Source organism: Hakea prostrata, chromosome 10, assembly GCF_041222555.1.
Source record: "Hakea prostrata isolate BN-2017 chromosome 10, UWA_Hpros_2, whole genome shotgun sequence".
NCBI classification, from domain to species: Eukaryota; Viridiplantae; Streptophyta; class Magnoliopsida; order Proteales; family Proteaceae; genus Hakea; species Hakea prostrata.
Genome location: NC_142609.1, coordinates 12,985,527 through 13,057,615, shown reverse-complemented (window position 1 = coordinate 13,057,615; position 72,089 = coordinate 12,985,527). Strand labels below are relative to the sequence as shown.

Below are 72,089 nucleotides of genomic sequence, written 5' to 3'. Positions count from 1 at the left end.
TTTATATTATTTTTAAGGTAATTTTTATTTTTCCAACAAAGTCATTTTTAGTTCAATAAAATATTGATTTTGTTTTTTGACTAAGGCGAGATAATATATTATAAATAATAAAAACTATTACATAAAGAATTTTTTTTTGGTACTAGTGCTTTTTTATATGTATTGGAAATGAAATGCCACCGGATGGGTGCAAACCCAAGATCTCCCCATGGGAATCTGGGCTTTTAACCGCTCGACTAACCCACCATTGGCTTTACATAAAGAATTAATATCTAACAAATCTATACCCCAACTTCTCATCATGAATATCTAACAAATCTACTGTGATATTTCAAAAAAAGTTATTAAAAACATATAGCTATGTTTGTAACTAAAACATCATTTTCTTTAACTATGAAAAAAATACTTTTTTTTTTTCGTTGAATACTAAATTATCCTCGATTTACTTGTTAACAAGGTTTTGAATATTTTTGTATTGAATAAAGATATCAATTTATTGAACAGTTGTGAATGAAAACATATCTACCTATGGCTTAAGTTCTTGACTTTGAAGATAAAATTTTCATTTATCAGATTCCTTTTGAATTCTGAATCTCTAATGTTTCTAAGTTTACAAAAAGAGTTTGTGTGACATTCTCTATAATTGACTTGACTTTCAAATATGCCTAAATTTTTACAATTATTCTCTCTACTTATTCTATTTCATAAATAATTTTAACTCTTTGCTGCTGGAGAAAACCAAAGGAAAAAAACATAATAAAAGAGAGAGAGAGAGAGAGAGAGAGAGAGAGAGAGAGAGAGAGAGAGAGAGAGAAAAACTTGGGGGAAAGACAAATTGAAAATTTGGAATGAAGTTTGACCATTGTCTTAAAAGTTATAAATTAATTGAGAATTGAGATAAATCTTTTTCTTTTTCCCTTCGAGCTTACATATAATAACCATAATTTTCATCGAATAGCAAATTAAAAAACCCTAAAAATTTGGATTTCTCTATTTCTCTAAAATCTAAATAGGTATAAATAGTTAAATACATATTGAATATAAGTTTTGGATTATTTGTTGACATCTTTACTATTTTATTTTCCAGAACTGAGTTTGGAATTTAAGAATTTAATTACTTTAATATGTATTTTAATTACTACCTGTCTTACATTTGATATTTACGACCAAAGATATGGCCAATTAAAGCTAGGGACAAGGCCAATTAGGGCATGGGCCAATCAGGGCCAAGGACAGGGCCAATCAGGGTCAGGGACAAGGCCAATCAGGGTCAGGGCCAATCAGGGCCAAGGACAGGGCCAATTAGGGACAGGGACAGGGCCAATCAGGGCAAATCAGGGTCAGGGCCAATCAGGGTCAGGGCTAATCAGGGCCAACCCATCCCGACCCGGCCCAATTAGGGCCAATTAGGGCGGGAATGGGCCCTGTAGGGCTTAGGGCCAGGGACAATAATCATTGACCCTGAACTAGGGCCAGGGCGGGAATGGGCTCAAATTATACCATATAGGGCTGGGCTTGGGATTGCAAAAGCCCAACCCAACCCAACCCAGCCCAGTTGCAACCCTAAGTACTTCTACACCGCATATACTGTATAATTCTTTTAGTGTGTTGACTGATTGAACATGGTAGAACATTCATTGCTCTCTAACAGAAATGAAACTAAAAAAGAATTATTTTGATTCAACTATCTCTTTCTCAACTCATTTGATTTGCTTGAATCTTATATTTCGAATACCAAAGAATCACATAATAGAGTATCCCTAGTGATTTTGATATCTTCATTGAGATTTCAGAATAGTACCCGATTCAATTAATCTATGGAGTTCCCAAAGTAATTGATTGGTTGTAAGGTTTTTTGTTTAGTTGATATATTTTCAAAAAAAAAAAAAAAAAAAGAATCAATGTACAAGGTTTTGTAGATTAAAGCATCTCATTGTTGCCAACGCAAAGTTGCTCTAGCAGTGACCCTCGCCTCTTAGTGAAGAGGTTGTGGGTTCGACTGTCGTCGAAGTGTCTTCCCTAAGGATGTAGTCAAGGTGTGCGCAAGCTAGCCCAAATGAATATCAGCTCCTAAAATAAAACATCTCATTTTTATTTATTAGAAATATAGTGTCTAAAACTAACTACTTTACATTACTTGGTATGGTGAGTTATGTTCCTGACGATTGCAAATTGACCTAGCTTATATGAGATCATTCGATTAACTTTTTATTTTGGTAATAAAAATAACTTTACTGATTCAAATGAAAACCTCTAGGAAGCTTACACATAAGGGAATCAAAGAGTAGGACCCAAGATAAAACCGGGGGTGAGGAATGTTGATACAAAAACTGATCCTGGGAGTCTATTGTAGACTTGGCAAGCGTGTCCGCCACGAAGTTAGCCTCTATGGGAATATACGAGAAAGTGCATTCGGTGAAAGATGTAGCTAACTTGAGTATTTCAGTGACTAAGTGGATGGTTTTCCAGTTGTGGCGGGACATTGGGTTGTTTATGGAGAGCATCAGCGCTTGGTTATCACTTTCCACACATACGTGAGACAAATTAAAATCAAGTGCAAGAGCAAGACCTCTTCTAATGGCAAGTGCTTCTAAAATAACGGAGTCTTGACATCTCATTCCTTGTCCGAAAGCAAAGACCACTTGATGGTTATGATCACGTGCCACTCTGCCACTCCCAGATCTATGTGTATTAGAGAAAAAGGAGCCATCCACATTGGGTTTGATATGCCCTAGCGTCGGGGGTTCCCACCTTATAAGCTTTGATGATTCTCGAACTGGTGTTGGGGTGAAGGGAGGGGAGAACTCAACAATAGCTTGTTGGAGTCGTTGTAGGGCGTCCTATATCTTTGGTTCTTGAGTTGAATGGTTATATGGTTATAGTAGTGTCACACCCCATCCACCGGTCTCGGTTACCCACTCGACAACCCATGGGAGTGATCCGTCACAAGATCCACGGTCTTACCCATTAATAATAAGTAAAGACAATCGTGAGCAAGAATAAGTTCAATAATTAATTAAAAGGATTACAGAAGTCCAAATACTCCAATAAATAATCAAGAAAAGAATAAATGATCAAAAATAATATGAGTTCAGCAGAAGCAATCAAAAATAATTAAATAATCTTCTTTCCAGTTTCTTTCTTTAAAGCTAAAAAATGTTTCTCATGTTTATCAAGAAAAGAGGTTCTCCAATTCTTCTCCATACGATAGGCAAATTGCCTGGCAACCTATCTCTTCCGTCCATCAATGGGTGCTATAAGCGCACTCCATGCACTCGCAGGAGCTCATGCACAGGCTATCTCCATTTCCCATTGCTAGTGCCACATCCTCTTCATGCAAGAAGGCTCCTTCATGGGAAACCAATCCATTTTCCGGCGCATATCCTACATCTGTACAAGATAATATAACATAGAAAATAAAGGAATGAGTTCTGACAAACTCAGTAAGAACAACATAATTCTCATCCATATGTCAAACCATCAGAAATACATATATGATATATATGAAGTGCAAAAGTATGAATACCACTAAGATCTAACTATGCCAGTCTCTAACAGTTGACATGCTTTAAGATATACACCAACCCTCCTCTAGGTAAGTCTAGTCACTCTGATCCGGCAAGGATTGGCTACCTCTGTAGGGATCCTTGGGAAAAAGGGTAAGTCCACACTGGCTTTCAAACCATGGCTGGGGTTAAGTCAACACTCTCTCACCACGACCATTGGTATGAGTACTGGCGCATGTCGGGGTTTCTAATCCAATGCAAGTCATAATGGTGACATACTACATGAAGTCCAGATACATCCCCTATGGCACCAACCAACTCGGTTCAATATCCTTCACAACCTAGGAATGAGAACCCTCATGGACTGGCTACCGCTATTGGACTCCACTCCCTAACCCTATGGTCATCCACATATTATTGGGGCGGAAAGCTCTCATGACTCCTCACGACACCCGATCCGCTCCTAGGATGTCCATGAGCCCAACCCTAACATATGCAACCCTACCATTGTATGACCAACAGTGGACCACTGAGTCTCCGCACGAATTGGTTACCGCTGTAGGATGAAATTGAGTCACATCACCGTCGTCACGGGTCATCTGGTTTCAATTCCCCTACCGAAAGGGTAGTAGTATGTGGGGTACCTAGCCATGCAACTCTAGACTCTACCTAAGTATGTCATCCAGTAGTTATGATAGTGCTGGAGACATCAGCGAGCATGTGTCCCATACCACAGCCCTCTGATATCTCAAGCCAAGATATCCCAATGGAATAGCCTTTCCATCAGAACCACAAACCATCATCATCATCATACCATAATCATAATTGATAAAGTACATATCAAGACAATGCAAACAACAAGTGTATGGTACAATTAGCATGTTATATACAGTTACAACAATATATACGATTAAGAACAGTAATGAAAGACACTGGACTAGCATGTTCAAGTCATTTCATAAAGATAAGATTGTGTGTCCTTACCTGTAAATAAGTAGAAATCCTCTAGATTGTAAATCAGAAACAATTATAAAACTTTTAATGGAAATAGAGGACACCTATAAACAGGGTTACAATAATATGTAAGTCAAATGAATCAAATTGGACAAAAGCCAAAAGTTACTTGCTCTCTGGAAACCAGCCGATCGCTTGGCTCAAGCGACCGCCTTGAGCAACTGCCCCAAAAACAATGTGTTGCAAATCCGAAACTCAAGCTTTTGATCATCCGTTTTCAATCCGATTTTGGGATGATCTTAATTCGAATTTCAAACCTAACACACTCGTAACCAAGGGGTAACACGAAACCTAACAATTAACATAAATTGGTTACCCAAAATCCTCCCTTTGATTAGATCAATCCTTTTCACGAAAGCAGGGTTTTGTTTCAGACCTGATCTCATCAAAAGCATTAAAAAGGTAGGGACCATAATAGGAGGATCATGAACAACCAAAAAGGAAAACAAATATACTCTAATCAATAGTCGAAGATAGAGAAATGAGTGAACATGGAATCACTTACCTCAACCAAATCAGCCAGAAAAGAAGAGAGAAGCTTCCAGATCACCAACAACACTTTGCTCACCTTCCAACACGTCTCCACTGCCGCCTAACCACCAAAAATAGCAATCTTGAATATAATATTCGTAAAAGAGGCGAGGGTTGCTATTTATAGAAGTATAGGGGCAAAATAGGGCAAAACCCCACAACCAAGACCAAGCGGTCGCGTGGTCCAATCAATTGCCATTAGCAACCGCCCCCTACTATATTGCTATAAAAGGGTGCTTTGCTCAGGGGGTTGAAGTCCAAATACAACCTAACCCTAATCAACACATTCGGGAGGTCTTACCTTCATTTCGGACATCTCCAAACACCACTTGCCTTCCAGAGATCCAACTTCCAAGTAAGGCAGGTTCTTCAACAAGAGAATCCCATGGGTTTAGGGTATGGATCATGGACTTCTATTCGGACACTCCACAAATCAACCCGGCTAGACCTTTGGGTTCTCGGACTTGCAATATGCATCCCGGGTTAGAAATACGGGGGTTGTTACAGCTGTGGCATGGGACACTGCCTACTGATGTCCCCAGCATTATCATGGTTGCTAGATGACATACCTAGGAGTCTAGATTGCATGGTTAGGTACCCTTACATGCTAATACCCTTTCATTAGGGGAATTGAAACCGAATGACCCGTGATAATAATGACATGACTGTATTTAATCCTACAACGGTAGCCAGTCTGTGAGGACTCTCATTCCTAGTTAGGGAATGATACTGAACTTAGTTGGTTGGTGCCATAGGAGAAGTATCTGGACTACATATAGTATGTTTCCGTATGACCTTGCATTGGATTAGAAACCCCGACATGTGCCAGGTACTCATGCCAATGGTCGTGGTGAGAGAGTGTGGACCTGAACCCCGGCCATGGTTGATTGACAAGGACTGAACCCCTTTGCTCCGGATCGCAACAATGGTAACCAGTCCATGAGGGATCAAAGTGACTAGACCTACTCAGAGGAGGGTTGGTGTTATATTTTAAAGCATGATTGCCATTTAGAGACTTGTATAGTTAGATTCATAGTTGCATCCATATACTTGCATATCAATATGTATATATGTGCTTACCTTGATATACTGTCGATATGTATGTGAGATGTGTATCCTTACTGAGTTCGTTAAAACTCTTTCCTTTTTGTGTGTTAAACTATATTATACAGATGTGATTACTGGATCAGGAAAAGTTCCATATGACTGGAGTAACTCCTATGAAGAAAATGTGGCGGCTTTAGTGGGTGACAGAGATGTATGTCATGAAGCCTCCTGCAGATGCATGGAGTGCCCTTGTAGCACCCATTGACAGTAGAAGGAGACAGGTCGATCGACATTTTGAGAAGTCTTTGGAGAAAAGCTGGATAGCTCCCTACATTGCTAAAACTGAAGAAAAGACTTTAGCCCTCGAGAGATCTAAAAGAATTAAGTTGAACTAGTTTTATTTTTGCTTCTATTGAACTTGATAAATTTTGGACATGGTTACTCTATTTCCTTTTTCTTTGACTCTTTCCCTTGAAGTATTCGGACTCTTATAATCCTTTTTAATTAATTAATTGAACTTATTCTTGCTTACATTTATTTTCATTGATGTTAAATCGTAGATTCTGTGATGGATAACACCCAGGAGTAGTCAGGCGGGATCGATACTGGCGGGTGGGGTGTGACAATGCTTGTGGTGATTGCTTTAGGATGTATATTGCTTTCTTCAATTTACAAGCAAGTCCATCTTGTTTTTCTAATGGGTGGTCTAGAGGGATTTCCATATATACTTCTTCTTGTAAGTCTCCCTATAAAAATGCATTTTTTACATCCATTTGCAAAAGTGGTCATCCACAATTAATAGCAACTGACATCAACACTCTTACAGTATTCATTTTAACTACATGACCAAATGTCTTTCTATAATCAACTCCATATGTTTGAGTATATCCTTTGTCAACAAACCTTGCCTTATACCTCTCTAGAGTCCCATCACTCTTGAATTTGGTCTTGTAGACCCAAAGACATCCAACTGGATGTTTGTCACTTGGGAATTGCATTATATCTCAGTTTTTATTTTTATGAATAGCTTTTAGTTCCTCATTGATAGCCTTCACCCATTTAGGTGAATTATTAGCTTCAATAAAATTGGTTGGCTCCTTGTAGTCTTCATTGGCCGAAAGAAGTCCCGTAATAAAACCAGTTGTTGCTGATACCTTCTTCTCGGTTCCTTCTTCCATAACCCGAGCTCGGAGAAGGAAGAGATAAGAGGGCCCTATGGATATGCAAGATATTGAGGGAGATATGATCATAACTTATATAAGATTGGATTGAGAATTTAGCTGTATGATAAGTGGTAAACTTGCGCAATCTCACTGAAGGATGAGAGACCTTAGTAGATTTGCGAATTGGTAATTGCATTACAATTTCAACATAATCATTTCCTGTACTATGTACATTTGTAGTTGCTTCACCATGTAGATTTCGTTCAATATCTTCAGTGACATCACCTATAACAATGCTATCTTTAGTGGTGTTGCCCATAACATTGTCTTAATTAGCATCACCCCTTACAGACATGTTGTCTAGTATACTTGGTAATGGGACATGAACAAATTCACTATAATCTAGTACCCCTTGAGTTTGATTTCTTCTAGAGAATAACATTTGAGTTTCATCAAAAGACACAGCCCGTAAAATAAAAAGTTTACTAGTAGATAGGCCAAAGCACTTGTAACTTTTTATAGTAGAGGAGTATCCAAAAAACATACATTTGTGAGCACAAGGGTCAAGTTTATCACCACCCTGGGTGTGAACATAAACAATGCAACAAAAAAGTCGAAGATGAGACATCACAAGGGACGATCATATAGATTGTCTAAAGGTATTTTAAAGTTCAAAATTGTACTAGGGAGACAATTGATTAAGTAACAACTTGTGTTGACAGCATCTGACCAATAAGTCTTGGGAAGATTCCCATTAAATAATAAAAATCGAGTCACCTCAACTATATGTTTATTTTTGCGTTCAGCAATCCCATTTTTTTTAGAAGTGATTGCGCATAAAGTTTGATGTAAGATTCCCAACCTTTTGAGATATGATTGAAATGGCCTATTGGTGTATTTTGTCCCATTATCTATTCACAAAACATTAATGCAAGTTTTATACTGAGTCAAAATCATCTGGCAGAATTCCTGGAACATTTGTAGCACTTCATTATTGAAAGACAATAAATACAACCATATAGCTCAAGATTTATCGTCAACAAATGAAACAAAATATATGAATCTATCTCTAAAGTCTATAGGAGAATGCCAAACATTAGAATGCACTGGATCAAATAATGCACTTGAAACATGAGTACTATGTGGAAACGGTAATCTGTGTTGCTTGGAAAAATGGCAAGCATCACAACCAATATAAATAAAAGATAAACAAGGATTTAAATATCGTAAAATTTTATCAAAAGGGTGACCCATAGACCAATGCCAAAGTTGAGATTTTTCATGATTACTCATAGAAGTCAACGCAATATTTGTAGAATCTAACATATACAGTCCATTATACAGTTTACCTTCTCCAATCATTGTTCATGTTAAACTGTTTTAAAACACTAATTTGTCATTTAAAAAGATTACATTACAAATTAAACTCTAAGTAATTTCACTAATTGATCACAAATTCACAGATAATGATGGCACAAATAATGCATCAGTCTTGGTTAAAAATATATTCAATTTCCCTTGACCTTTGAATGGGACAGGATTACAATTTGCAACAATAATAGGCGGATAAGATCGTAACTTAAGTGCTCAATTAGATAAAAGATTGGTAGATCGATATATATTGTCGGTTGCACCTGAATCCGCTATAAATGAATTATGAAAAGATAGAGAGGGCAAGAGTAGTACCATAAGATTGAATGAAGTTGTACAATAAATATATAAGTTTTCCATTGTATTGTTAAAAAGTTTGTCATGGGAATGTCAGCCTAAAGAACCTGACCGTTGGTCTCCGTACGAACCCACAATATCAAATATCAACGGAGTAAAATCTCATCGATTCATTACTTCCACTGAGTTTGGAATGCCTAAAAACCTTAAGAACCACTTAATCCCATACAAAATACCTTCACACAAAATCCTATGAAAATAACGTATACGGAACCGATTGAATAATAAAAACAAAAAAATATATTCTTTTTTCTTTTCCTCATTCCTTATCTTTTCTTTTATTTATTTTTAACGGCTCTTCTTCTCACACCCCACAAACACAAACTCAATATTTTTTTTCTTCTAAAATTAACAATAATGATTACTTCCACCACTATTCTATTCAAGAAAAGAAAAGAAAAGATAAAAACAGTACCTTGCCTTAAAAAAAAGCCAATGAATTGTGCTTTCTCTTTCTTCTTTTTCTTTTTTTTTTTTTTTTTCTTTTTTCGGCAGCCTAGCAATCCAAACTTGGATAGCTGCAAATCTTTTTTTTAATTCACTGATCCAATCCGATCAATGCACAAAAACAAGATAAAAAAAAAAATTCACAATTTTAAATCTAAAATCATACATTCGATCAATCGAAACTTCACTGTTCTCCTGACATTTATCTTCATATTTCCACACCTCCGGTGACAATCTACCGAAGATATGTTAAATTTATCATAAAAATTCACACACAATAACTCAAGAATTAACATGGTTTAACATTCATTGGAAAGTCTACATCCACGGCAAAAAAAACTCCAATCAATATGTTTATGGGGTGAGGTTTTATTGTCTTTAAATAGAAAAGAGTCGGCGTTTCACAAGAAGTTAAATTATAATATGATTCCCCCTCTCTACTAGTATCACATCTCACCCAGCCGGATTCGATCATACTGAATACCTGTGGGGTGATACACCGCAAGATCTAGGTTCAGTAACAAATCCATACAAAACATGATATAACATAATTAAATGGACTAGAATAAATCAAGTTCAAGTAATAAATTATCAAAACTGAAATAATGGTTACAATTATCTATTACTTCAAATCAAAAGGTATAACATCAAAGTTTTAGAAAAGAAAAGAATATGGTTTTCTTCGTAGCGAAAAATAAACTAGAATAATTCTCTAATGGAATCCACACTGACATTAAGCTCCATGTGCATCCACTTCTTCTTCGGTCACTCTTTCAAGAAGACATGTCTACAACGAATCCTCCATTTGGAAGGAGTCTTCATAATCTGTAGTATATTCTAATAGAAAAAGACATATAAAATAAATGAGTTCAACAAAACTCAGTGAAGTCAACTCAACATCATATCATGCATTCATTCACAATATTCCACACCACACATATAACACGAATATCAATAATGTAATTAATGGTAATGATATGATATATGAATGATTATACTCCTAACTCTATCATGAAGTCTCTATGGTAGACACGCATTAAATCACACACCAGTCTTAGCCACTCTTCCCTCACGGCACTCAAGCACATCTGTTGGGTTCTCCGTGGTTGTTGGGTAAAGTCCTGTCAAGCCATGGTTGGAGATTAGGTCACCACTTTCTCACATCACCATTGGTATAAGATCTGGTACGTATCAAGGATAATCCTAGGCCCAATGCAAAGTCATACGGTCTCATCCTACATATGGTCCGGATACTTCCCCTCACACCTAGTGCTCTGTTGGTTCAATACCTTCCCACCTATGAATGGAATCCTCAACAGGAGGCATTTGTTGGATCCATTCATTAACCTAGTGGTCATCCACATATAATGGACAGGATGATCTCCATGTCTTCTCACGGGCTAGTTACTGGTTTTGAGAGCTCATGAGCCCTTATCTATTATATGCAACCCTACCTCTCTATGATGATAGTGGGCCTACTTGACACACATGACCTAGCCACTAACATCACGGGTTAACTGGCTTCAATACCCCTGCCGAAAGGGTAGTCGTACTCATGAGGTAACATAACCAAACACTTTTAGACATGCCCTAGATATGTCAATCGGTAATCGGGAAAGCGCCAAAGGCACCATAAGAATGCATCCCATACCGCCTCCTTCGGTATCCAATGGCAGAAATGTCAAAAAGGCATTCCCCATTTCCAACCACAATCTAAGCAATTACATAATATCACTAGGGCAATGGGTGAACCCATAACCCTAGTAAGCAACATAAAATAAAGAGTAATTTAATTCAACATCATCCATATTTTTCATATCAATAATTTAGGATTCAACAAGAAAAACTCAATCCATTCAATCTCATCCATCTAATATATTCTCATATCCCTATTCAAAGATATTGAAAAATAGAAGACATAATCACAAGATAATACTAAAGCAAGTCAATATATTAATAATACAAATTAATTAACATAATTAAACATGCAAAATAATGTTAATTATATTCATCATCTTTCAGTTTGCTCCTTTTTTCAAAGTCTCAAAATTCACTTCCACAGCTTGGTGACTAAAGATATATAAACTTATTCATGCAAGAGGATTAAAAAAATAAAAATAGGATTTAATTTTGGGTTTCAAATGGTATCCCAAAATCTTCCCACAAAAATCTAAATCCTTACATCTACTTTACAAATGGTACTTCTCAACCTTACTAGTGAATGATCTTTAATTAGCCACCGATTTAAAGTCTAAACGAAACAAAACTTTTGGAGAAGCTAATTGGTAGCAAAATGATACTACAGGTACCTTCAATTTTATCTAATTTGACCAAGATCAAAAAGCCCCAAATTTGGCTCTTCTAAATCACCCGGGGAACAAACCATTATTCTCAAATACAAGGGAACATTAATACAAGAAAACAAAAGCATCCAAGATACCTACACAACCTTCCTTTTTAAGATATCCACAAAAGAAGAAAAGATAAAACTCTCACCAACTATAATTAAAGAGAAGGATTTAAGAATTCTCACTTTCATCAACGTTCCCGCAATGATTCGAGGTGCAGAGCACCTTTGATTGGATGAGAAATACTCCTCTCCTTCTTTTCTCCTCTTCCCAAAGCCTCCACCTCATTTTAGCCTCCAAAGATGCGTTTACGGATGAGTTATAACTTAAAATAGGGCTTAAAAATATGAAATTCTAATTTTGCCCCTAAACAGAAAATGGGGTGGGGGTTACCGTTCATGGTTGGACCCTCAAACAGACTTCGAATTCGATGATTTTTGGCTCGTTGGAAAGGTCTTTTGACGATCTTCGATTTCATACCTTATTCGCGTTAGTTGGATTCTCCATTGCCGATCTACGGACGTTCCAAAAACACCATTTTTACACCATCGTGATTAATCTCCCCTCTTCACTTAAACTTTAGGAGAGTTGCCGAATCATCACAAGGGTCATCCACCAACATTGGGTCTATTTCTAATCCCTCGGGTTTGATTTGAATGGCCCACAGTTGTTGTCAACTCGAGGCCTAGGTTCTCGGTCTTGAAATCATGGATTAAAAAGGTAAAAATCCGAAGGATTTTACAGCTAGTCTCATTATAGAGTTGGGATATTAGCAAATTACATTAATAACAAAGATATTTTTATGATTGGACCATTTTATCAAAAAGCTGTTCCACTAAAAGAACATATCTCACATGCTTTGCAGAAGTTGTTACGTAAACCGGTTTTCTCACCCGCTTGTTTTTAAAGAACAACGATAATTGTTTTTTGAGAACGTCATCGAATGCCTCCCACTAGGCTTGACTGATTCTAGTTCGATGGCGGGCCCTGCCTCTCTCTATCTTTCTCCCATTCAAGCCCAAGTATGGATCACTTCTATAAGACAAACGTGCTCTTCTGATGCTTTTTTACTATACAATAGTAGTGATGTCTATCTATAAATATAAATATAAATATAAAAAAATTAAAAATACAAATTTCAGTGGGTCCCACCTTATAGGGTGGGGTCAAGCCCAATTCCGAACCATACGCCACGTGACATATCGGATCCGATACTTGCGCTTTCTCTTCGCCTTACCCCATTAGGGCTCTCTCTCTCTTACTCACATGACTTGCGTTTTGGTCACCTTTCGTCCTTTCTTCTCTTCTGTTATTGATCGACCCAAATGACCGGAAAGCTTCATGGAAACAGAACCTAAAATAATTGAACCATGAAGAGGATAATAACTTCGAGGTCAACAATGATGGCGATGAAGAACCCATTTTGACGGCGGTTTCTCATTCTCGTATTAAATAAGTTTTTGAGTTATTCAAGCTACGAAGTTACAGAGGAAGAAGAACAAGAAAATTGTTGAGCACGGCTTGGTTGTTTTTAATTTAATGGTGGCGAGAAGGACTCGATGATCACCGATTTCCACCACCACTGCGAACCTGATTTTGACATATTCATAGAGGATTCATTAGAGCATGTCTGATCTGGTGGCCCGCACTGGTCGACATCAGCAGCGCTACGATGCCGGTTGTCGCCTTGTTGCTGGGTATGCAAATGCCGAGACCCCCTTTTCGTTTTCTGTACCATTTTCTTGTTCTTTAATTCTTGCTTTCCTTTTGCATTATTTGTTTTACCTCTCATATTCTCTGAGTCTACCATTTCTTGTCACTGTCAATGCATTATTGTCGCTGTCATTGGCTGTTGCTACTGCTCTTCATGGTTGTCTTCTTCGGATGAACCAATGCCATTGAATTCAATTGGGTATCTGAGAATATTCTTTCTAGATTTGATGTTTGACATTGTCACTGAGAAAGTTTTCTTATTTTCTCAGTAAGCATTCTGTTGGTTGATTAGGTTTTGCTCTTCTTTCTTTTTGTCGTTTACTTCTAACGAAGAATTATAGTCAGGAGCACCTGATCTACCATTCAACTAATCTTGATGTCCACAGCTTGATAGTTTTTCTTTTCTAATTCTTCTGGGGTGACGTTTGTTTTGCTTGAAAATAATAGATGGTAAGGCATTGTAGTTCTGCCCTTGCGATTCCTGGTTGGAACCAGAGATTCATGAGGATCTATCCTCCATACAAGGTTCTTGTTTTGGACCCGCTTTGGATTTTCCGCAGAAATAAGTGAATCTAACTTCTGAAAAGCAGGATACGTTCCTCATTGACGAGAGGGGAGAGAAACAAAATATGAGGATTTGCATTACTTATATGGATTTTTTTCTTTAGGATGAAGCGAATGGATATTCTTCACACTATCGCCTATATGGATAGAGTAACTACTTCCCTAGTTCATCCGTCATGAATTACGGATGACTCTGCGGGTATGCCCATCAGTTGATGATGGATTGTGTTTATCTTCTTTTGCCAAAGGATAAAGCGTGTGACTTCCTTGTCTTAGTTTTGTTACTGTTTTGTAGTAGGTGGCCTTTTTAAAGTATTATATTACCAGATGATGCTATGAAATGTCAAAAGAAAAGAAACTTGGATGAAAAATCTTAATGTCAATGACAATGTCTCCTATCATTTTCTCGACTACTTTCCATTGGGAAATGATGCAGTATCACTTGGTTGTCTGGGCCAGCATGCTAGGCTTTGGAGGCCAAAATGAAAAAAGGAACCAGTCCTATGTTTTCAGTCCAGAAAGGGTTGGAATTGGTTAAGTAATTCATTATTTTAGTATTTATTCTGTTATTTGTTTAAGCTATTTACATAGGAGAGATTTAAGGAGTTAGAATTGAGTTGCAAATTATTATCTTAGTTGCATATTCTTATATGAAGTCTTGTTATTTCCCTTATGTATTTGCTTGTAACCTAGTAATTGGTAGAGTAAATTGAATAAAAGTTTTGAGTTTTCTCTTCGAAAGTGTGTTGATAGAGTTTAATTGAATAAAAGTTTGAATGTTTTCTATGATAGTGTATGCTTGTGGGATCCTTCCTTTCCCCTTTCCATTCAATTTTTCCGTTCCTCCTTGTGGGCTTGCCATTGTGGAGGAGCTAGAGGAACTAAATATGTGGTTGTAATTCTTCCATTTACTATTTGATCCTTGTCAGTGGTTCGCATTTCCCCACATTTGTGGTTATCATTTCAGTGCTTATTCACTTTCTTTAGTTGTGCTTGAAAAAAACAGCTGTGACCCTAGCAGTCAGGTGGTGCCTCACACACATAAATACTTAGTAGATCTGCAGTAGGAACTTTGTCTTTATACTTATCAAGCAATAGTAGCAATAGTGTAGCTCCTTTTGACATACTACCACTAGCACAGCAGCTGCAACAACAGTAACAACATAAGAAGCCTCCATCACCACAGCAAATCAAATCCCTTTCAATACACAATCTTATTGACAGTTCGAGATGGTTCATCTATGATTACTGGATGGAGATTTGAATGTTTATTCATAACAATTTTTTCATTTAAAAAGCAACCATATCATTCATGGATGATTCATTAATTCATTAATGAATATCATTGTTTATGTGTGTGTGTGTCTATATATAATTTTTTTTTCTTCTGTTTTTATTCCAATCTAGCTTTTCTTTGTGATACTTTATGGGGTCATGTTTTTTACTGTACAATTTTTGGTTAAATGGCCATTAATTTTGACAAGTTTTTGGGGGGAACTTTTTGATGAACACTTACTCTACTCCCTTTTTTTAATATAGGCCACATTTTTTTTTAATTGTACAAGTTAAACAAATTGTTGACTAGCCATTAATTTTTCTAAATGTAGGGGTGTAACTTCTTGATGAATACTTTTTTCTGTTTTCTTAATATGGGTTTTTGCTGTTATTGTGAATGGGACATTGATGGGATGGCTCTGTGTAGTATATTATACCGAGTACTTGTCTGGTAAAGCTCCATTATTGTGAAGCTACGATCTTTTGTTTTCACTTTGTTTTATATGATTTCTTCTTAGATTAAGATAACTTTTTTGAAAACCTTTCTAATATATAAGAGTTTCTTTAGGTGCATACCCTTTAGGTGCAGATATGTCGATGATAGTAGTGATGCGGAACCTGAGAAGATTGTTGAGGTGCTTATGATCAATTCAACTAGTGGACCGGGTCTTTTGTTTCCAAAGGTATAATGATATAAAATGTTTGATGATGTCGTTATTGGTGTTATAGTAATTGCTTTTTTTTTTTTTTTTTTTGTATGTTGGATTTGTAGACCAACGGCATTTGATATTATTTCTTGCTTGGTGGTACTCGTGATTTGCTGAAGAATAACAATTGGTTTTTGAACCATAGTCTAATCTGGTGTTAGGTTTTCAAATATTTTACTTCTTGACTTGCTCAATTGCCTAGAAGTACGAAAAATTAAGGCTTCACTATTTTGAACTTCGATAGTTGTGAGTTCAAGTCATAGTCTTCATTTGTTCACTTTCATATGTATACCTCTGACTGTTCTTCGTAGGGTTTCACTAAACTTCTCTTCTTCTTTAGTTGTGGGGCTGGGTGGAGCTGGGGGCTGGTTTGTGAACAAGGGTTCCTCGATGTTTAAAAGCCTTAAAGTAGAGTGCCGTAGAAATTTTGGACCTAATTTGTCTATTTGGGCCTCAGAACCTTTCATTGAAACTTGCAGCCAAAATTATAAAGATTTTGACTGAAATTTCTGTTCAAGCCTGGCTCAATTGAATCTCGAACCTTGGTAGATCATTCCATCCTCTACAACTCTTTGCCACCTGTATAATTCCTACTTACTGATCAATGTCAACTGCAAGTGCTGAAAAATGTTTTTGCAGTTACTTTTAGCACTTTGTGGCTCACAAATTTGTGCTTTCTAGCTGTGTACTTGAATGCAAAAGTAAATTTTTGTGTGAATTAGACACCCATCTGGCATGTCGGTTGCCAAACAGCTTTTGAGAGTGGTGCTTAAGTGCCTTCTGAGCAATATGTAGGATAAACTAGTTATCAATAAGATAGTTATTCCATTCACGTAAAACTAGGGCAATGGGATTAGCTCTGGAAATTTACTCATGCAGTAAGGAGTAATTCCACTTTCACTCTTCATTCTTCAATGCTTACTATTTAATAATTGGTTGAAAACAATCTAACCCTATTAATTATAAGAATCTTTTACATGAGCCCCCTCCGTTTCCTTTGGAAACTCAGTGCACCCCCCTCAAAATTGAAATCTTACAAAGCCCCCCATATTTGACACTGTTAGGTTTTCGTTAGTTTTAACTTTTATTTGACAATTTTACCCTTATTTGAATAAATTTATTTAAAATCCTAAAAAGTTTTTATAAGAGCCCCCTCCATTTCGATTGGAAACATTCAACACCTCCCCAAAATCAAAATCTTACAAAGCCCCCTTTCCACACTTAACACCGTCTGTTTCTTTTAACCGTGATATGATTTTACTTTTTCACCCACACTTAATAAATTCATATAAAATATAAATAATATTTTTAATATTCAGTTTAAAATAATCCTAAACAATATTTTTGATGTCACCGTATTACCCCAAATTTATGACCAAAATTTTCTGCAAATTAAAAAAACTCTTGCATGATCATTTTATCACTCTATGGCAAATGTGGTCATATAAACAAATTAATTTGACTTTAATCAGTTTACTGCATATCTTCACTAATGGTGTGAAGTGTGAAGGTGCCTTTTAAGGTTTTGATTTTGGAGGGGGTGTGCCATGTTTCCAATGGAAATGAAGGGGGCTTGTGTAAATTTTTTTTTTACAAATATTATTTAGGATTTCAAATAAATTAATAAAGTGAGGGTAAAATTCTAAAAGAAAATTTGAAACAAAACAAAACTTGATGGTGTTAAATGTGGAGGGGGCTTTGTAAGGTTTCAATTTTAAGGGGGGTGCGCCGAGTTTTCAATTGAAATGGAGGGACTCATGTAAAAAACTCTAATTATAAACAATGAGGGTATTTTGATTAAACAATGGTCAAATTCTCTTTGATGCCAATAGGCAAAATTTCCCATTTCCTGCAAACTGTTCTTCTCTTTTAATAGAAACCTCTCTCTCTCTCTCTGCTGTCTCTCTTTTTTTCCCCCTAAAAACACGATTTTCTCCCAAGGGTTTCATCTTCTCCGTTGCTTACAAGTTCTCTGCTTAGTTTCTCACTTTCTCCCAAGAGTTCGGTTGCCATTAAGAACTGGTTCTCCTTCAGGTATGTTGTTCTTGCAACAAAGATGCTTGGATGCTTCACATGAACAGATGGGATGGAAGATGACAAAAAAAATCTTGGATGGTGCAATCTAATTGACTTACCAGGCCATCTCTTCCATCTCTCGCTGTTTTGTAATTCCATAATGACCATCCCTTTACTTTGCATCTTCTGCATTTTTATGCATAAAACCCATGGCCAAATTCAAACCTGAAATCTTCAACTTGTGGATGCTTGTTCTTTTTCTTCTACCTTCTACCTTCTTTTTTCGTTTTTTCTTTTTCAATCTGAAAACCAAAACCTTCTGTTTTATTCCTTCTTGGCCCTTGGCAATGGGTCTTTTTTATTTCAAGAACAGCAAACCAGCTTCTTATTTATTTATTTTTATTTTTATAATTTCATTTACGCTCCTTCAGCCTTGAATTCGTAGACCTTTAAGGTTTGATAAGGTAAACTAGGGTTTTGAAGTGAATTAGCCAACTAATGTAGTAACTAAAGAGAAAGGTAGACGGAATGATGGTGATTTTGGAATATGGAGGAATTGCTATGGTGGCGTTCCCACCAAAAATCAATCTTAATTTAAGATTTAGCACTGATCACCCGTAATTGTCAAAAATCATTCATAATAGGATAAAGTCAAGGTTTGGTTGGGAAGGATTAATTGTTTTCCAGAATTAGAACTCAGAATGGCCTGGAAAGCCAGCTGAGAGGTCCTGGTGGGTTGTCATTACGGTTGAAGATGAATTACACAGCTTTAAAGGATTTACTGCCATCATCACTAGCAGCTGGTGTTTAGTCTCCTGATGATGTTCTAGGTGGTGAGTTCGGCTATGAGATCCACATCATAAATTGCCTTGTTAAACAAGTTGCCTGGGCTCCACTACCCGATTTTGATGCCCATCTCTTCTGGTTGATAATTCTTCTGAAGGATTTTGGAGGATTCTCTAGTGAGTACATGAGGAATTCGGTTAATGCTTGCCTTGGGTTCTTAAGTCAGAAATTCTTTCAGAGTTTGCATGTGTGTTCGATTGGTTGCTACTATTGACTTGGGTTAGGAAAAACATGGGATGATGTTAGCACTTAGCACGAATGGCATTTTGATCAATAATACAACAAGAAGCCTTTTCCTAACTAAATGGGGTGGGCTAAATGGATCCTTGCCTTCGGAATTAAAGCTTACCTTCTTACCGGAGTTGTATGTAAATTTCGCACATTATCTCTAGCTCGTAGGTGTCTATAGCATCAAAGTTTCTTACCATAGAAAGTAGTAGCGTGTCCAGTTTCCATTAGTACTCCCAATACTGATGTGTGAAGCATCTGTATCAACTTCAAACACTTAATCAAAGTTTGATAGATGTAATACATGTTTCTTGTTCATCTTCTTCTTGATAAGGGCCATAAGGCAATTCCCTTGTTTGTTTTCTTGTCATTCAAGCACTAAATGGTTGGTGGCATGACTACACTAAAATTGCAAATCATGGTCTTTGGTATTGGAATTTGAAATGTTTTTGGCTTTCTTTGGATCAGTTTTGACTCCATGTGAAGGAAATACTTCAGTTGTGATCCTAGTGAAAGTGTAAGGTGCATTGGAACAGGCCATCCGATCTTAATTGCATTCTTCCATTGTGTCCTGGTTGAATACGAGTCTGATGATTATCGTTTATAACATCCGGTATTGAGAGGACCTTAGGTCCACACAAAATATCTAACATATCATCAAGCCATTGACTGGGGAATTGGTCCTTGACTGTGATCTTTTCGGTAGCTCTATTATTCAGACCAAAGATCAAGATCTTGGTTTTGAGGCTGGTAGTGACCAGCCAAAATTCAAGATATTGCCAAGATGTGTCAAGACCAGGGGATGTTGGGGTAAAACCCGACATGTCATGGGCTGGTCCAAACCATGGAAACTGGTTGGAACTGCCAAAACTTGTTGAAACTTACAGAAATTGCTGAAGTTGGGTTGGTTGAAGTTGGTCATAACTTGGCTTTTATTGGTTGAAACTACTGAATTTTCAAAATATTGTTGAAACTTGTCGGAACCTTTGATTTTTAAAACTAACCCCGGTTTCGTCTCAGTTTCTTGGGAAACCGAGGTTTAATGGAAATTTTGGCCTATCTCGGTTGAAACTTGAACCATTGTTCAGACATGCCAAAAGCAATCCTTTTTAGGTTTAAGCAAGGCTCGTATATCACCTGGGTTTAGGCTCTCTTGAATGAAATCTTTATCCCATCTATTTGCCGCTTTAACTCATGCTCTGGTTGGGCTTAGACAATAAGCTGGTTAATTTGGGAACACTGATCTAGGTGTGGTTGCAAATTCACTTAATTGGTTATGGACACTAGGATGCGGCTGACCATGTGAATACGATGGGCTTCCTCCTCATTTCCTTCATTGTGTTTGTTTGCATCACCAATAGTTTCTTCATCAAGTGGTTATAGAAATAAGTTTTCATTAAAGTTTTCAACTCAGCAACTGCTTCAACCTTTTGGCAAAGTGGATAACCTTTGCAAATCGCTCATATACCTGATAGTTATAACATTGTGCGTTGCTATTGTTGGTATTAGTGCCTTCCTTCTAGTGTCAAAATGTGTGGGGCTGTGGTGTATGATACATATTTATGGTCTAGGTGCTGGAAGATTTCTCTCATTCTCCCCAGGTTGAGATTGCATTTTTCACACAGGATGTTGGTATTCTTCTGCATGCACAGCCTTTAAGAAGCTCTCCTGTTGAGTGAATATCAGTTAAACTAGAAAATTTTGACTATTCTGTTCCCAGATTTATGATGGCCAGCATAAATTCAATGTATGATTTCAAGAGTTCAGAAGATTAGTAGAATGACTACATCAATTCCAGCTTTTATTGCCACAAAGTTCTGTCCTAGAGTATGACTTAGGACTGTATCTGATACGAGAACCAATATTGGAAAACAGTATATTATAAAGGAGGCTGTTGGTTGAATAGTTCTTAGACCAGAACTTAGATCAGAAAATATATATAGCCTAAACCCCAGCAATGTAAGACTGAAGAATTGCAAGGACTGAATCTGACTTCAGTTGCAAGAATTTTAGAGGATAATTTGAAGGAATGAATTGCTACGCAATAAAAGAAACAATAGGGTGGTACTTGGTTTACCTACTGTAAGGCATTGACTGGATTCACTCCAATCAGACCTGGATTCACATGAGGAAGGAGTGCTCCATGCTAAGATGAAGAAACACAAGCCTTTGTCATAACAAATTGTGGGCCAAATAACTTCATTCTACTTCATCTAAAATACAAAAAGTATAAAACTGTGTTGGAGGCGAATTGGGATAGCACAACCAGAAGTTACTGTTCATGCCACAGTAGTATGAACAGTAACCTAGATGATAATTTCATATTTGGTGGGCCCCAAGTCCAGGTTGTATGGAAATAGATTCAAATTTGGTGGGCCCAAACTCCAGCTTACAAGGAGATAAAATAGGAACTATTTTTTGTGGGAGTTCTAGAGATAATTTAGAATTTTGTTATTTATTATTGGGATAATCATGTAATCAAAGTTTTTATTTGGGTAGGATATCTAGGATAAGTTTTAGTTAGTTTTAAATTCCTAAGTGTCCTAGTAGGATCAGTTTTTTGTTAGTTTTAAATTACCAAGAGTCCTATTATAGTTGTTTTCGTATTAAGTATGTTTGTTTTGTTATTTAAACACTTGTAATCAGCTTATTGAGATGGAATAGAAAAAAATGAATTGAAGCTAAAAAAAAAGGAGAATCTTAGAAGAATTAGTCTTGAAGAAGGGAAGAGAGAGAAGAACACTCATAAGAAAAAAAGAAGAAGAAAAAAGGAGAGAAGGGAGGGGGGCTGCTGCAAACGCACAAAGCTCAAACTTCAATTCATTTTTTTCTATTCCATCTCAATAAGCTGATTACAAGTGTTTAAATTTAAATAACAAAACAAACATACTTAATATGAAAACAACTATAATAGGACTCTTGGTAATTTAAAACTAACAAAAGACTGATCCTAGTAGGATTCTTAGGAATTTAAAACTAACTAAAACTTATCCTAAATATGTTACCCGAATAAAAACTTTGATTACATGATTATCCCAATAATAAATTACAAAATTCTAAATTATCTCTAGAACTCCCACAAAAAACAGTTCCTATTTTATCTCCTTGCAAGTTGAAGTTTGGGCCCACCAAATTTGAATCTATTTCCATGCAAGCTGGACTTGGGGCCCACCAAATATGAAATTATCATCTAGGTTACTGTTCATACTACTGTAGCGAATTCCTAAGAGTCCTAGTAGGATTAATCTTTTGTTAGTTTTAAATTACCAAGAGTCCTATTATAGTTGTTTTCGTATTAAGTATGTTTGTTTTGTTATTTAAATACTTGTAATCAGCTTATTGAGATGGAATAGAAAAAAATGAATTGAAGCTTGAGCTTTGTGCGTTTGTAGCAGCCCCCCCTTCTCTCCTCTCTTCTTCTTCTTCGTTTTTTCTTATGAGTGTTCTTCTCTCTCTTCCCCTTCTTCAAGACTAATTCTTCTAAAATTCTCCTTTTTTCCCCTTTACTTCTTTATTCTTCTTTCTACTCTATTCTGTCCCCCATTAATCCTGGTCGCCTCTAACAACTTAGCCAATTCTTCTTTAAAGTTTAACTCATCTTCAAGAGGTGGTGGACCCAACTTGGAACATTTAACTATAATCACTTTGGACCAGGGTTCAAGAGCTTATTTTGAGATTGATAGGAACTAGGAAGTGAAGAATTAGCGAAAGCACTGACAGTCGAAACTTTGCACATTTTTGTGGTCGAATGGTGATATTTGGCCTGAAACTTCATGGAGAATTTAATTAAGCAGATGACCAATGAAACTTTCAGATTGTCAAATAAACGAGACTTCAAAGTGTTTGTTTGGCACAGAGTAACTGGTGTTTACCCACTTATTCTAGAACTAGAAAATTAAAATGAACTCCGTGATGTCATAGCTAAGTTTATGATATTTATCATATAAAATGTTAGGATTTCAGTCCCTGTAATCAGCCTTGGGACTGAAAGGAAATTCAGAAAGAAGAAGAAAAATAGAAAAAGACTGAAGAAGAAGAAGAGAAGGAGGGAGAGAGCTTGCATGTGTGGGTCATAGAATAAAATTCGCCTAAACTTGCGAAATTTTGCATTTTGGGAACCTCGAAACGGAAAACTAGGAGATCGAAAAAATCCCAGGTTTCGATTGAAACTGTCGAAACCTCAAAACCTGTTGAAACTTGTCGAAACCTCAAAACCTGTTGAAACTTGTCGAAACCTAGTTCAACCAAGCTGGACTAGCTGGTTCATGAGAAAAAAAAAATCCCAAATTTCGTGGAAACTTATGACGTTTTCCTGCAAGTTTTGTAGCTTTCCCAATTTTTAATTTTTTTTTTGTTTTTTTTTTCATATTTTCCCAAATACCACGACAAATACCCCCTCCATCAGGACTTCCCTATCCAAATTGCGAATTCCCTTAGACTGGTTGTCTTAGGCATGTTGATGACCAGACTTATAAAGTTGCAGTTGTCGATTACCTTAACAACCATAGGCATAAAATGTCAGGGATGTCTATGTTCTTTGGTTGGAGAAGAGGATGCTATAGTCATAGTACTACTCAACTCACAGAATGAATCCTCCGAAACACTCCTCTTGGCACTGAGTTGTACGTTCCTTTTATTGTTAGTTACTTTGTATTTGATGTTTTGAAGTTGGAAATTATATATTGAATGTTATGTACTTAAGTAGTTGAGTTTATAGTGTACTTCTTGGACAATTCTACGTTGATGTTATGTACTTTGAATGACATATCTGTGTTGACTTTGTTAGCAAAATGCATGTGCCAATGTTTTCTTTATACTCTAATTAGCTTTAATGTAGAGTCCCACCCTAAAATAGTCCCTAAAACCTATTGAAATTTGATGTCGAAACTTGCATGAAAAAGTCCTAAGCTTTCTTGAAATTTCCCAATTTCCCACCTAGGTTTTCCATTTTCACCTGGTTAAAACTTGAGTTTCCCTCGAATTTTTTTCTATGGTGTGGGCATGCTCTCCCCTGGTACTTAATTTATAATATAAAATCCAATCTTAGGTGAGGAATTTTCCTAAACTGTGGTTCAACCATGGTTCGACATCTTGCTCTTGACACCCATCTCGCCCCCCAAAAAAAGAGATCTCGCTCGAGATCTAATATTTTTTCCTGGCCAACTCGAGTGAACTCGAGAGCCCATCTTGGGGGGTTTCAGGTTGGGCTCAAAGTTGGTATTTAGCCTATTCTTGGCCTTCTAAACACACTGGTGGCCTTAGATTTGTGAGAAGATAATCCTAAGTATGAGTTCTAACTCGATCCTAAATTTGAAACCGAAATGCTAATGAACATGCAATGTTATAAAACATGAAATATAAAACCATTAGGACATATATAAATGAAAAACTAGTGATAAGATACATAAAATAACTTAAATAGCAATAGAATTCCATCCATATGAGTACGATACAACATCACATTCTTGACTTTCGAGAGTATATTAATACAATCAACATAAGTTCAATATAAATCATACTTCCATAATAGAAGTATTGGGTGGCTCATGCTTCACATTCTATAGAGGCCTTATATGATTTGGGCCTTCGGATTTCCTTTGTAGTTTGGGCTTGGGCCCATGAATATTTTGTGTGGCCTTGGTTGAAGAACTTCTTCAAATGGCCTTATTTGATCTTCCTTTCTTGATGTGGGTGTGCTAAACCTTGCTGCAGGTCAAGGTCTGCTGTCAGTCTGACAAAAAATTAGTCAAAAAATGGAGGTTTGGAAGGTCTTGATTAGTTGGGAAGCAAGAGAGAGCGAGACAGGTTAAGATCGCGACTTGTCTCGCTCAGGAGATGGCATTTAAAGTGGTTGAGTGGAGTTAGTGGACCGAGATCTCAGTCAACATTTACTACAAAGAAGATCTCACATGAGATCTTGACTTGCTATCTCAAAATAGCAAGATCTTGTTTGGGATCTCACAAATCTCAAACCATGGTTACAGAGAGTTACATATTGCATAGAATCTCCCAAATCTATTAGAAAAGAAACTAACCTAGGGAGGGTTACTTGTCAACCATGTAATAAGAAAATTAGAAAGTTAACTAAAATAGAAAGTAACCAAAATAGAAACCTAAGCTAATATAGGAAGTGAAATATTAATATAAAATATTGAAGCCTGGAAGCTACACATTTATATTGTGTTTACAAAAATTAACTTTAGGGGAAAAGGGTATACTCTTAACTATGAATTGGATGTAGCCTCAAATGAATGAGAGCCTGTTAACCAAGTCTTTTGAGGAAAGCAACTCAAAGTGGTCCAAGAAAGTGTTTCTAGGAACTTTGATTTATGGGTTGAAAATATGAAACCCGGGTTCCTAGGATGCATAATTGCATTTGGTATCCGATGTTATGATTATGTGGCGATTTATGTAATCTGTAAACAATGGGGGTGTTAATACAAGCTGCTAGGGAGAATTTGCCAATGGGGTGATAGAGATGGGGAATAGGATCTATAGGTGTCAAAATAGGCTGAACTTGGAGGGCACACAGATAACCATATAGGATATGATCGTCCAAGTTTGGTTGGGCTTGTATGGCTAAATTGGCAGACATGGAGTTCTTGGTTTTAGGGTTGTAGGGAGTACAAAAGCTCAAGAAAAATTTTGTATCTTGAAATTGGCCCATTTAGAACTAAGGTTTTGGGGGATGAAGTCGCTAAATTTGGGGACATATCTATGATCAGATTGGTGAGGATCTGACCTTGGATTGGGGGTCTTGCGAAGTCCAAGATACTAGGATATTCAAGTAAGTAAAAAGAATGTAATAGAAGATGGGGGATGGGAGTTTTGGCTGCTTATTTGGATTGGGGTGCCTTGGCTTGAACTGTGGAGGGGATGGAATGACCTGTGTAAGTTGAAATCCAGAACCAAGTATGGATCCTTGTGTGATTTCACAAGGATTCTTTATCAAGGCTGAGAACACTATACGAACTGAGAATAGTAAAGAGACAATTTTTCTGGACAGCAAGGCTGAGGAATTTCGTGTAACAATTAATCAATACTTCATTCTTCCCTCTAGGGGTGTAAATATGTGAATAATCAACCCTACAATTCTTAACAGATTCAGGGTAAAAAAACTCCTAAAAGAAATTAAACTTAAAAACCTAGTAGACCTTGGACTCCTTCATAAACTTGTGTTTTAGACTATTCGACCCTTAAAACTTAAGTTGCGCGGCATTTACATAATCAAACTAATTAATTAAACTATTTTCTTACTTAGCGTAGACATTTTTCTTCAAGTGAGAGATCGGATCAAGAAACCATCTCCCAAAGGGTGCTGCTTCGGTCACCGGTGGTTCAAACCTGATCCTAGTCTTTTTAGGGGAACCGGGACACCCCATTGCCTTTGAGAGCCAGAAGCTGAATGAGACTGATTGGCGGAATTCGACTGGAAGGACTCTCAACTTTTAGACCCCATAGAATGGGTTCATGACCACATAAAGCTGGCCAAAGGCCCAACATCTATATTTGTCAACCATCAAACCAATTAATTGAAGTATTTTCTTACTTAGACACCCAACTTTTAGACCCATAGGATGGGCTCATGACCACATAAAGCTGGACAAAGGCCCAACACTTATATTTATCAACCCTAGGTTGATTTCAAGGAAAAAAGTCCAATTGAATGCTGGATCTGTGTCAATATCTCAAGAAATATATCTCAGATGTACCATACTTTTTGTTATAGCTGCATTATTGAGGCTTTGACCACTTTGTTCCATCAAGTGATGCAAGTGGAATTGCCTAAAACTCCAAACAAAGTGACTCATAGGCTTCAGTTAAAATAAATATAAGTGGGTTGAAACAGCACTCCATCTTGAGCTATATTTAAATCTAATGAGTGCCCAATTTGGTGCCTCAAAACTGAAATACCAAACAATACGAAATGTTGACCAAAACTTTAAAGTTTTAGTTGATCATTGCATGCAATTTTGTCGAAACCAAATATTTGTGAGCTTTTGTTGTATTGACCTATCTGGTGCCATGGTTGGGACCGATGTTTAGCTGGTAGACACCACTTGGGAAGAAACTAGTTCTCTTGTTATGGCCTATGCTAGTTTTACATTGGTAATATTTACAAAGACCTAGCTTGTACTAGGTTTCATGTTGATATTATTTTCATGAAAATGAGTTTTAACTAAACTAACAACGAATAACTCAATTTTGATTTGAATGGGTCAAGTCTAGCCGGGTACATATGCCTGGCCCTTCGGGTGTCTCGATGATACAAACAAAGAAAAGATGAATTCCAATCACATCTCCCACCAATCCTTGCCAAAGAAGGAAATAGAATTGGAGGTTTATAGGAGCTTATTTCCTTCCTGTTGATTTCCCCCGCCAATCAAGCTGCACTTCCTTCTAACAAGCAGCTGAGAGTTAGCAAGCTACCTTGGCCTCTTGGCGGGAGATTCACTATCCCCTTCCTTTCCAGTCTTGCCTTATCCCAACCATAGTTTTCACAGCGTCTGCCTAGGCGGTTTTTCAATGCCTTATTTGCCACTGCTTTGTCGACATGCAATTTTTCAGCCGCTTTTTTGCGTAATAGTTACCGCTTTGTTGCCTTGTGCGCCTTGTTGCCGCCTAGACACCAAATCGACCACTCTTTTGATATTTTGTACATAATGATAATTTTTTCTTGATTTTTTTCAATCCATATTTTATTCTACAAAGTTGTATACGAGTTTAATAGTTAGTCATTTCGGAATTGGGAATTAATGAATCATTAAACGGATAAGACACTTATTTGGCATCACACTATTATAAAGGTAAGTAAAAATGTAAAATTACCACTTTGATTTTCATACTTATAAGTTGATATAGTTGATAGTCATAGTTTATGATGCTTGATGAGATGAACTTATTTTTGTGTTCTTTTTTGGATAATCTTTCACAATTATGATTCTTGAATGCCTTTTTTCCCCTTTTCTTTGGATGAATGTGATTCTTGAATATTTGTTTAGCTTATGATGAAAATAATTTAAAAGTAGTTGTATTGAGAAAATTTGAGCCATTTGCTTGGGTCGCCTTATGTCCGCTTAGGCGCTGCTTTGTCACCTAATCGCTTAAGTGTAGCCCCAATTGCTTTGGTCGCCTTGCTGCCTTGACAACCATGATCCCAACTAAATGTTGTTAGCTGCTTGAATCCTTGCCTTCTAATCAGCTCTATTTGAGGTCGTACTTGTTACAAGGCCCAAATTATGCTTGTCCAAGGTTAAAGATTTTGATGCTGACCATGATTCAACTAGTCAGAAATCAAAATTTTGGTGGCATTCGGTTAAAATTAGGGATACTTTTGGTAAAACTTGAAATGGGTTGTTCAGAACTAAAATTATCAGTCTGTCAAAATTGACAAAAATCGGGTGGGTTGAGATTGATTAAATTTGGTGAAGATTAGGTATTTATTGGGCAAAATTATCAAAATATCTAAAATATCGTTGAAATCGGTCGAAAGTCGGAAACAAGGAGTTTTTAGGGCACAGAGTCATCCATCTCACTTTTGCAAAATTTTATTAGGTTTCAACCCAATATTTAGTTCCATGTGCATGTTTTCTCTCACCATTTCTCCTGAAGGTTGTTTTAGGTTTTCCCCTAGCTCTTGTGGTTCTTTTAATTAGGATTTAAATCACTACTAATATATAAGCATTCGTAGGCCTTTGGAACAGGCCAGGCTGCCTCAAATTACTTTCTCGTAGCTTTTCATTCCTTTACTTCATAGTTTTTCCACTCATTTATCTCAAGTCCTCGTTTCCAGTACTCTGAGTTCATCTATATGATGCTTCCTAATTGGCCAACATTCTGCACCATGCATCATAGCTAGTTGCATACTGAAACATTGCCCCTTATACCATTTTAACTTCCATGAAACATTGTTGATCACACAAAATGTCGGGTGCGCCTTTCCACATCACCCAACCTATTTTAATTCTTTATGAAACATCATCCTTTATATCACTTTATTTATGTTGAGCCAAGATATGTAATATAATTTCCATGATTTCTATCTATCTCTCTTCCAGTTTTATACTTTATTACCTGTCCAAGTGTAACCAAAATAGATGCTTCATCTAATATTTAGCTTAAAGCCTTTTGATTCCAAAGTTGAACTGCATATCTCTAACTTAATTTTAATCCTTGTTTTGTGTGTCATCTACCAAACAATATCTTCAACAAAAAACATACACCAAGTGATGTAGAACCTGGTTTGAATTCAAAGTAATATCATTGGGACAACTGGGCCAAGTCAAATCAGCCCAACTGATCTTCTAAAAGGACCAAAAAGAGGCCAAAACACTGTTTACACAAACAGTGATGTGAACAATGTCACAGCCCTTTCTTGGCCTTGAAGGAATATTAATAAAAGATTTTGTGGGGCCCAAGAGTAGATTATGTGAAGATCTTTTATGAAGACTGAAGAGTGAAGACTTTTTAGTTTTTATTTAGTTTCTATTTGAAGTGTTCCTTAGTTTCTAAAAGTTAGTTACTACTTTAGCATTCAAGCATGTAGCTGATTATAAAGCCTAGATCCTAATTTTTTTTAATTACATTAGGTGTTTTTTTTTTTTTTTTTTTGCTGAAAATATTAGATTGGCTAGTAAATATTTTTATGTAACATGGAGAGCAAGTAATAGCACTCTCTAAATGCGTAATAGGCTGTTTCTCAGCCCACAGATTTATGAAATTGTTTAATGAAGCTTTGCTTTATGATATTTTCTCGTCTCTTCCTCTGAGTCATCTGAAGGGTGAGGACCTCGTTGTTGGGAGTTAAATACAGGGGGTGGAGGAACTAGTTGAGAGAGCTGAACCACATTTATCCCCTTTTTCTTTTCTTCTCTTGTTCAAGCTTGCATTGAAGTTGTTGCTGTATGAACTATTGCTGACCGTCATTCAAATCTTTGATCTACTCTCTGCAATCTGATTAGGCCATACCCCTTAGAATTCTAATTCTCTTTTAGTTTGGAATTTTCTGATTTGTGGGTTTAGTTGGTGCCAAGTCATCCTTGATCTAAGACTTACATTATTTGGACACTCTAGAGCACTCGTAGTTATGAAAGTGGAATGGTTTGAAGGCTCAGCTGGTTGATAATAGCTTATGCTAGTCTTGAAATTAAGTTGGTCTCGAATAAGAGAAGAATATAAGAAATAGGTTAGATAGAAAGTAAGGGGATAAATGTGGTTTAGCTCTCTCAGCTAGGTTCCTCAACCCTAGGTCCTTTAGTTCTCAACAGCAAGGTCCTCGCCCTTCTTATCATGTAAGGAAAGAAAATAACACAAAGCAAAGATTCATTAATCAATTTCACAAACTTGTGAGCTGAGAATAGTTTATTACGTATTTATAAAGTGCTATTACTTGCCTTCCAAGTTATATAAAATATAGAAACGATGGGCTGAGAATATTTTGCTTGCCTAATATTCCCCCCCCCCCAAAAAAAAAATACTATAATTAAAAAGATTTGGATCTAAGCTTTATAATTGGTCACATGCTTGAATAAAAAATTTGGAAAGATTTTGGTTACCTTGCAAAAAACCTTGAAATATGCTGAAATGGCCACCAAGAACTGTCAAAATCACCAAAGGAGGGAAGGAAATGGCTTCAAATCACCTGAAATGGGCTCACAAATTTGAAATCAAAGGGGAAAATTAGGGTAAAGAAATAGGTTCCAGTTGGTTTTTTCTTCAAATCAAAAACTCTAAATTTAAGTGAAGTGGTCCATTTGGGTCGAACCAGCTAGCACCAAAATTTTTGAAATTTTGGTCAAAACAGGTGATTCCATTTCAGTACCCCTTACTTTTGTTTCGGTCTTCTGAAAATCCAAAATGTTTGGTCGAAATTTCGCAAGTTCCGGTCAAATTTTGAACTATATGCTCTTGGATCCCACAAAGTTTATAATTAATATTCCTTTATGGCTAAGAAAGGGTTGTGACACTGTTCACATTAATGTTCACATGAACATTGTTTTGGCTTCTTTTTGGTCCTTTTGGAAGACCAGCTGGGCTGATTTGACTTGGCTCAGTTGTCCCAGTGAAAACTGGTTTGATACTAGCTTCTACATCACCAAGGAACCTCATCTTGAATGTCTTTGGTTAACTTATTCATGATAAACACAAATAAATAAGGACTTAAAGTTGATGCTTTATGTAACCCTTTGAAATCGAGAATTCACTACTTAGCCCCTAGTGTTCTAAAACTTGTCATAGCACTATCATGCATAGAAGAAAATTTAATTTCGGTCGAAATGTCTGCATTTTTCAAAAACGAAACGAAATTCCAATTATTTTGGAAAAATTTTGATCGAAATTTTGGAGATTTCGACCATTTCAGAGGTTTCGACTGAAATTTTGACCATTTCAACATTCCAACTTGTTTTTCCTTAGTTTTGGTTGACTTCTATCCTATTTTCACCTAATTTCCACGACTCCTTTGCCTTCAAACACCTCTTTTGCTCATTTTTTGCCTCCAAACACCTCGTAAGCCACAACAGCTACAAAGAAAACTCTGACAACAATAGAATGTGAAGCATGAGCCATACTCAACAGTTCCAAACTTCCCCTTTTTTTATTTTTGTTTTGTTCATGCCTTAAAATGATCTTGTATTGCCTTGAAATTAATATATGTTTAGCCTAGGATTGTGATCTATGATTGTGTTTTGTTAAACTTATCTTTTTATTATTTGCTACCATTTTTTCATTTTTTGATTTTAATAATTATTTTCTAAAATTATGTATTTTTATTTTATGTATATATGATGTATAGGCTTCAACTTAATATATGTGAGACACCATCGCTTGATCTAGTTGGTCATTTTATTTTGTTGACTTGTTGTATATGTAATCATTCTACCAATCAATTCATGTATGCTGATGATTCTATGCCTATATACAATACAGTTTGTACTTGTCGGAACCAGTCATTTGTTAGTATACTTTAATGATAAATTTTCAATGGTTTTTCTTTTTTGGCAAAATAGTAGTTCCATTGTATTTATTATGCTTGAAATAGGTAGTATGCAAGAATCCCAATCATTTTGAGTCCATATGAGACCCGAAATTGAAGTTCCAATTTCTAGACAAAAGTGTCCAGTTTTGACTAAAATTTTAACTAAAACATTGAAATTTCGGCCTTGCAAGCGGTCGAATTTTCTTCCTTGCTATCATGCATATCTGTAAATTTGTCCACATATTTCTCTTCTCTAGTTACTTGCTTGGGATTGTTGTGGGTTGTTCAAGTTAATAAAGACCAATGGAGGTCATTCTCACGATTTATAATCCTTTCCATAAGTCTCCTAATTATGCGAATAGCTTCCTTGTGGAGTTTCCTGGCTTAAACCAAATTGATTCTCCGTTAAAATAGTTTCTTCTATCAAGTGGGTTTCTATGACCTCATAACATAATTTCATAGTATTACTCCTTAGTTTTATTCCTTGATAGTTGTTGTAGTTTTCAGTATCACCTTTATTTTTGTGAATCGGAACCATGATGCTTATCCTCCATTCATTCAGTGTTTTCCATGTGCTCATAATCTCATATCAAACAGGTTGATTAGCCAAGATAATCTTATTAAATGCCTTTTTTTTCATTCATTTGGCATTGGCATTTCAGCTAAATCTATCGTTAAACTCATTGCAAAAATTACAATGCAACCATGTGTATTTTTGTGATGAAATAAATAAAATTGATCAATTTTTGGTGTGAAAATCTCAACCTTTTAGGGTTATGTAACACAAGCTTCTCGCATGTCATGTAAAGTATTTATTTTTTGTTCCCTTCTTTTGTGAGGATTCCGATGCCTAATATCCAATATAATTCACTTAATAGGGTGGTGCAAAACCCTTATGATCCTGCCTTGATTGAATAGAGCTAGACTTGACTTTCAGGCCCTTAGGGTGTATAGGTGGTCGTTTCCCAATTAGTTCCTAATAATTGTGTTCTAATTCCTGGGTTGGGTTTGGTTTGTATGATGGGTTATTGATGGTTAACGTAGAAGGATATTCAGGGTATGAAGGAATATTTCAGCCCATTCATTGGAGGTTGATAAATTCCTTGATATCGGGTAGATTTGAGATGGGATGAAAATTTGGGGGAATGAGATAAAACTTGAAAAGGAATTTATTTTTTGTTCCTTAGGAGTAATCACTTCAAGTTTGAGTGATTTTGGATCGGTGCTTTGATATATTGGGTTTCTTGATTTTGGAGGGAAAATAGGGTGACAAACAAGACAGATCTAAGCTTTGGTTGGTCCGTTAGGGCTGAAATTGGGAATAAGGTCAATAGGGTAGGGGGGATGAGGTTCTTAAAGTTTGGATAGATTTGACGGTTTGATTGGCATAGATCTGCCCTTGAAATTTTAGGTCTCTAGAGAAGTCCAAAAATTCAAGAAAATGGAAAAAGAAGAGGGAGAGGAAGGGGATTGTGAGGGCTTCCAATAGTGCTTGGACCTTGAATGGAGCCTGGATGAAGCTGGAATGCTGCTGTTGATGGTGGTTGAAGGCTGTCCCAACACCCACTTCAAAGATCTGAGCTGAATTTCAGTTAGAACCTTCCTAGGATTGATTCTTAGAACTTATTGACAGAATCCAACCTGTTACTACTTGAATATCCAATTAATTGACTGAATCAGTACTAAAAATACATACAGTGCTCGAATGGGAAGCTTTGTTGCTCGATAATCAGAATTGTTCTCTCTCTGATCTAATTCATTTGGGGGGTGGGGGGCTGGGGGGATGGTGGTTATGGAGTCCTACTGAAATTAGGGCTTAGAAACTAATAGAAACTAGGAAAATAGAAAGTAACTGAAATAAAACAAAGAAAAGACTATTCTGCCCTTATAACTTAAGTTAGGGAGAATTTACATTAATTAAAGCAATTAATTAAATTATTTTCGTAATTAGGTTAGGGCTGAACTTTAGGGCCCATAGAATAGGCTCATGACCTCACAAACATATTAAACGCAGGCCAACACTCATATCTATCAAGCCTAGGTTGATTTCATTGGAAAATAGGTGAATTGGGTGCTAGATCTGCATCACCTTATTTGCAAAATATATTGTATCAACCAACATAATATCTTTATGAATAGATTGTGAGGTATTATGGCAAATACGGGAGAGGAGAAAAAAGGTATTCATGATCTATTAAACACAGTGAGTTGTGTTTCTTTTCTTAATAATTTGCATATTTTTATTTTTCCTCATTCTTATATGCCATTATCACAATTCTGGGAGCTAAATTTGGGTGCAAAATTTTCTTATTAATGAATCACAGTATTAGTCTTGTTCTGGAAGGTCATTTTCGCCAAACCAAAATTTTGCCAACCATTGTAATTGTGTTGAGTTTATTTGGCGATTTTGGGGTGTAAAATGCTGAAATGAATGAAGTAACTGAAATATCAATGAAACAATGCATTTTAGATGGAAAATTTTGAAGTATTGGGTTTTGGCCTTTTTACATAGCATGTTGTTTTGGCCTGGCCAAAATATCCAGATTTTGAATGATATCTTTGACTATGCATTAAGGTATTAAGTGCTTTTATTACTACAGATTACCTACCTTTTCTTGAAAGTATTTATGAGCCCCTAAATGGACACAGTACAAATAATTATATACTTCTTTGTTTTTGTTGCCATATCCTATCCCCTGGGACTTTACAAAATAGAGAATAAGCTATTTAATTTATGTTTGAGTATGTGAGAGAAAATTTCAGTTAGGACTTTAATGTTTTCTCTTTTCAGGGTGGGTGGGAGAATGATGAGACTGTTGAAGAAGCGGCTGTACGGGAAGCTTACGAAGAAGCTGGTGTTAGAGGGGAGCTAAAGGTGAAAAATTGGCATCTCAATTTGTTACTCATTTTTAAAAATTTCTGGATATTGACAAGTTTTCCACTAGTACATAAGCATTTTGTTGCTCCCATTTCTTAGTCCTAATAAGAATGTGATATGCAAACCGTTCTTGTGCCATGTATAACTATAACAGTGTAGCAGAGTGTATATGGTTATTCTAAATATTGTGTTTCTTATTTATTTATTCATTTCCTATGATTCTTTTAGTTTTCCTGATCACTATATGTCTAGTTTCTTTTTGATTAGTTAAGTTTTTTGTGTGATATTTTCCCTTTATTTAATTTTAATGCTATTATATGGAGGGAGTGAGGTTTCCTGTTAGAGTTTTATGTTATGAGATACTTAAGGTACTTTATTATTAGCTTTCACTTTTGCCTTTTTTTTTTTACTTTTCTAGGTCCTCTTATGTTCGTATGGGTGTATTGATGTAGTTCAATATGTTATATGAAAGTTTGTAATTATGGGGGAGATAAGCATTACACACTTTTTCTCTGTCCTCTCATTCTGATCACTGTTATCACTTTGAACTTGGTACTATAGTGATGCTTGGGAGTTGATCGGTGACATCTGTCCATTGTGATTCTTGATTGGAAATGTAGGAAGATCATGGGGCTCCAAGGAAGGCTGCACCATGTAAGAAGAGTTGTAGATGCTGTTCACCCATAAACTGGAAGAAATTCACTCGTTCTTAAAGCTGTGAAGACAGATTTTCCCTCAGAAAAAGGAAAACAGATTTGCAGGGGGGCGGGGGGTGGTGGTAGGGTGGTGAATGCCATGCTCTATTATTAATGTAGTCCTAGGGTTAAATAATCAGACTAGGTGCCAATGAGCAGGGTATGATCTGAACAGGTGGTTCCATTAAGTCAAAATAGGGTTAGGATTTGCTGGTAGGCTTTGGCCTAGGCTGTAAGTAGTCTTCCCTTGAAGGCTACTTTAACCATTCACAAACCTGTGACTTTTTAGGATCAGCAGCAAGGTTTTTGAATTTCAGGTTAGGGTATCAGGAAAGATATGAAATGGGATACCCGAGGGTTTGACTGGTCAGAATGGATGGCACCATATTATGAGTACTCGCCAAGATTGAGATCTCGGTATAGCGTGAGACTGGAGAGAATTGTGAAACCTAAAAACGACCCCAAACTAACTGAGATTTTGATTTTGCCCAGCGTATAAAAATGTCCCCAACTTGACCAAGACCAATGGGATCTCATTGGTGTCACTACTCTTTGTGTTTTTGGCTGTTGCAACTTCTAGAACTTGGAGTTTAGCTTAATTTTGTATGGAAAATTCACCAGAGCAGCTGTTTAACTGCATTGCTACTTGATTGGTGCTACATCTGTAAGAAAAATAGATAAGACTTAAGCAACTCAACTAAGAAGTGAACCACTTGGTACATTCAAAGAATAGCCTGTTTGAAAATGTAGTGGTAACTGATGTATTTTACTTTTTTGTTATTTGTGCATTGGAATGTCATGTGTAACACATTTCAACACTAATATTTTATTTATAAGTGAGTCAAGTCAAATGACTCAAGTTGGATTGAAACTTCGAGTGAAAGTATGTTAAGGCTCACAACTTGTACGTTTTCCCATTTCTGATGGTTACTGAACTTGTTTTACATCAGTCATATGCTTTGATTACTTTCAATTACTAAATTATGTGTCGAATAGGGTATTTTAGACTTGGATACATTGTTGTAGAATTTAGCCATTTACCATAGTCCAAGAACACTTTAAGATTTTTTAAATCTCTCTCTACTTAGTTGAGATGAGACAGCATACAACATGAAAATGTCATATCTCGATTGAGATCTCAAATTGTCAACAGGGATTTCGACATTTTGGGCACATGCCTTTATAAATAAGCTATAGCTCAAACCTTGCTGTTTCAACAGAAAGGGCTCAAATGTTTCTGTTTTGGTTTCTAGAAAGAGGAAGTTTTTTTTTTCTTCTTTTTTTTGGCCTTATTTTGCTCATCCTTACAAGATTATACTACAAGAGTGTTTTTTTTTTGGATGAATAAATAATATATTAAAAGAACAAACACACATACATCAAGCCTGAAAATTCGCAAAGCTAAAGAGCATGGACAAAGCAAATTGGGACAGGACCCAAAGAAAATGGGCCGAACAGAGGCTAAAAGAAACTATTTTGCAGAATTTTTCTTTTTCTTCTTTCTCTTGAAGGACTTGAGATCAACTAGGAAGTCTTCACCGAACGGGTTGTGCCCTTTAATAGGACGATGACTTCTTCTACACTCAACGCGATCAAGATCATGCGTAGGAGGGGAGAGCGGAGAGTCAAGAGTGTGCTCAAAAGGGATTAAATCACAAGCTAGAGGTTCAGGAGAGTCTAGGAGCATAAGGTGGGTTGTTCGTGGGGGAGGTTCAAGGGAGAGAGAGAGGTTCGGTTTTGAGTGTTGATTTTGTCTATTCCTCGAGGGTTTTTATTTTATTATTATTATTATTATTATTATTATTATTATTTTATTTAAATTTTATTCAACCATTGAGAGTATAGGTTAGGGAAGACTAAGGTAGTAGGATGGTAGTCTATGACTTACTAATTTTCTATGGCATGTTTATGCATTGCTGTTCATTGTACTTGGTAGTTGAAAGTTTGGTAATATATAATACTGATTTAGTTATTACTGAGACAAGTTTGTACTTTGTAGTAGACACTTCCAAGTCCTTAGTCTATATTTTAGTTGTCAATTAGTGCCTAATTTACTTGTCAATTATCTCTCATATCATTCAAAGTTTCAATGCATGTGGAGAGTATTACGTGTTTACAAATTACAATGAGGGTTTGACTTTAATTGCTAACCAGGAAACTCATATCACTAAATTATTCTTCTTTCCATTTTGAATGTGTCAAAACCAATAGTGCCCATTTGACCTGAAATCAGGAAGAAAAAACACCATCTCTGCGATCTCAAGATTATGAGAATATCTACATGGTCGAGATGGCAAGTTGAGATGAGTTCTCGAACCCTGGTGTTTACAACTTATGGAAGGCATGTTCAAAATATCCAAAATAGGCTATATTGCAGGTTCCAAATACATGCACCAATCACCATAAAAAACCTATTGAGAGGCATATCAAGTTGGTTATTAGAAGTGCCCAACCCATTGAGATCGCACCAATCCAACTCGGTAATTTGGACCATTGAGTTAGCCTTCGAGACTGAGTTTTTGAACCATGTTCCAGACTATTCTTTTAGGGTGATTGAAGAACATGATTAGGTTAGGAGTTCTTTTTCTATGGTTGGTAATAGTTGTCGAGGCATTGCCTAGGTGTCAATGTGCTTTGTTGGTGCCTAGCATCGAGGTGTCCCTAGAGCGTTAACATAGCAAATACTAAAGAAAAGAAATATTGCTAGTAAATATGTGGACATAATTAAAGATATGTATGATGGTTCAGTGAGAAGTGTAAGAACGGTGGGGGGACAATGTGGTGAATTCCTAATCTTGGTTGGGCTACATCAAGGATTAACTTCAAGCCCATATTTATTTGTGCTTATAATGGTTGAATTAACCAAAGACATTCAAGATGAGGTCTCTTGGTATATGCTTTTTGCTAATGATATCTTGTTGATAAATGAGACACAAGTGGGGATTAATACCAAGTTAGAATTATGGAGAGCAACTTTGAATCAAAAGGCTTCAACAAAGTAGAATGAAGACAACATGTCTAGTTTGTACCTTTGGTCATGATGGGGGCGAATGATGAGGTGGTGAAACTTGGTGAAAAGGAGATTCCTTAAAGTAGTTATTTTAGGTTCCTTGGCTCAATCATAAATAAAAAACATGATATAGAGGATGATGTTTCTTAAAGAATTAAAATAGGGTGGAAGTGGAGAGTTGCCATGGAATGCGATCTCGAGATAAAATCTCTGACAAGACCCTCGAAATGTAATAATTCGATCAAGATTGACTGAAATTTCAACTAAGGTTCAAGATCTTGCCCCTTTCAAATACTGAGATCTCGACCGAGTTGGCGAGATCTTGGTCGAGATATGATTTTTTTTGGGGCCAGCTTGATGGCCCATCTTGGTGGATTTTAGGGTTTAGATTGGGCTCAAACTTAGTAGTTAGCCTAATTTAAGCCTTGAACACATTGGTGGCCTTGGATTTGTGAGAAAACAACCCTAAGTATGAGTTCTAAGTTTATCCTAAGTGTGACAAGGTTATACAACATGTATTATAGAACCTTTGAGGCATATAAATGAAAACAAGTGTATTAAATATATCAGATAACTTAAATGTAATCAAAATTCCATCCATATGAGTATCACAATCTTGACTCTTGAGAATAGAATAATAAAATTATACAACAAATAGAAGTTCTATACCAGTCTATAAGACAAGCATAGAATGATTGATCTTTCTTTGGTGTTGTAGATGTGCTAAGGGTAGTAATCAGTGAAAATTTAGCTGAAATCCGCAAAAAATCGGGCGAAAATTGAGAGTTACAGGGAGATATGGGGTGAGATCTGGAGAGATATGGCGAGATCTCAAGCGAGATGTGGGAATCTCGCCCTTGATCTCGTCTCGCCTTCTTAAAAGAGAGAGATCTTGCTGAGATCTTGCCGAGATCTCATACCATGATCTCAACCCACTCAGCCTGTTTAAGTTCCCTATCTTGAGCAAGACAGGTCGAGATCTCGACTTGTGGCGCCTCCTCTTGCTTCCCAATTCGCCGACAACTTCTCAAGTTCATTTTTTGCCAGGAGGAAGGTTATCGGCAACAAAATGTGAAGCATGAGCCACACCCAACACTCTTGTGATGAACTTATGATTTATATTTAACTTATGATGGTTGTATTATTGTATTCTCGAAAGTCGAGAGTGTGATGTTCTATTGTACTCATATGGATGGAAGGTATTTAAGTTATTTGATGTATCTTATCACTTGCTTTTCATTTAATGTTCTAATGGTTCTGTATTTCATGTTTTATAACCTTGCATGTTCATTTCTGTAGCATTTCGGTTTCAAACTCAGATACTTAGGCTTGTTTTCTCACAAATCTAAGGCCACTAGTGTGTTGAAAAGGCCTAAAATAGGCTAGATGCCAACTTTGAGCCTAACCTAACCCTTGAAACCCTTCAAGATGCGCCCTTGAGTTCATTTGAGTTGGCTAGGAAAAAAATACCAAATCATGAGAGAGATCTTGCGAACTCGAGCGAAATCTTGTTTTTTCTCAAGGGCAAGATTGCCTTCGAGAGCGAGATTTGGTACCATGAGAGATGCATCCAGGGTCTTGTATGATTGATGTATGCCTTTAAAGCTCAAAGGAAAATTTTATAGGACTATTGTTCGGCCAGTTATGACGTATGGTGTAGAGTGTTGGGCTGTTAAGAAGCATCATATAAATAAATTTAGTGTAACATACATGAGAATGCTAAAATGGATGAGTGGCAAAACTAGGAAGGATAAGATAAGGATTTATCATATTAGAGCTGGTTTGGGAGTAGCTCTGATAAGTGCTAAGCTACAAGAAAGTCGTTTGAGGTGGTACGACTATGTTCAATGGAAACTGTAAATGCCCCTATATGGAGAAGTGATTTAATCCAGATTGAAGGAATTAGAAGAGCTAGGTGCAGACCTAAGATAACCCTAAGAAAAGTTGTCAGAAAGGATATGCATAGCGTAAGCCTTATATCTAGTATGGTCACCCCCATTTAGTTGGAAAAAGGCTTGTTGTTGTTGTTGTTGTTGTTGATAGGTGCATGTTGGTCATTTTGGGTACTCTAATCCAGCCCTATTTGGTCTTTATTAGAATCAGAGTCTCATTGGGACCCCAATCCTTGTTTTAAGGCTTATCTTAAATAGGATTTCTTCTTGGAATGGAAGTTCTTTGAAATTGCAGTTGTATTTAGTTTGGAGTTCTCTTGAAGCAGAATTCCTAGTTTGTTTCCCTTTCTAAGTTGAGTCGTTGTTGGAGTAGGAGCCTTAACTAAAGTAGAAGTCCTTTGTTTTGGTTCAAATTTGAGTCCAAGTCTAAGTCATTCATCGTAGGCTATACATAAAGCCTCAGGCATGTAACTAAATCAGTTTATGTTGATGAATAAAATTTTGAGAAGAGTTGCAGCTATGGGAGAGTGTGATTGAGGTTCTTTGGGGCTTCCAGGTGAAAGGAAACCCTGCTGCAGCTTGCATGATATTTCTTCTTCCAGAATCTTCTATTCATGACATTCAACAGCCAGTAAATGAGCCATTTCCCCATTCTTCCATATCCTCCCTCATCTCCAACATCTCTAAAACCCCGCCCTCATCCCTGTAGCAACCCTTTTCTTCCCCAAATCCCTAACCCTCTAGTTCCCCACCCGCTCCACCAAATCCTACCCCCTTTTGGACTCTTCACCCCCTCCCCTTCACTAACACTCGATCCTTAGGAGCAGCCTCTTCATCCCGCAAAACCCTAAGAAACCTTGACCCTAATTCCTTTGCGGCCCTAATTTCCCAAGACCCTAATTATCTTAATCTCCCAGTGTAGATCTCTCCATCTCCTTGCTTGAATCCTATTCTGTTTTGGATTTAACATCCCCTACCCCTCCTTAACCTTCGATCCAAGTCCTAATTCTAGCCACCCTTAGAAACCCTAGAATTTAGAAATCCTAATTTTCCCAAACCGTAGGACTTCTGGAGTTCAAGCTTGAACCTGAAACAGCAAGGTCCAAGTTTGTATTTCATTAAACCTAGCTGGACCTATTACCCCTTCCCTACACGCCTCAACAACCCCAATCCACATTATGTTAATAATAGCAGTTTTTGTAGAAACCCTAAATGCTTGCTGATTTCCTTTACCGGATCCTGGTTATTGGCCCATTCTTTGGGGTTACATCAACTATTCTTCCCTAAACACTATTCCTTCTTTAAAATCTCACTTTTAAGAGAGGGGGTGAAGAAATACTCTCTTCACCCATCTTCAAATCCCAAAACAAGCATTCCTACTGGAAAATGAAGGGTTGGAGGATTGGTTGTCTGTGCAGGAAATGAAGGGGGTCTTTATGATCCAAACCTCCTTCACCACTCCCACTGGAAAATAAATCTCGAAATCAGTTTATTTATATCGGATCTGCAGAGGTTGTCTGGTTTAAATCTTAACTGGCTAAAACCAAGTTGGTGTTTTGCAACAGGAATAGATTGAAAACACTGTGTTTACCTGGAAACCAGTTTCACTTACTGGGTTTCCTTTCCGACAAGATACGGAAAAAAATAGGTAAAGAAAAGAGATAGAATATGGAGAGAAAATTAACATCGTAGAGTAAGAACATGCTTCAAGAAAGTACTCTTTGAGCTTTGGTTTAATCTGACTGAGTCTTGGGAACGATTACTTGAATATGCGTTTTGGGTAGCGATGTTATTCTTGACGATAGTTATTAGGTTAAATTAAACCTAGTTTTTTAGTAACGATCGCCGACTCTACATGTCTGAAACTGCATTGAGTGGTTTCACAGACAAAATGGCGAGAACAAGAATTGAGTGACAAAACTTGGTGTTGAGTACTTGGGTTGGCTTTCATCCCCCCTTTACTGACAAACCTAGTAATACGGTCAAATTAATGATAATAACTCTTCCACGTTGGCTGAAATGAAGTATAAACTCGGAAGGTTCTTTTCATGACCAAATTTCAACAGTAAATTAGCAGTTGCCACTACAAGGATTTGAATCTTGGTTTCGAGGCCGGTTTCAACCAGGCCAGAAACCAAGATATGGTGGTATGGACCGGAATTTTGGTTGAATGGAACTTTTCCCTACAAGCTGAACCTTGTTTTTGAGTTTCATGTTTCAATTAAGATTTGTGTCTTATTTCCTTTTAATATCTTGTATTAGGATGCAATTTCAGATGGAACAGAATGAATTGACAGATAAGCTGATTGTTATTTGATTGTGAGATTTTCTTTCCTAGTCTATACCCCTCCCATCCTCTCTTCCAATTCTTCTAATTCCCCTTCTTTGAAAGTCCACCATAGCAGGTCATTCTGCAGCCTGCAGTATAGGTTGTCTATTTAGGATCTTCTGTTATTTCTTCTGGCTGAAAAATACATTTTTATGTTTTAATGTCTGCTGTTAGTTAAAGAATATTGTTGGTCATTAATTGATTGATCTTTTCTGTACCCGTATGATTGCCGACTAATAAACGGATGATTATTTTGCTGGAAGAACTTAGCTTCCTAGACAAGTGGTTTACAAACACTTCTGGTGCCTTAGCTTACCTGCACAACGCATTTTGCAATTAATATTATCCAAAGTGTGGTATTTTTTTCTTATGGAGACACAACATTTTGTACTTCCACTCTTGGAGGCATAAGTAGGTGTTTGATGGGGTTATCCTGGAGGGCCATTAGTCTTAGATGAAGGGAACAGATAATTTGTTCCTCTAGTCTCAAATGTGTAACTTTGTCAACTCATCATAGTGGATTTTGAAGGACAATAGTTCCCATATAGGCTTCCAGGCCCCCATAAACTGTTGGGTTGGATCTTTTATCCTGGTCATTGGGCCTACAATCGTTGTACTTGAGGCTCATGCCCTTAGTACAGCCTCAGCTTGTCTTAGTCCCTGAAGCAAAAGGTTTCTGGTTCCGTTGTTTCACTAAATTGATATAATTCCAACAGATTTTATTGTTAGGTTTAATGTTGATTTATCTTTCTACTTTATCTTTCCTCATGTATGTAGATCGTACCTACCTAAGCTTTATTCTTTTTCTTTTTATCTCAGGAGTTACTAGGGCATTACCATTTCAAAAGCAAAACTCTGCAAGATGAGTTCAGCCCAGAGGGTTTGTGTAAAGCTGCGATGTTTGCTCTACATGTCAAGGAGGAGCTGGAATTTTGGCCAGAGCAGAGCACTCGTGAGAGAAAATGGCTAACCATTCCAGAAGCTGTTGAGAGTTGCAGGCATGCATGGATGCGAGAGGCCCTTGAAGAAGGGTTCTCCGAGTGGTATGCTGATCAGGTGAACATATAGGACCATACCATTTCTTGTTGGCCAGCATTGATTTTGTACTGTGTGCACACATATGTATTGGAATTTCTAAAAACATGCACATAACTGAAAAACTGTTTTGGGGTATTTTTCCTATTTTGCTGCATTCTTTTCCTATTTGCTTCAGGAAGTAATAGAACAATACCCGTGAAGACGCTTTTCCGGTGTTATTCTTCTGGAATCGCTTGTTTATAACCATGTTCCTGCGGGCGGTGATCGCCTCATGATAACAGCACCTTTCAACTATTTATATTTAGCAAAGGTGTGTTTTTGGGTCTCACCCTAGTAAATGTTATGAGGCTAATAGCTGACTGTTGATGAACCAAGTTGAAGGATTTCATTGCTGCTTTTTGTTTTGTAAGCTTCTGATGAGGCGTTGTTGAGGATTGTGGGGAGCTCCCACTCCCTCTTCATTTTCCGGCGGCAGTAAAAAGAGGTTGTTTAGTGAAATATTGATTGATTATTTGTTGTTTTAGTTAACTATTGATGACTTTTGATTGCCTTTGACTTGGAGGACCCCAAGAATTGTGAGAAAAAGAGTCAGTTCAAATCTGAGACAGTTATGCTTCAGAAGCAGTGGTAAAAAATAATACTAGTCGATCCTGGTGGTAGCAATGAATTTGAATTATTAATTATCCGATTTTGGGATTTATTTTTCTACTTTTTATTAGGAAAATTTTCCCAGATGGTCATATTTAAAAAAATTAATTTGTTCAATAAGATTCTGTTAAAGTAGTTTTACTTAAATGGATCTTATTTTTGAAAATAATTATCAAATTTCAAATTTAATGATAAATTTTTTTGCTTAAATAATATTTTACCATGAATAACCAAATTATCCCCAAGAAATTAAAAAAATTCCTAAGCACTTCTCACAAGTTTTTATCTAAATATGGTAGGAAGCGAATGTCATTATGCCTAGAAGCGATGACAAATATCTATTTGTGAAATTGCTTAAATGGTGTGCAATAATTGCGCAACATCATGCAACCTACGGTCCATATCGAAACTTGTGATCGACACAAAATCTCGATCACTCGTTTCACTTCATTTCGCGTTAATGATTTTTTGGGGGTAAACTTTAATTACCAAATGAGTGGTCGGTATTTCGTCTCAACCACAAGTTTTGATCTGAACTGTGGACTACACTATGTTGTACAATAATTGCACTGCTCCCAAGTAGCTTCACCTATTTGGCTACAACCATCACTACATATTGAGGTTGCATACACCATATTAAATCGACTATCCATAATATTCTTTTAGAATGTCTTGTTAATCTTTTCGGTTTTGATTTATTAATTTTAAAGCTTAATAAACTAGGGATATAGCCAATGAGTTTGTAGATCTCCATCTGTTTGGGATACTGAATAGGAGGAAATGCCCTCTTATGTATGGAAACCCCTACATTTTTTGTTATAATTTTCTTTTTCTGGGGTGGAGCTTGTCTAGGGGTTGCCTTCTACCTTCTATGTACTTAGCAATAAGTTAATCTGTCTAACATATCTGACTCTGAAACTTGAGTTTGTGCTTATGCTCAACAGGGTAAACTCAAGGGTACATGTCATCCTCCATTATTGTGAACCCTTACAAGAAGTTCCAACCATAAAAAAAAATTCGAGTGAAATTCAAGTTTCAATCAAATAAAAATGAGAAACTTAAGTGGAAACTTGAAAAATTTCGAGTAAACGTGAGACTTTTTCGTGCAAGTTTCGACATCAAGTTTCAACAAGTTTTAGAGAGTATTTTGGGGTGAGACTTTGTATTTAAACTAATTAGAGTATAAAGAACAAATTGATACATGCAATTTGCTAAAAAAAATCAATGTAGATATGCCATCCAATGTACATAATATCAACGTAGAGTTGTTCGTGAAGTACACTATAAAATTAACTATTTAAATACATAACATTCAATATATAACTTCTAAGTATAAAATATAAAGTAATTGACAATAAAAGAAAAAGTACAATTCAGTGCCAAGAGGAGTATCTCGGTAGATCTATCCCATGAGCCGAGCAATGCTGTGTGTGTAAAACCCTCTCCTCCAACAAACATAGACATCCATTGACATGTTATGCTTATGGTTGCTGAAGTAATTGACAACTGCAGGTTTATAAGTTTGGTCATCAACATGCTTGAGATAATTAGTATGAGGGAATACACAATTTGAATAGGGAAATCCTGATTTTGGGGGGGGGGGGAGGGGAGGGTATTGGTCATGGTATTTGGAGAAACATGAAAGAAGAAAAAAAAAATTTGAAAAACCACGAAACTTTAGGAAAATTTTTTTAGGTTTTCATGAAATTTTGTAGGTTTCCCTCAAATTTTTTCTAATGAACCGACTGGTCTAGCCGGGCCGAACCAGGTTTCAACCCAGTTGAGGGAAATTTCTCAGTTTAACATGGTTTCGTTTCGATCGAATTTTGTACAATGGTTCCAACAAATGAATTTGAGAAAATAGTTCTTTTCGACCTGGTAAGAGAAGATATGACATCAGGTTCAACACAAATGCTTTCTCTGATGAGAAACATAAAAATAGAAACTCAGCTTATGATGAAATATACAAAGTACCATCTAAGTAGAGATTTTGATTCTTTGACCAGGCTATGGTAACACAACTGCACAAGCCATTGAATATACTGTAGTTGAAATCCAATTATCTAATAAAAATCAAGTTAAGCGCTTGATAATTTAACCCAAAAAAAAAAAAATTAAAAAAAACAATAAACTAATCTTAGCAGCAGTGTTTATCAAAAAATTGCTGAAAAAGGATATCATTAAATGCTTATTTTGGAGGAATGGAATCAAATATGGTAAGAGGACATACTGTTCAAACTAAATCCCAAGTGCTTTTTTTCTATGTCTGACCCCAACATCTGTGATTTTGTAGTTATTCAAATCAGGATACAAGACATGGGGATGAAACTCGATAGTCATAATCTGGCTATCACATGAAAATGTTTACATGAATTGACAAATTCAACACCAGACTTCCTTACAACCAAGAGAGAGAATATTGGAGAAATATTTGAACCCAAACCTTATGAATCGGCCATACAACCTCAACTGATGCAATGGATGGATCTTAAGTTACCAAAAGAATGGTTACTTACAGATCTGATCACAAAACCAAAAAAAAAACCTGCAGTTACTAACCCTGCTTTTGATATAACAACATTTGGTTATAGGTTATATTTTCAAAGAAAATATTTTAACGACGGAGAGTTATCTTCGGAAGAACTGGTTTTAGCCACCCAACTTAGAGTTTGAGTTTCATAATGAACAAGAACATTACTTGCATTGCACAATACCTCTCTATGTATTAGTTTGCATATATTTGTGAAATGATTGAAAACTTAGAATAGAAGATAGAAGTTGATGCCTAAGGAAAAAACTCATGTATCTTCTAGTAGTTTCTTATGTATGCATGCATTATCAGAAACAACTGATAATTCTATAGAGACTAACTTTGAAGAAGAAGATGACTTTCCCTACCAAAAGGAAATTCTAGATTATTGGAAGAGAAGCATTACAATGACTCTTCTGATTCCAATGAACAGAAAAAATTATTTAATATGATACAATCTTATTATATGGTAAATGAATCAATTTTTAGGAAACATGAATACGTGTTTTCTCTCGATGATGTTGTAAATATGTTTAAAACTTATTAATGTTATTTTATATAAATATATATATTTTAATCATGTCTTTTATCCATGGTTTTATTTAGTCCCACATCGGGTTGAGAGGATTTGATTATATGATTTATATATAGTAAGGGCCCATGTATTATTAATTTGTGCGACACGAACAGAGCCTGAATCCTGTTGAGACCCTACCATGATTATATATAATGACTTGGGGTTGTGGGCTTTGATCTGAAAGGCAGGCCCATTTTGTCATGGGCCCTATTCTGGAAAGCCTACTGCTGGGTGAATACGTGGAGATGCCATTAGTGAGGCACTCTCCTGTAGGGAGGTCAGCTGGATAGGTACCTTCCTGAAGGGAGTTGAGCTGAAAGGTAACCTCACAAAGAGAGGTGACCTTACCCTTTCACCCACAGCCTATGGGGCTCTATATAAACCCATTTTTGTGTTCATTCTGAACATTGATTTTCCTCCTCCTCTTTCTTTCTCTCTCTCCCTGTTGTTGTTCTGTCAAGTAGTGAACATTACTTGATACACCTTAAGTAACCTTTTTGGGGTGCAACCTTAAAGGTTGGGCTGACTGATCTTGGGTGAAGACACTGTAGAACCCGTATTGCACAAATCTGCAGGGTGTCTAAATACCTTAAAGGAAGTACCTTTGGTACGTTTCAGCTCTCAAGAAGTATTGTAAGAGCAAGCGTTCAAGTGCATTTGCAGATTCCTCAACAACGTTTCAACAGATGATAATTTCAACTCATGACCGGAATACAATGTTGAAAGTGAAACTTCTAGGTCTCGTAACAATGGTCTAGTAACAAATGAAAATCTGAAAACAACAGATACTAATCAATTTTTGAATGACAAATTAATTGAACCCAAAGTTACACTTTATTCCAATATAATGTTGTTGGCCAAGTAGTTGGGAATTCTTGGACCTTCCTTGCTTTTTTTCTATCTTGGAAGGGACTTTTCTTACCAAAATAAGGGGAAAAAGATGGAGAATATTTGGGGTCACAACCTTATCCTCAAATTGCTTATCATCTAAGAAATAGATTATGCTCTTACCTACTTGGAAAGCTATCTTTGGCTTATGAAACAGTCATAACAAGTTTAGAAATCCCTTTGGGTCTTTCCTTTCACTAATAGCCAAATTTCGTTGCCACACCCTCACAACAGAAGGATGGGTCAAGCCATAAGAAAATTAATGACTGGTACTTCTCTCTCTCTCTCTCTCTCTGTGTGTTCAACAACCCGCCCCCCTCCTTTTCCCTGTGAAACAACTTGGTTAATCTCAGTTTTCTGATGTAGTCTTCTTTGTTCAATTCTATTCATGTTACACTAGGAAGAGAAGAAGAGGAAATTACTCCCATAATAGACCAATGCTATGATAGCTTGTTTGCGGACACCAGCAACATCCACAACTTGGCTGATTTCTATCATGCAATTAGTCGAACTATGGAGTAATCTCTCTCTCTTTCTCTTTCTCTCTCTGTCTGTCTCACACACAAACACACAAACGCGGCACAAATGCAGGCTGTGAAGACCAAGCCAGTTCTTGGGTGGTCCTTTTTTGTTTCTCTGTCTGGTTGAGACTTAATCTTCAACTGCATGAAACAATCTTGCTGTCTTGGCAGAGAAATCAACACAAAACTTGGCAAGACACAATTTCATATACCAAGCACCGACACACTTGAAAAAGTATTCAAGGTAAGAATCTAATCCACATGTACCATAACTGTCAAGTTTCCGGTTGAAACAAGAACTGCAAATGGCTTGAAAATGAGTTAAAATTTACAAAGATCCCATCTGGTGATCTGTAAAGACTTGTTCAGGTGTAAATCTAACAAGATTAAAGACATTCCAATACTTTATATCAAGCAAACTCTATCACTTTGTCAGTCAGTTTGAAGCTGATACTTGACTGGTGAGATGGAAATGGTTCTTTATTTGCAGGAACAAATTCAAACTAAAGTCAGTGGCAGACACTTATTTTTTTGGTCAAAGGATAGACATCTAACCAAGGAAGAGTTCATGTCCTAACCTCTCCCCTCTCTCTCTCTATAGTAATGCTCCTTTGTTTGCTCTTTCTGAAATAGAGAATTCATTTTTGTTCCTTTTAACAGGAAGGCCATAAAGGAAAAGAAAGCTCTGAACAGTTCACAAAGGATGAGTTCATAAAGATTCTACTACGTGTGATTTTTGAAACAGGAGCTACAGGAACAGGAGCAAAGGAAGTGGTGTCTTTTATGTTTGGTTTGCTGAATATCTTTCAAGAAAACCATCAAAGCAAGCGCAATGAAAATCCTATAGCTAAGAAAGGATTGCCAAAGATCTTCCAGTATGCAAATTTTAAAACAGGACCTAATGGGAAAGCAATGGATATGCTTTTCTTCATTTTTGGTGTTCCAATAACATCACTGTTTCTCAAGCAAAGTTTGATGCCAATACCCCTTCCTAATGAAGTGTTCATTCCTGGTGTGACTTCTGCCACTGTCTTCGTCCTTGCAAAACTGAAGAAGATATGAACACCTTTTTTCTTATTTTTATATGGTATTATCCACAACTGTTTGTTTGTGTTATTAATGTTGGAATCAATATAATTGGTGCCATGATTTACAAAATGAATTGGTTCATACATTTCATAAGGCTGTAAACTTGAAGGAGTTGGCTTAGTTTGTAAAAGATCGATGTCTCATGGTATGAGGTCAAGAGCTTGAATCTCCTCGAGCATAGGGTGGAGCTCTGCTGTATGTACATCTAAATTATATATAAAAGTTGCATTGAAGATGTATTCGAAGTGCGTGTAAGCTTGTCTAGTTGAATCTCTGGTCCAAAATAAATAAGGCTTGTAAGGAACATTATCTTTTAGGTAGAAAATAGTGCATGTGACTATGGTTTTAGACAAAAGCCTTGAATCACTAAGGAGAATTTATATGAAGGAATGGACTTTTCTTAAGGTATAAATTATATGGACACCCAACCTATGTGAAAAAGGAACTCTCCGAATTAGATTCAAGGGTAACTAGAAAGCCATAAAGAAAGGGGATGATGGATGATGTTCTTAATCAAGTGTTGAAACTTATAAAATATCGGGGTGTGTAAATTGCGGTGCACATTATGGGCTAACTTAAGTGAATGCAGGAGGCGGAAATGCCATGCATGTGATAATACTTTCTTAGGCAAACTCTTAAAACTTTCTCAAAATTAGGATAGTGACAAGGTCGGTTTAAAAATGTCAAACTTAAAAGGGATGACCACTAAAGTCGCATAGGATATGGTTTTGAGCTAGCTGGATACACCAATGACAAAAGATTTAAGAGGTAAAATTGCCTAAATCTACCCTAGAAGAAAAAAAGAGATTCCACTATTTCTTGAAAAAACATATCTACAACACTCTCAACCTTATAAAGTACTATCGTTTGCTTGTTCTTTTTCCTATGTTATCACATAGAGTCAGCATAAAGGTCCGATTCCTCTTTGGATCCGTCACTGATAAGGATCATGTTAATTTAATTTAAGTTGAAGGCTTTGAAGAAAATAACGCCTCTAAGCCGAAACCCTCATCAACCTTATTATCATCAAAGTGTATCAAGGCTTCCGCTCCGTGGGCATCTTCAAGTGCCTCGATTGTCAGTAGCATAGTCCAGATATTAGTAAAGACTGCAGTCCACTCTAACTCTGGCATTTCTAACTCACCTTCAACTGGCTGGATAAAAACCGAGGGATCCTTCAAATCCCCTCATTCTTCAAGCATAGTGACGGACAATATTTATTGTAGAACTCAATATTCTAATCTCTATATAATTAGAACTCTACCTCTTGAACAAGTAATTGACCAAATTCGGTTCCAAATATTACAATCACAATCACACCCTAATTATATGAAGTTGCAAAATACAAGACATATTCAAACCCAACATGCTTAGCGGACGATCTCAAAACAGATAAATTATACACTCAAATATGTACAGTTACACCAGTGTATATTCCAATCTTATAGAGAAGAGGGTGAAATAGCTATAGGAATCTTGAATTGCTTCCTTACGTGAAGGCAGACTCTGAAGTAAGGCCTTAATTATAATATCTAATAAAGGGTATCTAAATTGCTTCCTTAGTAGTTTTGAGAATGAGAATCTTTCTTCACGTCCTCTTGAAATTCTTCTTTCCCTCAAACCATGCTTCGTGTCTAAGGAATGCAATGCAGTCTTGCATTCTTCACTAGATGATCATGTTTTGGTTCTCTTGCAATACACTCTTGCATTCTTTGAATCAGCTCTAGGTCTCAAGTTTTATATAAATCTTATCAGAATGGTGAAGAACCCACCATACTTTCACTAACCTCACCAACAAAAGCACACAGTGACAGAAGCAAAGATGGGGCAAGCCATGAAGACATTAGCAGCAGGTATCTCTCTCTCTCTCTCTCTCTCTCTCTCTCTCTCCTCTCTCTCTCTCTCTCTCTCTCTCTCTCTCTCTGTGATAAGTTTACATGCAGAAGCTTGTTTATTTGTTGAAAGATTTCTGTTAACGTTCTTAGATTGGCTAGCTTTAATCTTCTTTTTTCTGTACAGGTGCCGAAGAAAAGAAGGCAAAGGAAATTGGACCCATAATAGAAGATTGCTACAACCGCTATTTTTGTGATCCTTCCAATAAACTTGACAATATGGCAGACTTCTACCAAGCAGTTTGTGAAACTATCGAGTATCTCTCTCTCTCTGAACTATCACACTAAAATTTCAAGGATGATTTCAATTTTCTCTTCACCCATTTTTATGGGCCATTGTGCTTCTTTTCTTTTTTTTTTGTTTTTTTTTTCTCCTAAGGGAGAAATTGCTGAAATCAATCCTCCCTCAACACCTCTTCCACCAAATATTTCGGAAGGAATTCACCTTTGAACACCGACTTGGTGGCTCCTGTTCTAAATACATGGTAGAAGGGGGAGACCAAACGAGAGTTATTCACTCGGGGAGCATAGAAATCACACTCCAAGTTGCAAGTCATACCATCCTCTAGTACGAGGGGTCCTAGGTTAGCCTGTCGGTCCAAGCCCATGTCAGAATCGGACTAGATTTGGGTTGGGCCAGGCTTCAGGCCTCAGATGGAGTCTAGCCTGGCCTTGCCTTCAGAGGTGGAGCTCCCCCAGAGCCAGGGGTGATTTTTTTTTTTTTTCAATTTCTTAACAAAAACCCTTATAACCTTTTTTTTTTATATTTTATTTTTTTAGATTTATTTGGCTCTCTTTCTAGTGAGAAATTTCAGCACTTGGCCCCTTATTGAATAATTTTTTTTTTTAATATTAAAAATTAGATAAAATTTTTGAAGGTAAAGGTAATTGTGGAACCCCATGTTTAATCGTGGCTTCACCTCTGCCTGTCTTCTCTTCTCATCCTATGTTCAAGGCCAAATAAGATCAGCTAACTTAGTCAGATCCCCAGGTTAAAGCTGAGGCTAAGATCTTAGAAAACTTGACCCAAACTAACCTTATTGCAGCCCTTGTTGTGAAACATCTCTTATTTTATATATTATGCCCAACCCTACTAAATTTTCAAAGGTTCTATGACAGTGAGATCAACAAGAAGCTTGGAAACACACAATTTCGAGTTCCAAGCACTGACAAACTTAAAGAAGAATTTGATGTGAGCATTATGACCATTTTGATAATCAATTTATAGATATCTCAATGCTTTAAAATCTTCTTTTGAACTATTCTCTCAAAGAAAATTAATTTTTCTTGCAGAAACACCACCACCCCAAGAAAGACAGTGAAGGCAATCCCTTGCCCGTGACTAAGGAAGAGTTTGGAAAGATCTTAAGAAGTGTGATACTTGGTACAGAGGTTACTGGGATTGGAGCAAAAGATATTCTCTTTTATATCTTTGGTGTTCCAGCTACTGCATTAGCAGTTAAGCAAGCTGTGATCCCATCTTTGATCCCTAATGAACTGTTTATCCCAGGAATTACTTCAGTCACTGTTTTTGTTCTTGCAAAACTCAACAAGATATGAACCACACCTTGAGATAATTATGGTTGCCCAGTTGGGTTCTTCATGTAGTTAATAAAGTAATATTGATCCTTTGATCTAAAGGACTCTTGATCCCTTTGTGTATTTCTTGATTTTAATAGTTATCCGATAGGGTAGATGTCTATGGTTCCCTCACACATCTCCATCACATATCACATATCAGGGGGTTTTGATAGGATTTAAAAAAAAAGAAAAAGAAAAAAAAAGAAAAAAGAAACTATGACTATGGGCAAGCTCACTATAAAAAGTAGTAGAAGAAACAATCCACAATGCTGAAGAGTCTTTTATCTGGGCCTTAAGCCCTGGAGGAAAGATTCATGACTCAACTATAACTTTTAATTTGAAACAGGATGAAACAGTTTGACAATGGGTTGGTAATAGTCTCAAAACTAATCCAACCTGAACCCAAACCGTTAGCTCAAACCAAACCCGGATCGACCTTAACTGCACCCAATCCAAAAACCGAAATCAATTATGTTAATTAATGGTTTGTGTTTTTGGTTTAATGATTTCAAACCTAAATCGAAAACAAATTGTTGATATCTCTAAGATACTTACAATAGACTAGGAAGAAAACCCTAATCCAACAAGGGGGGGAAAAGGCCAAAAATAGTTGCTCACACAATCAGCCAAAGCTTTTAAAGTTATGAAGAACTTTTTCTTTTTAGAAATTCGAACACTTGACCTCACACACTAAGGCATGTATGAACTGAAGCAGCCCATTGATTACTCTGAACACAATTATTACATTACTAAATTCAAAGCCACCCACAACTTTACCTTAAGAATGCTGAGGCTCTACATCAAGTGGGGCGGCAAATTAGGAGAAAATAGGTCCTCTTGCCTAAGGAAAGATGGGCATGAAAAAGCTTTTTAAACAACAAGTCATGTGTTGCCATTCCCTTCCCCATATCAAAGATTGAACTTAGAAACCTCAGATCTTTCTCAATCTAACCAACCCAAACTTGTCTCCCTAGGGTTCATAATGCACATTATTGGAGAGAGAGAGAGAGAGAGAGAGAGAGAGAGAGAGAGGAGCAATATGAATGCATGAACTTGAATGATGGAAGCTTCCATTCATGTTTAGGTTGAATTCCATTCTTCAACTCTTCTTTTTTCCTGGTTGTGTTTAGCTATATAAAGCTAATCAATGATCTTTAAAGAATAGGTGTGATGAGTCATGAAACTCTATTTGAGACAGCATATATATATATATAGCTTTGTTGTCCCATGAATTCTGTTTAATTTGCAGAGTCTAGATTTGCGGCAAATGTTTTCAATAGATAACTCTCAGCCGTACATGTCGGTGCTATTCGTTGACAAATTGGCTTATCTTCATTCTTTCTCTTCTAAGATTTGGTTTGAAGACCAATTTCAAGGCCTTGTACATAGAATTTCACAAAATGTAGTTCTATATAATCTTTGAAAACATAAAATAATTATTACCAGAAAAAAAAAAAAAAAAAAAAAAAAACATAAAATAATTTAACAACTTTCTTGTCGGCAGAAAAGAATAAATCTTGTCTAAATATAATGGGGACAAAGTCATTGTTTGAAATCTGTGTTTAGTTCGCTAGTTAAGCCATTTAGCTCATAATCGACTTTTAAGGGAAACTTTATATAGTTTGACCCAATTATCTAAATAGTTCAGGTTAGAAACTATAATGGATGTTTGGCTCAAACCTATGGGCCTAGGTCAACCAATCAAGTTGATGCTTTGGTTCGGTTCTAGTTCATTCAATCTTGGTTCGTTGGCCTCATAGGGCACTTTTCGACGAGACACTTCTTCAGCAGAGAGATTGTTGAGAAGAGCAACTTCTAGTGACAACCAGTTGTCTTGAGAAGCTTCTTAGCTAACCTCTTAGTAAGTACCTGACAAGCCACTTCTCAGACAAAGTAACGTTGTTAGAGAACTCTGCGCATATTTCTCAAATGTCAATCAACGCATTAATTTCAACATTGAATGCACTGAGATTCATTAAATGCACATTGACAGTCAGGAAGTTTCTCATTCGCCTACCGTTTACTCGAGTACCACATCCTACCATTTTCTCTACCGAAGATTGGACTTGCTGTCACATCTATGTCAGTGAAAACTTGATCTTCCAGGGGAAAATTGGGGTTTAACATGTTGATCAAGCCATGTCTCCCAAGCAATCGCCACCCTCTTTTTGGAATTCATGAATCTGATGGCTAAGCAACACCTTCACGATCATAGAGGTATGGGATCAATATATTTACTAACACTCTTCAGAAATGGGGTAAGATTCAAGAGCATTAACTTTGGTTATTACTCTCCAAAAACTATCCAAGAAGACATTCCTTCTTCGTCATCTGGGAGCATTTACTCCTCTATACGAGGATTTATGTTCAACAGGATCTGACTTAATCATTGGAAGTGGCTTCCCGTCCTCAGAGGTTGCCCATCTCACTCGTTGTTCAGGAACCAAGGACTAGGTTTGATCTTGGAACGAACTAGTTGGGTCATCTAGGAGCATTTACTCCTCTATATGAGAATTTATGTTCAACAGGATCCGACTTAATCATTGGAGGTGGTTTCCCGTCCTCAGAGCCCACTCTCACTCCTGTTCGGAACCAAGGATAAGCTTGATCTTCAAACGACCAGTTGGGTCATCTGGGAGCATTTACTCCTTTATATGAGGATTTATGTTCAACAAGATCTAGCTTAATCATTGGAGGTGGTTTCCCATCCTCCGAGGCCGCCCACTCTCACTCCAGAACCAAAGACTAGGTTTGATCTTGGAACGAACCAGTTGGGTCATCTGGGAGCAACTCCTCTATACGAGGATTTATGTTCAATAGGATCTGATTTAATCATTGGAGGTGGCTTCCCGTCCTCAGAGGCCGCCCACTCTCACTTTCCTTGTTTTTCCAAGAACCAAGGACTAGGTTTGATCTTGGAACGAACCAATTGGGTCACAAGTCGATTGGAACAAGAAGCTAACCTCATCTGTCTTCGATGAAAACCCGATGGGTGAAGTTGGAAACTTGATCTTTACCTTGACTATGATCCAAACCTTGATTACAACCACTAAACAATAAAATAATAGATAACCATAGTTACCAAAGAATACACCAAGGAAAGGGAGGAGCCAACCTCCTCAAAGCTCCAACCCTAACCTAGCGACCTAATCAAAGCCAACCGACGGCCGACCTATCTTTAGGGTCAAAATTTTTGACACATACGTTATTAGGGCTTATCACAAGCCAAGATGAGTAAATCCAATCTATATCTAAATAGTTTGACACAGTTATCTAAATAGTCGGAGAAATGATGGATGTTGGCAAAACCTATGGGCCCGGGAACCAACCAAAACATGCTGGTCAGTCCTAGTCATTAAATCTGGTCGGGCCTCATAAGGCACCGATGAGGCACCTCAAAGAGAGATGGAGAAGAGCCCCAAGACAAACCGCCCAGAAGCTCCAACCTCTTAGTAGGTACTTGACAAGCCACTTCTCAAACAAAGTAACGTTGCCAGAGAACTTTGCGCATATCCCTCAAACGTCAATCAGCGCATTAATTTTAGTATTGAATGCCCTGAGATTCATTAAATGCACATTGACAGTCAGGAAGTTTCTCATTCGCCCACCGTTTACTCGAATACCACATCCTATCATTTTCTCAACCGAAGATTGGACTTGCTGTCACATCTATGTCAGTGATAACCTGATCTCCTTATTCGGTGGGATTATGTACAATTGTGAAAGCTTCTTGGGGAAGATTGGGGTCTAGCTTGTTGATCAAGCCATGTCCCCCAAGCAATCGCCGCCCTACTTTTGGAATCCATGAATCTGATAGCTAAGCAACACCTCCATGATCACGGAGGTATGGGAGCAATATATATATATATATATATATATATATATATATATATATATATATATATATATATATATATATATATATATATATATATATATATATATATATATATATTAACACTCTTCACAAATGGGGTAAGATTCAAGAGCATTAACTCGATATACTCAAGCAACTACCAAGAAGACATCCTCCGCGGGAGCATACTCTCCATACGAGGATTTATTTCAACAAGATTTGACTTAACATGGAGGTGGCTTCCCGTCCCGGAGGTGGCCCACCTCACTCATATTTTCGGAACCAAGGACCAGGTTGATCTGGAACAAACCGGTGGGTCACAAGTTAGATTTTGGAACAACAAAAACCTAACCCTCATCTTGTCTTTACAGATCGAAACCCTGAATGGGTGAAGTTAGAAACTTGATCTTAACCTTGACTATGATCCAAACCCCCGACACAACCACTAAAAAGAAATAGTGGATAATTCCACACGTACCAAAAAATACACACAAGGTAAAGGGTTGGGCCCCTACTCAATGCTCCAACCATAACCAGCTTGACCTAATCAAAGCCAACCTGACCTGGCCTTGACCTATCTTGGGTCAAAATTTTTGACACATACCTTATTAGGGCTTATCACAAGCCAAGATGAGTAAATCCAATCTATATCTAAATAGTTTGACGCAATTATCTAAATAGTTCAGGTTAGAAATTGTTATGGATGTCTGGCTAAAACCTATGGGCCCAGGTGAACCAACCAAATACATGCTTTGGTTCAATCCTAGTTCATTAAATCTTGGTTCTTTGGTCTCATAAGGGACTTTCCGATGAGGCACTTCTCAATAGAGAGATTGTTGAGAAGAGCGCTTCCTAGTGACAACCAACTGTCCTGAGAAGCTTCTTGGCTAACCTCTTAGTAGGTACTTGACAAGCCACTTCTCAGACAAAGTAACGTTGCCAGAGAACTCTGCGCATGTCTCTCAAACGTCAATCAGCGCATTAATTTTAGTATTGAATGCCCTGAGATTTATTAAATGCACATTAACAGTCAGGAAGTTTCTAATTCGCCCACCATTTACTCGAATACCACATCCTACCGTTTTCTCTACCGAAGATTGGACTTGCTGTCACATCTATGTCAGTAATAACCTGATCTCTTTATTCGGTGGGATTATGTACAACTGTGAAAGCTTCTTGGGGAAGATTAGGGTTTAGCTTGCTGATCAAGCCATGTCCCCCAAGCAATCGCCGCCCTACTTTTGAAATCCACCGATAGCAAGCAACACCTCCACGATCACAGAGGTATGGGAGTAATATATATATATAATAATATATATATATATATATATATATATATATTAACACTCTCCACAAATGGGGTAAGATTCAAGAGCATTAACTTTGATTATTATCCTCCACGCAACTACCCAAGAAGACATTCCTTCTTCGTCTCTTGGGAGCATTTACTCTTCATACGAGGATTTATGTTCAATAGGATTTGACTTAATCATTGGAGGTGGCTTCCCATCCTCAAAGGTGGCCCACTCTCACTTTTCTTGTTTTTCCAGGAACCAGGGACCAGGTTTGATCTTGGAACGAACCAGTTGGGTCACAAGTTAGATTTTGGAACAACAAAAACTTAACCCTCATCTTGTTCTTTACGGATCGAAACCGGAATGGGTGAAGTTAGAAACTTGATCTTAACATTGACTATGATCCAAACCTTGATTACAACCACTAAAAAGTAAAATAGTGGATAATTCCATATTGTTACCTTAAAAAAATACACTACAAGGTAATAGGGTAGTGTTGGGCCAGTCCTACTCTAATGCTCCAACCATAACCTAGCTCTGACCTTAATCAAAGCCAACCTGACTTGGCCTTAACCTACCTTTAGGGTCAAAATTTTGAGACGATTCCTTGTTAGGGCTTATCACAAGCCAAGATGGGTTTGGATTAGACCTATAAATGGGTAGTTGAAATCCATCATCAAATTCGCATTTGTATTCGTTTAAGGGTGTCCAAATCCGAAAATTTTCTTATTGAAAAATATCCGGATCCATCTAATAAGCAACTAGATTTCGATTCAGATAATTGCTTATCGGATAAGATAATATCCGGATACAAATTTATTATGTTAGAGTAAGGTATTAAACACTTTTTCCCCCTCTAAGAAAGGTTGATAATCAGATTTGGAAACTAGAAATTGCTAATTGGAAAATAAAAAATCGAAAATCTGAAATCATAAATTAACAAAAATGACATCAACACTCAATAATCGGATAGTTTATTGGATCGGATTATTATCGAATATCCAATAAAGTTCGGAATTCAAATTCGGATACCTTCTATAAATTTTGGTCAGTTATTGGATCCGATTCGGATAGCGGTTTTGCTTATCATATTCAAATTTGGGGAGTGGTATATCCGACTTGAATCCGATATTTTTTACAGGTCTAGTTTGGACTTGTGACCTGACAAGGGCGGACCAAACAAGTACCGGTTGGACCAACCGAGTGTGGTTAAACTCGGCCTCAAACCAAGATGGAGAATGGTTGAATCCCATAAGAAATACTCCGACAGCCCCACCAAGCATTCCAAAACCTTCAATGCAGAATCTTGGATATATGGTAACCGACCATAACGGAAGACCACTTACCAAATTCAAATGAAACTCGAACACCACTCCGAGCGGGGTTGCCCTACATTGGACGACCAAGATGTGGCCGTGCATGATCAATCCAACAATTAAGGTAATCCCCTAACAACTACATAATCTTAGCAGTTCATCACAAAAGGTAGGCATTCACAACTCACTCCCAATTCTCTAGGCTCTACAATTCGTAGGGTCTCACTACAACCTGTTGCTTTCCAATGACTTGATCGTCAGAAACGTTCCCCTCACCACCATCGGTCTTGAATGTTGTCATATAGATTCGTGCTGCTTCGCGCAATGGTCCTGTTTTTTTTTTTTTTTGGGACAACAGGACCATAAAGCCAAACTTGCTTCCATCCCCCAAAATATCCCCTTGGATGTTCATGCATACAATCTAGCTAACTTGTCCTATTCCTACTGAAAAAGTAGAAGATATTAGACTCATGCTAGAACCATTGCACAATCAAATTTGTATAGTGGTATGCTTTCAAACTTTTAGTACATATATCATTGATATCGTATTCAAAAATGTTGATGTTTCATATCACAATGGATACCTTTTCAGGTACCATTTTTAGAACAGTTTGAAACCGTATGGTTTTATGAGTTTTTTTCCATTATGCCGTGTAAGGTTTCTGTACATACGGTCAATACGTGCCATACCCAAAACAATTACTGTATCATACCATGCTCACGGTGCTCCTTTTAAAACGACTCGAAACAGTATGGTTTCATAGTGACACTTTCAATTATGATATACGGTTTTGATACTAAATTGACACCTTAGCCTGAACTGATTAAAGAAAGTTGATATACGAAGCAGCAGGTTGCAGCCATTTTCAGTAGAAATAGAGACTGGAAATGGGTAGAAACATCTCCCTTTCTTTCACTTGTTGATGTTCATCTTTCATGCATTATAATAATTCTTCTGTCTTTGCTGCAACTCTCACCGACTTTTTTTTTTTAATTTGCTTAAGAAAAGAAAAGGGAAAGACGTAGACGTTTAAGAGATTTTAAGTTCAAATTCATTGTACTTAGAATCTTTTAAGTTTACAATAAAAGAAATGCAAACGTAACCAAAAAGCTTCATTCATGGTGTCATCCTTATCGTCATTACATACTGCTCTGAGATTTTTATGATATTTTCTTCATTCGTTGCTTCTAGACACAAAAGCCTTTTCTTTACAGTCTTTCTCTCTCTCTCTCTCTCTTTGGATTTTATTCATAGAGAACAGAAAAGAGCCAAACAATCCCTTGTGTTGAGACAAAAGAAGGTGAATATAGAGAGGCATCATTTCCGGGTCTACCACAGGTCCACAACACTAACGAGTGGTGACAAATCTAGGTGACACCATCGTTTGGGAAATGATAATGCATGAGAACCCAATCCATTTTGCTAAGGTTTTGCTGTCTTATAAAGATATATTGTTAATTATATCAATACCACAAAAGAAAATTCATATTATATAATTTTTTAATTATACTTAGTGGGAAACCTCTCTATTTTGTGGAGATAAGAGAGGGGATGGGAAGGTTTTTGAGGGTTAAATGTTTGAATTCAAGATCTCCTTAGTCTTAAAGTTTCTATATAGAAGGTCGTCCCTACTATGCCATAAGCACATCCATGATTTCTCATAATTGGATAAACATATTAATTTGTAGCATGCACGTTTGCCCAATGGCCTCAACGCTCCCTATGCCCGAACGGGGCCTCGGTTGAGATATCTAGGCTGAGATGGACTATAGACATTTGGGAATTGTGGCCTTAGGTGCAAGGCCGACAAGGCGAAGGTCGAAGCCTCAAGCTAGCATTGGCTTATCCTAACCCCAATTTTGATTCTTATTTCATTTTCTCGCCTTTTTTTTTTTCCTTCCTTCCTCTTTCCTCTTCTTTTAACTTAGCTATCTCATGCCTTTTCCTTCTCCCACTCCATAATCAGGGCTAATTACAGTTGTTCAATCTCTTCCTTAAGGGTGGGTTAGGATTGGATTTTTCTAACTCTGAGTCAAGGCCTACTAGGAGAGTTAGGGATAGGTTAGGGTTTTAAAAGGCTTATCCAAACTCTAGTATTTTGGCTTTGGAGCCCCTAGGATTGCCAAAAGATTTTCTCCTTAGCAATTCCTTACACCCCTTTTTTTCATCTTTCTTAATTCCAATGACATGGACAAAGAAGTTTCAATTTGTTTTTGGGTTTCTATAATGACTTGCTATTTTAAATTTGGATTGATGGAGATTTGCAGTTTCAACCTCCCTCTCATGAAAGCCTCTTTTCTAATAATTGTTTTTCTCCCTCTAATTTTAGTAATCTACATCTTCATTCTTGTAACATGAATTCATTTGTTTTGGGGAGAATTCATTTGTCATTTCTTTTTTTTACAATAGATATCAAATTTGTGAAAAATATGCATCATGAAAAAACCTATTAGTGGATACGACTGAGTGAATAGAAATAAAGTGCAATTGATCCAGCCATCAACTCTTGAATAGCTTTAATCTATAAGAATCGAAAGTTAGGATATCAACAAAGAAATTGAAAGATCTCTTTATGTACCCAAACCAAATCATGGAGAATGACATGAGAATTTGAAATTTCTATTTGATCACAGATAACATATTGACTGTTGTTATGGCTATCACATCTACACATTTTTATCAAAACCATGAAAGTATACATACTATTATATATTATACAACCATGGAAAGAAATTTGGGTGCAAAAGGGGGCGCCCCGGGGGGGGGGAACAGGGGGGGGGGGGGGGGGGGGGGGGGGGGCGCCCCCCGCGTCCCCCCCCCTTCCCCCCCCCTTCCCGCCCTCGCCCGCCCCGGCCCCCGCGCCCCCCCCCCCCCCCCCCCCCCCCCCCCCCCCCCCCCCCGCCCCCCCCCCCCCCCCCCCCCCCCCCCCCCCCCCCCCCCCCCTCCGCCTCCCCCCCTCCCTTGTTTGGGGGAATACAACTACAACAAGACTATACTAATTAATTTGACAATTCCAATAAATCAAGTATCAGTTGTCTAAAAAATATAACTAGATTGAAAATGGTCAAGAATACATAATTTATAACTAATTCGAATTCATCAACTATCAGTTCTCCCAAAAATTGGTATCCAAGAAATTTATGTTCTCCCAAACACTGGAGTAGCTTTGAAATAGCTAAAAAAAATACATTTGACTAGTCAAGATCCTGATAGAATTGGCAGTCAAAACACACAAGTACTCAAAGACTGGATTTATTTATCAGTTACACAAACAAAAAAAAAATGATTTGCCTAAGCTGTAAAGATCATTTTTGGGATTTGCATCTATATGAGATGTCTAATTATATCAGTCTTTGCCTACCTTTTAAACTAAGAAGGAGATATTGCAGATTGATGTGATTAAGAATGTTTTTTTCAATGTCCCTTTCACAAATGATCTGCTTTTAATTAATAACATAAACAGTCAAGAGATATGATTAGTTCAATATATTTTATGTTTCTAATGATGATTATCATAACCAACTTGATTTATAGAATCCATTTCAGTCAAATTTCCTTACATGCTGTTAATAAGAAACAGATTCCCAAAAAATTAAAATAAAAGAAAGTGTGACAGAAGTAGGCAAAAAGTGTTCTTTGGTGATAATATATTATAGGTTAGAAACAGTCTCAGACGAAGTGTAAATGGAGAAAGAAGCAAAGACAAAAAGTTTTCATAAATAAAACCCAGAGAAGTTTATCAATGCTTCTGTGGCAACTTGTGTTTGGTTACATAAGTTTAAATATATCAACCAATTCAACAAGTGAAACTCACGTAGAGATTAAAAATGGGTTAAGCATGGCGACTGCTTTGAACCAGATACTGGTAGACCACAAAATATGTTTTTTCATGTCCAGAATCATCTGAACCTGATCATAATATGAATTAATAATCTGATTAGATGCTGTTTTATCTTTTAATATATAGTTTACAGGTACTTGTACTGTGTTGTTATTATTCTTTTGTTTGGCCTGCACTTAATTAATTAAGATTAGCAAGTATATATATATATATATGAGCTGAAGAAGACCTATGACTGCTTTGTGAAAGACTAAGATTTCCTCATTTGCAGAAAAAAAAATGCTTCTTTTTAATTTCCCTTTGATCATTGACCTGGTAGGTGAATGGAATTTGTAATGAGGTGCGAGAATCTTGTCCAATGAATGGTTAAGAATCTGTTCTAATCGATACTCTTGTGGATACAAAATTTAAACTCAACTACTTTTTTGGATTTACCCAGAAAAAAACTATTCTTTGGGGTATTTTTTTTCTTCTGGGTTGTTGGGTTTAATTAAAGAGAACCTTAGTAAACCCTAGGGGTTGGGTTGCATAACTGAGAGGTCAAGAGATCAGATCTCCTTGTCGGGTTTCTCCCTTATTATATATGCCAACTACCCTCTTGAGGATTAGTCGAATGTGTGCAAACTAGCATGAACAGCTCAATTCTTTCTTTTAGAAAGAAGGATTCCTTAGTATGAACAAGTCCTAAGAATAAAAAGGATTCTTCACCAATAATTTTTGCAAACCAATGGCGTCACAATGGAAAAAAGATGGCCACGAGTATTTAGAGGGTGACACACGTTAGATACAATGGTGGTAGGTTTTTATGTAGAAACAATAAGATCAAAGAGGATTCAAGTTTGAACTGTTATTCCTCACCCCTTTTTTATTTTTCTTAATGAATTGAACGTAAAACTTCATATGATTTATGTTACAAATGCAATACACCATTGTTTCATTTCTTCAAAACAAGAGAGAAAACCATTGAAAGGTGAATTTCTATACATGCATGTATTGTTTCATTTCTTCAAAATAAGAGAGCTAGCCATGAAAGGAGAATTTCTATATATGCATGTATCACCTGCTACTTTCTTCTTCAACCAAGTTTAATTCATAACCAATGTCCTCATTCAAAGCCTTGCCTAATTTATTGGCTGCCTTTGAGTTGTAATTTTCTCTCTTTAGATTCTTATTTTGGTTTCTACTTTGACAAAGTGTCCATAACAACTGACACACCTTAAAGAATTTTTGGTTAGAAATTTTACAAAAGAAATTCTAACACGTGAAAAGCAATTTAATTACTAGAACCCGGTCCAACCCAATTATGGAATTTTGGATTGATGCTGAGAACCCAAGTCAACTAAGCCAAGTAGAATACATTGAATTTGATTGGACGAAAAAATAATACATTGAATTTGGTGTAACATTATTGGTAAATAAGATCCTACCATATTGCCTTGCAAACTTCAACTTTCGAGCAGATGGATTAGACTTAAGGCCTGTTTGGTTACATGAATCCAGAGATTTCAAATCTCTAGATTCATGAATTAGACTTAAGGCCTGTTGCCTTGGTAAATAAGATCCTACCATATTGCCTTGCAAACTTCAACTTTCGAGCAGATGGATTAGACTTAGGGCCTGTTTGGTTACATGAATCCAGAGATTTCAAATCTCTAGATTCATGAATCTAAGAATTATACCCGTTTGGTTGTAAAAATCTCTAGATTCATGAAATCTAGAGATTCACATTTTTACACTAAAAACGTGAATCTGTAGATTTATGGGTAAGGGGTGAAATCCAGAGATTTCAAAAAAGCTTTACATTTACACATTCACAAAAATCACGTCGATCAAATAATTTTTTAGGATGAATCCACAAATTTCATTCCACAACCAAACATCTAATTTTTTAAATTATAACTCCATAGATTTAAAATTTATAGATTTCAAATCTCTAGATATTTGAAATCTCCAGACTCATGTAACCAAACAGGCCCTTAGAGAGAGGATGGATTCGGTTATGTATAATATTTTAATCTTCGAGCATTTATTGAATTTATTCTATTCTTAAAATTAAAATATTACATGTAACTGAATCTTATAACTAATTGGACATTCCGTAACAAAGCACTTCTTAGGAGAGGATCCAAATTATATTTTTTAGTGTCTTCACATAATGTACCAGACAGTACACTAATACGCTTGAGAAAGTTACATTTTTCAGAGCTCAAAGCTTCTTTTTTTTGTCATCATCAATCAATTATAGCGACTGGGGCCCACTGGTCTCGGGGAAATGCGTGGTAGGGGCGGAGGTTCAAACCCATGACTTCCTTGAACTTATTGTGTCTACATAGAAAGTTGTCACTACCATACTAGAAGCACATCCACAGAGCTGAAAGCTTAATTAGGGACCAATTTGTTACATTAATCTAGAGATTTGGAATCTCTGGATTCATAAATGCAAGATTTATACTCGTTTGGTTGTGAAAATTTTTAGATTCATTAAGGGCATGTTTGGTTACATGAATCCAGAGATTTGAAATCTCTGGATTCACAAATCTGAGATTTATACCCGTTTGCTTGTGAAAATCTCTGGATTGATGAAATCTAGAGATTCACATTTTTACATTAAAAATGTGAATCTGTAGATTTATGAGTATGGGGTGAAATCCAGAGATTTCATTGCTATTATAAAAACGCTAAATATTTGCGTATTCACAAAAATCACATAAACCAAATGATTTTTTAGGATGAATTCTCAGATTTTATTCCACAACCAAATAGTTAATTTTATGAATTATGACTCCATATATTTGAAATCTCCAGACTCATGTAACCAAACAGGCCTTAAATCTAGAGATTCATCTTTTTACACTAAAAACGTGAATCTGTAGATTTATGGGTATGGGGTGAAATCTCTGAATCTCACTTCCATTATAATAGCGCTAAACATTTGTGCATTCACAAAAATCATGTTGACCAAACAGTTTTTCAGGATAAATCCCCATATATCATTTCACAGATTAAAGTTAACCAAACAGTTAATTTTATGAATTATGACTCGATAGATTTGAAATGTCTAGATTTTAAAATCTCTAGACTCATGTAACCAAACAGACCCTAAAACATTGTGAAAGTTTTTACGTTTTATCTTTACATGGTAAATGACCATTATAACCCTGTTACAATTTGTGCTATCAATTTTTTGTTCCAAGAAACAAATGAACAGTTGTTTTGTCAAAATTGCTTCTTGACACGTAAGTAGGCATAAATTTCAATTTCTGTTTCCAAAGTCACCAGAAATGAAACATGTTTATCAAATGATTTTCAACCAAATTTTTGGTTTTTGAAGCAAGAAACTCCAAAATCAGCTTCCAAGTGGATTATCATTCTGGTCTAAAGTTTCATATATTCAACTTTTACTTTAACCATAAAAAAAGATTAGGGGAAGTTGGAAGGGAACACTTCACCAAAAGGAAATATTGGAAGGAAACATGATGAGAAAAACACCAAATTTGAATGGTTTTACACAGAAAAACTGCATTTTCCATGGACGACTACATCTCACATAATTCATATGTGTAGAAGCCACCATCAAGACACTACAATTTCCTTTTTTTTTTCTTTTTCCAAATGATACAGTAGATTTATTTCTAATTTTACAGTCAAAATAATTTTTATATTGAATTATCTTAGCCCTCCAAGCATGAATAAGTGAATTAACACACATGCATAATTTAATTTTCCTCATATGGTCCTGCTAGAATTTTCTTGGAAAGATTGATTAATTTGATTCATGCATTGCTCAGCCTCCAAGTGACTTACCAAGGGAAATGCATTCATGACTTCATTTGAGTCCACCTTCAATGGTCAAGCCAACCTTTATATCACTCTCTCCAATTTCTATTTCTCTATTAATGTTACCTAGAGGGCAGGAGTGTAATCTTTGATTTTTAATAGAATGATTTTTTTATCAAAAAAAATATGTATAAATAGAGTAAAAATGGAGTATATATGTTATTGGATTCGATTTTTCTATTTTGTGTCTTACGAGTATGGACATATCATGCATGTCAGTAGAACGCCAACCCATTAGTTAGCGGGTTCGTCATGAAATCAGCTACAGACGAGTAGTAATTAGGAAGTAAAGAATGTGTGTTCCATTTTGGCTAACTATGAAATTTAAGTAAGAAAGAACATCCAAGAGTTGTTGCTACATATCATCATTAAAAATTTATTAACATTTATAGTGATTTCTTTTTTCCAAAAGAATTTATAATTCTAGTTCATTGTACATTCCTGGGCTAATTTGATATGATTTCTAACTAAATATGTTAAAATAATTTTACAAAATAATAATAAATATATTTTTTGTTTTTTTTTTGGAAAAATTAAAATTGTTTTGGTTGTATCTTACTAAATATTTTATGAATTAATTAAAAAAATATCATGCTCCTTTGAAAAGCCTCAAATTTATAGATTTCAAATCTATGGAGTCATGGTTCATAAAATTAACTGTTTCGCTAGCCTGAATCTTTGGAATGAAATCCGTAGATTGATCCTGAAAAAACATTTATAGAGTCATAGTTCAAATGTTTAGTATTTTTATAGTAGGGGCAAAATCTCTGGATTTTACCTCATACCCATAAATCTATAGATTCACGTTTTTAGTGTAAAAAAATGAATCCCTAGATTCATAAATCCAGGGATTCACACAACCAAATGGGTATAAATCTCTCATTTGTGAATCCAGAGATTTGAAATCTCTGGATTTATGTAATCAAACAAGCCCTTATGTAACTTCTCATAAACTATATGCAAGCGTAGGCTCTATACGATAAGGTAACATAACTCTTGACCAAAAAATTCACCTTTTAAAAATTAACCTTTTCTTACCTACCACTTCATGACTATGATTTTAACCTCGAGAAAATTCTCTGTTGAAGAACACGACCCCTACAAACTCATGATACAGGATATCAACGAAATAAACGTTTTTTATCTTCAAGAAGAATAACAAAGATCATTTTACATTGCTTGTCTGTCAACACATCATTCTTTCTCGTTAAAACAAATTAAATCAAAATTTTGATTTAATTGGTTTGACTAATGAAGAGATGGCAAAATTGAAAATGACCACACGTAAGAAGGTCTTGTTCAAAGTTCCAAATGCAATGAACAAATCTATGATTACCCATAGGGTCCCTCTTCCAAAGAGAGAAATGGTATCAAAGAAGAGTAATTTTCAGGTCAATTTTTTAGGTTTTCAACATTAGATAGCAGCCATGAATCATCAAGTCCACTATTAAATCCCTAAAATGAAAAAAAAATTCAAAATTTGGGTTCAGAGAGTTTGGCAGGTTTGGGTCAAATTTGCCATTTCTTTTGAGTAAAAGTCAAAATTGCCATCCCACTTCCGTAATAATCGCAATCCTATCCCCCTCATAAGGTAACTATTACTGCTGACGTGACTGACAGGTCTTCGCCGTTATCCATCTCCGTCAAATAATCCCTTCAGATTTTCTCTCTCTTTCTCTTTCTCTTTCTCTCTCTAAGTTTTGTTATATAAACAAGCAAATTCCTCCGAACCTCGTTTCCGAGAGAAGAGACAGAGAGACAGAGAGAGAGAGAGAGAGAGAGAGAGAGATCTTTCTATTGTTGATTAAATCCGCAAGAATCTGTCAGGAAGGCGCAGACGAAGCCGGATTGGGATTCAGAATTGAGAAAATCTCTGCGAGAAACAGAGAAAATGTGGGGTTTTTAATGCCATTACGTTTCCAGAATCATATTCATTTCATCAAGGACGAAGAGGAAGAAGAGGAGAAGAAGAAGAAGGAAGAAGTTGATGAAGAGGTTTTTCAGTTTCGGTTCGGTACTCATTCTTTTGGCACTGACGGTGTCGCTGCTGCTGTTACCACTGATGTTGCCGCCGCTGCCGCCGCCGCCGTTTCTGCTGCTTCTAACGCCGGTTATCATTTTGGTAGTTCTCATGGCTCTTGCCTTATTACCTTACGACATCTCAAATGTTATCGTTTCCTCTGTTTAAGAGTTTCTCCATCATCATCGATCGTGTCTGGTTTTTCATTTCTTGTAAATAATTTCATGAGAAAGGATTGCAGAAAGATTGCCCAATTTTTGTTTTTGCTTTATTCTTTATGGGGTTTCTTGATTCTTTGCATTTCTTTGTTTTAAGTCTATTATGTTGTTCATCTCCATGGCTTGTCCTTTTGGTGGAGTGTGAGAGAAAAGAACCCAGAACCCAGAACCCAGAACCCAGAATTCATTTGGGGACCATAAGGAGTAGAGTTAGGAAAGAGGAATTGCAGGAACAGCAGAGAAAGAAACACTGAACAAAACAGGAGGATGAGTTGAAGGGTAGATTCAATTATCCCTGTGATTTCTGCAACACTTGCGATGCTCCATTGATTGTATCAATGGAGTACAGAGTGCAACTTCCACGCAGAGAGAGAGAGAGAGTTAATATGAGGAAAAAAACGAACCCACCTACATCGTAACGTCAAGACATTAAACAGGAAAGAATTAAATGGTGGGTCAGATCAAAGGGAAGGTGAATGAATCATAAAAGACGAATTTTTATTTCCTCTTTATCTCCTTTCTTCTTTTTTTTTTTTCCACAATTATATTGATGATAATTTGAAAGGGAAAAAAATTCATCTCTTGTGCACATATGTCTCTGTTTTGCACAATAGTGCACTTATATGCCAAATAGAAGGTTGTGATTAAAGGTTTAATTTTGAATTTAATTTATTTTTTGGTATCTGAGGTTCATCCGAGATAGCTTGTGCGCACCTTGATTACATCCTCATGGGGGAGCTTTGTCACCTGCAAGGGTCAAACCTATGACTTCTCCACTGAGAAGTATGGATCTTACTACTCTAACAATCCTGAATTAAAAATTTTTAAATACTTTTAAAATTTTAATATTTTAAAATTTTAAAATTTGTTCAGCTACTTGTTTGGCATATAAGTGCACTATTATGTATAGCAGATGATACTTTTCCATTTGAAAGAAGAATAATGGGAATGTTGGTTTAGGATAAAAATTAGAAATTGGTTGTGCACACCCTTTAATCTTTTGTTGAACAAGATGCTCTTGCTTTTTTAGGGGATAAGTAATCATTTTGTGCATGTATGATTACCCATTGAAGTAGGCCACCTTTTTTTTTCTTTCGCTAAAAGGGTCATTTTATAACGAAAAGAAGAAAAAAAAAAAGAAATACAGCAATTAGTACCTACCTTGCTCACTCGCAACAACAGTTGCCCCCAATACACCCTTCCTCACTGGTTCCTACTCATAATTGACAACAACTAACCCATCAGAAACGATATCTAAGACGTTTAGATGCATCCAAATCAAGATCTTTAAAAAAAGCTTCATAGCAATAGTTACATAGCAGCACTATCCTCTCCCAATGGGAGGCTCTTATGCATTATAAATATTTTCTCTAAAGCTGTATCTACCTTCTTGAATTCTTCTGTCATAAAACCCTTTTTACTTGTTACTACTTTTTTCACTGTGTGAGCCTTCTTCGAATGACCAGGCTTCCGACAAGAAGAATCTTCAGCCCACACTAATATAGACGAAGACGAAGATGGAAGAATTACTTTCAATTGCAAAGTTCCATCATTGGCTGAACTCTCCAACCTGGCCGAATTCTGATGGGCTCCACAATAGTCCAAATCATCCTCCCTAGTTCCTTCATTGGCCGAACTTCTAATAATATTTGCAACTTTAAGTCCCAACAATGAACACCCCAAAGAAGAGTTTCCAATTTGCTTGGAACTCTTACCTGTAACAAGCACTTTTTGAAATTCAAATGGACTGGCCGAACCACTTTCGAGCTTATCTGTAGGTCCCACTAGTGAACTCCCCAAAGGAAGTTTACCAATTGAATTAAAACACTTTGCCGCATCAAAGGAGTTTTGAATTTCAAAACTAGAGTCCATAGCCAAAGAAGCTGCTTCAAAATTATTCAAATTCTGTTGGGCCCCGCATGACCTCACTTGAAGCTCCAAACTAGAGTTCACGTCCAATGCAACTTCTTCTAATCTAATCGAATTTTGTTGTGTAGAAGAGTCTTCCACTATAACCGAACTCAGCAG

At 36.6% G+C, this 72,089-nt stretch overlaps 3 protein-coding genes across 6 annotated transcripts; all 3 read left to right on the top strand.

Moving 5' to 3' along the window:
• Positions 1 to 13,060: 13,060 nt before the first annotated feature.
• NUDT16 (nudix hydrolase homolog 16) lies at positions 13,061 to 45,371 on the top strand. Of its 2 annotated transcripts, XM_089136904.1 has the most exons (5): positions 13,061 to 13,481; positions 15,905 to 16,019; positions 34,901 to 34,984; positions 43,733 to 43,969; positions 44,137 to 45,371. In XM_089136904.1, the coding sequence occupies exons 1-5, from the start codon at positions 13,411 to 13,413 to the stop codon at positions 44,224 to 44,226; spliced, it is 597 nt and encodes a 198-aa protein (XP_088993030.1). In that variant the 5' UTR covers positions 13,061 to 13,410; the 3' UTR covers positions 44,227 to 45,371. The 2 variants fall into 2 exon arrangements, with proteins under 2 accessions (XP_088993030.1, XP_088993029.1); XM_089136903.1 differs by lacking the exon at positions 13,061 to 13,481 and adding an exon at positions 13,495 to 13,765 and having other exon boundaries at positions 43,733 to 45,367.
• A 3,426-nt stretch (positions 45,372 to 48,797) lies between these two features.
• On the top strand, positions 48,798 to 50,336 carry LOC149001962 (uncharacterized). 3 transcript variants are annotated; one of them, XM_089138417.1, is made up of 5 exons: positions 48,808 to 48,863; positions 48,995 to 49,112; positions 49,287 to 49,359; positions 49,606 to 49,685; positions 49,776 to 50,336. In XM_089138417.1, the coding sequence occupies exons 1-5, from the start codon at positions 48,833 to 48,835 to the stop codon at positions 49,828 to 49,830; spliced, it is 357 nt and encodes a 118-aa protein (XP_088994543.1). In that variant the 5' UTR covers positions 48,808 to 48,832; the 3' UTR covers positions 49,831 to 50,336. The 3 variants fall into 3 exon arrangements, with proteins under 3 accessions (XP_088994542.1, XP_088994543.1, XP_088994541.1); XM_089138416.1 differs by lacking the exon at positions 49,606 to 49,685 and having other exon boundaries at positions 48,798 to 48,863; positions 48,999 to 49,112; XM_089138415.1 differs by lacking the exon at positions 49,606 to 49,685.
• Positions 50,337 to 51,870: 1,534 nt separating this feature from the next.
• Positions 51,871 to 53,742, top strand: LOC149001961 (uncharacterized). The gene is made up of 4 exons (XM_089138457.1): positions 51,871 to 52,057; positions 52,224 to 52,353; positions 53,216 to 53,288; positions 53,390 to 53,742. Exons 1-4 carry the CDS (start codon positions 52,027 to 52,029, stop codon positions 53,654 to 53,656), a joined length of 501 nt encoding a protein of 166 aa, XP_088994583.1. The 5' UTR covers positions 51,871 to 52,026; the 3' UTR covers positions 53,657 to 53,742.
• Positions 53,743 to 72,089: the final 18,347 nt, after the last annotated feature.

Coding starts and splice junctions, on each gene's coding strand:
- NUDT16 (XM_089136904.1), top strand. CDS start 13,411: ATGTCTGATCTGGTGGCCCGCACTGGTCGACATCAGCAGCGCTACGAT. Junction 34,985..43,732: donor GTGTTAGAGGGGAGCTAAAG/GTGAAAAATTGG, acceptor TTTTTATCTCAG/GAGTTACTAGGGCATTACCA. Junction 43,970..44,136: donor CCGAGTGGTATGCTGATCAG/GTGAACATATAG, acceptor AGGAAGTAATAG/AACAATACCCGTGAAGACGC.
- LOC149001962 (XM_089138415.1), top strand. CDS start 48,833: ATGGGTCAAGCCATAAGAAAATTAATGACTG. Junction 49,113..49,286: donor GCAATTAGTCGAACTATGGA/GTAATCTCTCTC, acceptor CTGTCTTGGCAG/AGAAATCAACACAAAACTTG. Junction 49,360..49,775: donor CACTTGAAAAAGTATTCAAG/GTAAGAATCTAA, acceptor TCCTTTTAACAG/GAAGGCCATAAAGGAAAAGA.
- LOC149001961 (XM_089138457.1), top strand. CDS start 52,027: ATGGGGCAAGCCATGAAGACATTAGCAGCAG. Junction 52,058..52,223: donor CATGAAGACATTAGCAGCAG/GTATCTCTCTCT, acceptor TTTTCTGTACAG/GTGCCGAAGAAAAGAAGGCA. Junction 53,289..53,389: donor AACTTAAAGAAGAATTTGAT/GTGAGCATTATG, acceptor TTTTTCTTGCAG/AAACACCACCACCCCAAGAA.